Genomic DNA, 71,644 nt, shown 5'->3' on the forward strand with positions numbered 1-71,644 from the left:
GTTGCCACTTGCAAAAGCATTAGTAACATTTATAATTTCCCAATAAAACAGTAGTTTTTAAATCACAGAAGCACACTCCAGTAAAGTGAGATCATTCCTTGTAGTGAGCTCAGCTCTCTTGGAAACTCTGTGAGCTAGAGTACTAAAACATTTGGCTGAAGTCTGTGTCCGACTCGGACTTGCTCATTGCTCCACATGAAATGCTTAGCCGCACCAAGGGTCATAACCTCTGAGGAAATCTGTAATGAGGTCTGAAAATTTCAGAAACTTCAACACATTTGAAGACACTAACACGTGGAAAAAGTTCTGGGGGAAAAACTCAAATGAATTTTAGATGCACAGCAGCACGTCCGTCTAGCAGAGCAGGTCAGGGCAACCTTTTCAACCGTGACATCGTCTTTCCTCTCACTGGGTGCAGATAATTAACTGGCCCAATCAATGATGGTCAGATGATGATGCATGGAGATTAAAAGGTGATTTCTTTCCAGATCAGCTGTTGTATGGGAAGGTAGGGGATTGCCTGATAAACAATGAGCTGAACCAGCAATGACTCTTTATCAACCACCGAGTATCAGCTGATCTGTGCTGTTAATGTGTGGATTCATGTCTCTGACCACATTGTTGAAACAGTATGAATAAAAAACAATGCAGTGAAATCTTATCTGAACATATTGTTGATTAGTACACTGCGGAATTTCATAAGCTTTCTCAATCTGAGTGTTTCATTCTTTAACTGGTGGTTAATGTGCTTAGGCTATGTGGTCTGTTTATTATTATCAAGTCTCTTTTGGCACTGAAGTTTATACAGAAAATAAATGTGGAGCAAATCTTTATATCTTACACATGCAAGTGGATTGAGCTTTGTTAGATTAGGGGTTTGACGGGCCATCATAAAATCAGGATATTTGAGTAGAAATAGATTTAAAATGTGACTTTCAGTCTTATGAGTAGCCCCATACCCTAATATATAAGGAATTACATGAAAAAAGAGAGTTAAAATATTTTTGTCTATTGACTAACCATTTTTCAAAGTAGCAAAATAATGTATTTTTAAAGACCATAAAAACTTGAGAGTAAGAAAAGTCATGATTCTACTTGAATAGCCTAATTGTGTGAACATTTTAGCATCAAAAACTCCATACATACAGTAAAAATTTTCATTATGCAGAATGATATATAGTACCTAATCACAAGTACTGATTAATGTATGCAGCATATCATGTTAATATTGCAGCTGGAGATTATTTTAGTTACTTTTCTGTAGTTTTATCAATAATGATACCATATAAGGTATCTGTCGATTTGTATTTAACAAGTAAAGCTTTCAACTAACTTATACAGAGAACAAATTGCAATATTTGCAACCAAAAGGCTGTACCTGACTGGATCTCTGAAACATGAGGCTTGATTATCTTCCATATATAAAAATTTTTTTATTAAGAGTTAGTACCTGGTACCACGGACTTTTAGCACCTACTTGGCTTGGGTTCCAAGCAACCTGAGTCCGAAAATGTTACGTCTACAGACTGCACGCCTCCGATAGGCCAGTCAGTGTCGTTGTTGAATGAGTCATGAGACCGACTCTTTCACACAAGTCCAAACCATCATTTTTGACCCTACAAACAAGGGAAATGGTTGCACAAAAACCAATAAAAAAGCCATAGACTGAGCATCACCTCCACATCCTACATTGTTGTGTTTTTTGTCACATACAAATGACCCCACACAGATTGAGTTGGTAATGGGAAAACGATTGAAATCAAGCAGAGTCAAGTGGAATAGAGGCTTAAGATTTCATAATGCCATGGTGTATGTTGCAGGTGTTTTAGTGAACTGTAATAACCTTTCTCCATGCTCCCCCTTCATTTCTTCTCACTCATCAACCAACCCAGATAGCTGCCCCTCCCTCAGCCTGGTTCTGCTGGAGGTTTCTTCCTGTTAAAAGGGACTTCTTCCTTCCCACCATTGCCAGGTGAATGCTCATAGGGGATTATATGACTGTTAGAACTCTTTCTGTAGTATCATAGCATTTTAACCTTACAATATACAGGCATCTTGAGAAGACAGATGCTGATGTAAATAAAACAGGATTTAACTGAACTGGATTTGGTTTGCGTGGGTTCTCTCCGGGTACTCCGGCTTCCTCCCACCGTCCAAAGACATGCAGTTTGTGGGGATAGGTTAATTGGATAATACAAATTACCACTAGGTGTGAATGTGAGTGTGAATGGTTGTCTGTCCCTGTGTGTTGGCCCTGCGACAGACTGGCGATCTGTCCAGGGTGTACCCTGCCTTTCGCCCTATGACAGCTGGGATAGGCTCCAGCGCCCCCCGCGACCCTGAAAAGGATAAGCGGAAGCGAATGGATGGATGGATGGATGGATTTGGTTATTTAAACTAACATTTTAAATACCTATTGGGGGAAAGGTTATTTTTGCAGGCTAAAACTTCAACTGTCAGTGCCTGCTTAAAAGTTACCTTTGTCTGGGGCTCGGTATTACCTGTTGAGGCTTGGGGCTGCAGACGTCATCCCAGTTAACGACCGGCAACTAAATCGTGAACGACAGCACAGCGGACCAATCACATCAACGGCCGTGACAGGTGTCGAGCAGCTATTGACCATTGGGAGAGAGCGGGGGGCGGGACTGATGACTCGACGTGACGTCACAGCTTCGGTTATGGCAAGTGACAGAGAGTGAGGAAGAGGAGGCGAAACTTTCCGAGCTCGGAGTTGTGCTCGCAGCTATTCATGTGTGACACGAATCGAGCCTCGCTGTCGTCGGAGTGACAACTAATCGCTGGTCGCGCGAGGTCGGAGTCGTGAGCGGGTGCTGGGTCGCTGTCGAAGTAAAAGTGAATACGCCAGAAGTTTGTTCGACTTCGAGTAAAACAGCAGAGGAGACACTATGACCAACAGAGAAGACGAGTATGACTACCTCTTCAAAGGTAAGCGGCCGCTAACCTGTAGCCTCCTGGCTCTGTTTTCGCGTCACCTGTGAGCGGCTGTCATTTGATGCCGAGCGGCGTGCCTAACAACAAGGTGAAAGGAGACGCAAGCCACACGTCGACTCGACGGCACCTGAATCGACCTGTAACTTCGAGTGCTTTTAGTTATAACCCAAGTTATGAAGTGGGCTTATAGCCTCACTCGTAGCCGTGGTATTGGAAGAATGGGAGGCAGCTCAGAGCTCTCATGTATGGCGTTAAGCAGCATCTGCCGGGGAGTCATCATCTTGCAGGCCTATGATGCAATCGTCTTGGGATGCGGCGTTGGTCAACAGGGGGATCGTACGATGTGGCTCGGAGGTCTCTTAGAGTCAGGGCTGAATACTTGAGTCTGAATGTACACAAAGTTTCGGAAAATCTCACCAAACCGCTTTCTGTGACAATCACACCCTTTCTGTGATCACTAAAAGTTGCTAATATGCTCTGGTTCCTCCCTGGATACCTTGAAATTACAAGTCTTTGCTTCATTTGTTGTATTTGTTTTGCTCTGTCCGACTTCTGAAAGCCTTAATTAGGCACAGAGGACATGACTGAGACAGACAAGACAGTTTCATTTTCAAAGAGTACAATTTAGTTTTGTATATTGGAACAAAATGTCTACCCACCCCACCAAGGATGAGCAGGAAATGCTGATCCTGTATTTCCTGCAGGTGTACAGATAATGTTTAAAGTGTATGTCACTGCTCTGCAGATGTCTGACAGACTTGATTAAAAACAGATTAACAACACATCCTTATTTTCATATATATGTGTATATATTGGCACAAAATGTCCGCCAACCTCTAGGAAGAGGAGGAAATATGACCCCTGTTTTATTGGCATGGCCTTCACTTCCTGCATGTGTGCTTATGCTGCTGTTCATAGGATTTTAAACATATATTTCTTAAAATTAAATAACCTTAGAAGTTGTCTGCCTGAAAGGCACCAAGGCCGTAACAAAGAAATCAATACAAACATTGATACTTGAGGATGGGACAAACGTTCATGTTTGCTGGCACATCATACAAAGCAAAATGTCACATTTTTAGATTTGATTTCTTGCTTTAAATGCCAGCAGAGCTGTTAAAAGGCGTGAAGAGTTAAAAGTACTCGCAGCTTATAAAACTGTAAGCTTATACACTTTCGTAGATCGTGTCACCAAAGTGCCAAATGCATTGTAACTGGAACCAATTGTTTAAAGTTGTCTTGTCATCGCCCGTGATAAACGACGCACTCGCAGGCTTATTTAAATATAGAAGACCAACCATGCACGTGTTGTCGAACTGGAAATACCTGCACGAGTGGGCCTCAGAGAAACTCCTCGTCAAGGACGAGGAAGCAAAGACTTGCGGGCTCACTCACCCTCCTCAGAGTAGCCGTGGTTTTTGGTGACCAAATTTATCTGAATAATGAGCAGCAGTGTGGGAACACTGATAAGTTTATCAGCCGCCACTTAAACCAGGGAAGGGTTTTTACTGCACTGCTTTCTTTTCTTCTTCCCCTTACAAGCTCCTGTTGCACCTTGCTGCTGGACAGCGTGAGTCAGGTTGGGTGAGCTCGCAGTGAGTCACATGAGCATTGTCATACTGACGGAGACATCGGCACAGGAAGTCGTCCTGCTGTCCTGCTGCACCTCATCCTTTCACAGACATTTTGACACGTATGAGTCTGAATTCTGGGGTTTTCTTTGCACCTCGTGCTACTTCACATCTTCACCTCATGTTCACGTTTCATATGTATTCTCTCTTTTTCTTATCTCATCCACTGATTTCTTAAAAATACTGATGAAAAAAGCAATTATCCTGCTGGCCTTCAGCATTAAACACTACATTAACTTCGTGTATGATAATCTAAGCAGGACTAGTTCACTTATGTAAGGTTAAGTTTGGGGTCTGTTATCATAAATGTAGGCCTTTCTTTCATATTTCCAGGCATTTAAAAACAATAAATTAACTTCTGTTTAAAAAAAAAAATACAACAACAACAAAAAAGAAAAGTATTTTTAATACTATCATTTTATGGCAAGAACAAGCCTGGCAATCCTAATAATAGTCATTTTATTCTGTGTATTGGCGCTCGAGGGGATATCATTACATTCATTAATGTCTCTGAACAGACAGACTCGGGTTCTCAGTATTATTTTAGCTTCGTTCTTCACTCCCACATGTACTGGGTGCAGGATTGTACAGTATAATAGACGGCTGTCATATCTTTTTTTGGAGGAATTTGAGCTCAACAATAGGTGAGTGAATGGGTGTGTAACGCAGCCATGGAATTACCTGTCTGTTGGCAGAGAGAGGCCTTGAAAAGGTTGCATAATGATTTCTTGTCCTCCGCCCAAGATCCTTTGTGCAAGACAAAATGGAGTAACACCGTCATCTTTTTTTTATTTTTTTTATTTGGATGCCCGCACTGTTCTGATGCATAGTCCTTGTGTACTTCTGAAATTGTCATTATTCCCGAGTATCTAACTCAGGCAGGAAAACATGGAGCTGTTTCTACTTCTGCCTGTCACGTGCTGGTAAAACTTGAATACACGGTTTCATTTTTGAAAGAACAGCATCGCTTAAATGCGAGTGCAGATGCAGCGGTTGATTGGTTATTGCAGTTTGAACTTTCCAAACAAGTTCCTGTTACCTAAGAGTAGGAGTGGCGAGCTGGGGTGGTAGGTTCCTTTTGACAGAGTGACGCACCTGACAAATGTGGAAGTGACAAACAAACAAACATCCTGGTTCCACTTTTTTTTAAAGTATAAATGAAACCCTGTTTAGTGGGAAAGTTGATCTAATATGCTTTTCTTTATTTTCTGTCACGTGTCTGAAAACTGTAAGTCAGTAATCCTTGTGAGCCAAAGACTCGGGCTTCAAAACGCTCAGTTTCTCAGTTTTTTTTTTTGTTTTTAACACTCTTCAATCTTCATGATGTCACAGAGAGGGTGTCCCGAATGGTGTGTTCACACCAAACATGAAGCCTTGTGTTATTCACACAAGTACAGTCACTGGAGGGTTTTTGGAGACGATCAAATATTTACCCGTAACAGCCAACAAGAGGAGGAAGAGAGTACTGCCAGTAGCTGGAGTGGAGTTACAGTAGACTTTCACTTTTCACCAACATCTGCTACAATTTTGATAATTTTTTTGTCTTTCCTGTGCAGCATGAAGCATTTTTTTTTTAACTTTTGTTGGTTTGCCTCCGTTCGTGTTCTTGTTTGGTGTAAACACATCATTAAGACTCCACCTGAGACTCGCTTGTTTTCAGTTCCTAATTTTCTCCAACGAGACATTGAAGTTAAAAGCAGTTTTCACACCTGCACTGCACCACTTCTGAACTTTTCTAGATATCACCAGAGACCGATGCATAAGAATGTGCTAGATCTGACATTAACCACTCTATAACCTGCCAGCTCGCTAGTACAAAGTCTCAGATGTGCGAGTAGTAGAGCAGATACTGTGGTGCAGTTATCATATAGCAAGTCAGCATCATGTGTGGTGCCTTCTGCACACCCTACTGTCTACTGATGTGTGCGGCATGTGAGAAAGGACCACTGTGGGAAATTCTGATAGATCATCTGCAAGCGCTCCCGTCTCTGCTTTCACCTCTACAGCACAGACACGGAGGAAAGCTTCACTTTCAGCTTCACCTTGAAAAAGACAAGAGGAGATGAATGAATGTTGGAAAGGTGTTCAGCTGACTTTAAGATTTAACTCTTTAGGTTCAACTGTTGACAGTTTTGCTTTAACTGTAGTTTATAATGTTTGACTTGAGCAGCGATTCCCAACGTACGGGCAGTGAAGGTACTGCAGGTGGGCCTCAAGAAGCCATTCGCCAAAAATACACTTTACCTTTAAAAAGAAACAGAGCCATGAAATTGAAACATCAAATCATATATCGTAAATGTTTCCTTTGACTCTGATCTTATCTTGTATATTAGTATGAAGATTTTCACATTTTCAGTCATAAGTTTTGTAGTGGCTCAGTGAAGAGGTCTCTTTCTTCACGTTTTCATTCTGATTGTTTGGCACAGATTTGATTTGTCAATGTTTGGGTTTTGTAGTGTTCACGCTGTGTCCATTAGTTTATTTGGGATATTATTGCACCGTCTTCAAGGCTCAGAGACACAGAGGGGAAGGTAAAGGACAGAAAACCTACTTTCTTGTCTTAAGTGGCTCATTTCTTTGCTTTTGTTATGTGTTGTAATTGTCAGTTTAACTTCTGTTGTTATGTACTCATCTTCTTGTTCATCTATTTAGGATGCACCAGCCACCAAAATTTGTTCTACATCTCTTATGTCTAAACGTTTACTTTGCAATAATACTATTAAAGACGATCGGGACAGCTTACTGATGCAGTGAATGCTACACATGTGTGCTGTAACGCATGTTTCAGCTCTCTATGTTTAAAAGTGTTCTTCTGCCCTTCAGTCTAATGCTGCTGTGCCTGACGTGTATTTGATGAGTGCACGTCAGCGGTTTCACCTGGATTTCTGTGCTCAGCCTGCGTGTATTTCCTGAAAAGAGCAGGTGGTTCTGATATTTTGTGTACTCAGTGGGAGTCCCCTGAGTTTCTGCTGTGCTTTGCCTGGGAGCCACACATGTGCGTCACTGGCGAGGAAGGCCATCTAACAGAAATGAGGATCAAATGTAATTAAGAAATGAAAAAGAATCACTCCATCTTGTTCAGTTTAACGTCTTTATGGCATAATGGACTGTTGGCCTTCTGAACTTTTGCTTTTCCAGCTGCAGCTGTAAAGTGAGCTGTGGTGCTAAAACACGCCCACCTAATATCCACTTATAGAGTAGTGTAGTTTATTTTCCTTATGCATTTTTTTACTGTAGCATTAAGACGAGCACAAACAACCCCCTGCAGGCAGACTTAACAGTACACGTTGTGACTCTGCTGACTGTTCCTCTTGTTCTTTATTTCCCTGCAGTGGTGCTGATTGGAGATTCGGGCGTAGGGAAGAGTAACCTGCTGTCCCGCTTCACCCGAAATGAGTTCAACCTGGAGAGCAAGAGCACCATTGGTGTGGAGTTTGCCACACGTAGCATCCAAGTAGAGGGAAAGACCGTAAAGGCTCAGATTTGGGACACAGCTGGACAGGAGCGATACCGGGCTATCACTTCAGCGTGAGTTCATCACACACACATGCAGAGATGCACACTTCACACAAGTAAAAACCTTTTTCTTTTTACCTGTACACACACAGGTCCACATGCATCAGTTAGAAGAATCATATAGAATTAAGTGGCACAGGAAAGAAAAAGGCTTTTTTAAATGTTTCCTTCCTTTTAACTAGGAAAACATGATCTCTTCACAGCAAGTGTCTCTGTCTAATCAAGTGGTTACTTAGACCAGTGTCTCCCAAAGGGTGTGTCCTGAAACGAGTCTAAATGTGCTGTAGCATTTTGTGACACCTGCAGTTTATTATTGCAATAAACAACTGCACAAAACATTATAACTGAAGGGTTGATTTATTTTATTGGTACTGTGTATGCACTTGTTTCCCATACAGAGGCAGAATCTTATACCCTTGAACAATGATTTTTGCTTACCAGTTGCTGAATAGTAGGAACCTAAATAGGCACTGGGAAACAAAGCGGCTCTTCTGAGGGAAACTTGTCTAATTTAAGAGCGTTGGATCTGAATCAGAAGCAGAAAACCATTTAGGAGATTTGAAGTATCTGAGAAGGCGACAGAGACGAGGTGCGTGGTACAGGAGTGTGGAAAACCTCGCTGAATAACTGCAGCAGTCCAGAAACAATCGCATGTTCATGCTTTGTCCAGATGCTGCAACTAGGCTTTAAAAAGTGCTTTTGTGTTATGATAATCTGAGAGCATGTCAGGTGATGTGAAGGCTATTTTGGGCAGATGTTACTACAGGTGTGCCTTAATATTTTGGGTTTGATGCAGGGTGTGTCCTAGACGCACAAAGTCAGACAAAGTGATTATACACATGAGTGCACACGCAAATGCATGTGCACAAGAAAGCGTGATGCACCGAATCTGTAGTAGTTCCCTAAGATTTATTTAATTTTACTGCTACTTTCAGTTTTTTTTTCTTTTCTCTAAATTACAAGCTACAGAGTTCAAAGTCTGTAAAGACAGAGTGAATAATATATAAAGTAAAGTGGTGAGTAAGTAGGTTTAACTTTAGTGCCCCACTTTTTTTCTTTTTTTTTAATAACATTCTCAAAATCCTGAACATTCGTAAAGAGATGGTGACAAGAGTGTTTCTTGCCTCATTAGAAATGCAGGGCTGGGCTCTAGAATACAAACGTTAAAAGTTTTAACTTGTGACTGAACTTTTTTTCTCGAAACCATCATCTACAGCTGCATGACACTGGACTGCATTACGAGTGTGTTATCAGGGCCATCCATGAATTCTGTTTAGTCCGTTTCTCAATTTTAAAATGGCTAGAAAGTGATTATCAGAAGTAATTAAAACTCCAAAATGTACCTTTGTTTGCCTTCAGACAGGAAGCCTGTAGCTCGTCATCTCTGTTCCTAGTGGGGTTTTTTAAAGTTATCTTCCTTGATGCTGCGCTCTTTACCAGCATGAACTTTGTGAAGACCCCACAGGCTGTGAGGAATCGAGCGCACTGAGTCTTTTAAAACAAGAAGTCAGTGCTCATTTGCATTATGGGCTTTGTGTGCAGTCGCTGTAGCTTCACAGCTTATTTCTTTGTTCAGAGCTGGCTGAGTCAGTGTGACACACACAGTGAATCCTGATAGCTACAGGCTGCTGCGACAGCGAGTCGCGTCCTGAGTTTCTAACTTGTTTGTCTGATCTCACGTTGTCCAGGTACTACCGTGGAGCCGTCGGAGCTCTGTTGGTTTATGACATTGCCAAGCACCTGACGTACGAAAACGCAGAGCGCTGGCTGAAGGAGCTGCAGGACCACGCAGACAGTAACATAGTTATCATGCTAGTGGGTAACAAGAGCGATCTTCGCCACCTGAGAGCGGTGCCCACGGACGAGGCCAAGGCCTTTGCAGGTAACGTAACTGTAACAGCGCTGCAGTGTTTCTCCCAGATTCTGTTTGCAGAAGTCATCTGTAAATATTTTCCAGGATACTTAAAACACGAGAACCAGCTGAAATCCACAGGATGTTCACAGATGCAGATCAGCTTCAGCTCCATGTGTCAGGACACCTGTCAGTCTAGGTGGTAACTCCACCTAAGTTCCCCCATCATATAGTTGTTATGAAGGGGACTGTCCATAGGGGGTAAAAGTGTTTTGTAGCAGGGTTTAAATATATTTTTTCTAATGTAAAGTTGAGGAGAATCTGCATTGTTGGCACTTTACTCAGAAAGCAGCTCAATGATATCCATCACTTCCAACAGTCATCTGGTCAGTGAGCTATGTCTCTTCAGGTGTCTGCACTTTCAAAATAAGAGTGAGAGGTTTGTCCACTAGTAATTGAATAATGCTGCTAAAAATAAATTTCCAGTATTTCTAGGAGGTCATTAATAAATGGCAGGCTGCACTAGTGAAGTGTTTGTGTGGGGAAATGCTACACCTTGTGTGCACAGAGCATGTGTGCTGTATTGATTTGTGAGGTTCTAGGACACGGCCTCATTAGATTATTATCAGGTTAAAGCTGCGATAATGAATGCATGGGATGAAGTGATCTCTAGCTGCTTTAATTGGGTCCTTAAGTACTTTTCAACATGCCGTCTGTGTTCCTGACGGTTAATATGTTTACATCTGTCAAAGGTTTTATTTCAGTTCTGTTTACACTGTTTGTGTTTTCTTTTTTTTTTTTAAACCCGCTCTGCCTTTCAGTGCACACGTTTGTTTTTGCCCATGTCTGCAATGCTTCTGATGCTGTAAATTCTTTTACTTGGATGTGTTTAAGTACTTTAATGAAAGAACACAAAAAGGATTTGTTAACACTGAAAATGTAAAGGCTTCTGTTTGCTTTTGACATGCTGATTGGTTTTCAGCAGCTGGAGGTTTCTTTACTTCTGAACTTGAACTTGATGAATTTTTTTTTAACCTGTGTTGCTGCTTTCACTGAAGACACTAATCCTGTTCCTGTCTGTAGTCACATAAAGAGTGTGATTGTTGCTGTGAGAGTTTTAACAGTCAGTGCTGCTACTTTTGTATGCAACTCTGACCTAATTTATGATGCCTCGTTTACATGAAGACCATGTGGTTTACACATGCATGCAAAGTGTGATAGTAAAGGCTTCTCTCAAAAGAAGACAACACACAGACTAGGTTGCCTCTTATTATTATTTAACTATGTGTTTTATATCTGTAGCTGATCAGATTGGCAGTTGATTTACCCAGTAAACCACTTTGCATGTTAGCTGACATGATTCATTTCACTTTTTATAATGTAAATTCAACTTATTTATAGAGGCTAACATTTTACCACATGTACAACATTCAACACCCTCTGTTCTTAACTGGAAGGAAAACTGGAAGAAGACTTGGAAAGGACTGAATGTACCGTGTGCTCACGCACAGAAAACAGATTTGTGTCATAGACTAGCTGGATTACAGTTACAGAATTTATCTGACATATTCTATGTATCACCAAATGTTGGATAAACGGTTATCAAAATAGTTAATTAATATTCGTCAACTAATAAATTTAATCAAAAACATCAAATTACGACGTGAGCCGTCAAACAGGAAGTGGCTGAAAGAACTGCAGAGGCCCTGTAGTGAGCACATAATGCAGGGGAAAAAATCAGTCCCAGTAAAATAAACCTAAGCTCAGTGACGATGTTGAAGCTAGAATGGTGTTGGCCTTTAACACTAATTGGTCTTTTGTACATGTTTGTTTTCCAGAGAAGCACGGCTTGTCTTTCCTGGAAACGTCAGCGTTAGACTCGTCTAATGTGGAGCTGGCTTTCCAGACGATCCTCACAGGTGAGTGTCACGTTTGTGGATATTTTCTACTGCATTTACCTCATATCAAAATGTGTTCTGGTACTTAAGAGAAGCACCGTTTAATAAAAGGTTTTGTATGCAATATACGAGAATACGTAAATATTCTCGTCTTTGAGTTTATCTAACAATACCTTACCTTTGCCACTAGATGGCAGCAAAATCCATCTAATCAGTCCTCGGCATCCACGCCTGTGTGCAGAAATACCACCTTGATCGTTTTTTAAGGTCAAAAACAGGAATAACTGCTACACTGAAAGACCAGTCGGTTTTGAGAGATGGCACAAATGCGCCTTACCAGATGCATCTACAACTTGTTCAAGAAAGAAAATGTGATGTGGGTTCGCAAATGTTTCCCTAAGTGAATGTCTATGAGCCGTTTCCCTAGGAGGCATATGGCCACACTAACAAGTGTAAGATTGGATAACATGGAGAAAAACAGCAATTGTTGTGACTCAGTCAACCCCTGGAGTGCCTAAAGGGACAATCCAACAGTGAGTGGTGCTTCCACTTGAATTGCCCCAAGGGCTATCAGCCTGCACGTATGCGCCTCTTCCAGTTTGTATTCTTACTCTGCTCAGGCAGTTTGAGCCTTTCTTCCGCTTTATCAGTAATTTCTAGTTCACGTAAACTTCAAACCAACAAGCCCCATTTAGGTAACATTGGTAACTGGCTCATTAAGAGAGAAGAGTAACCGTGCATCAGCAAGCTAGTAAGAACTGAAGTTTAGACCCACTGGAGCAAAGAAGTCATCGCTCATGTAGCAGAGGATAGTTCTTGGGTCATCATGTGTATATGCACTGCAGCTGGGGCTGTGTATGGTTCGTAGTAATCAGTTGTGTTTTTGCCACCTGACACGTCACATCAGAGCGCCGAGCCTTGCTTTGCTTTAAATGTTCTTGCTTCATAGGCAGTTTTTATTTCAGGACCATTTTGTTCCACATCTGGGTGCAGTTTAGTTAAAGAGGGAGTATGCAACAGCAAGCCAGAGGTGTTTGCACAAGTCCTGACCACTCCAGTGACATCCAAGTCAATGTTTGGTTGAAATATTTTCACGTAGGCTTGATTGATTGTGTTCAGAAACCATAACTATGATGCTTTTGGTCAATAATTGTTATTGTGATTATTCAACACAGTGATTCATAAATTAAACAAATGTCTTACATTCATTGAACTTTAAAAGCATGGGACTTTTTGCACGAGTTTTCCTTGGAAATGAAAATGAGGGGGACGTGATATGGGGGTTATCTGGTAGGGAGTAAGTTTTGACTAAGCCCGTGTTGTAAGAGCACTCACTGTTCCCTTGCAGCCTCTGTAGAGAGATATCTGTGGGTACCAATGGGACAAGAGGCCCACGTGCTAACAAACTATGTAGAGCCTATTATATAGCCTGTGTATACTTTAATTCAAATGTATGGGGGGAAAAAATGGGAGGTGAATCCTGTAGGAAGTTGGATCCAAACTTGCAAGGCCCACTCCCTTCTGGTCCTCTGCCTCCATGATCCGCGCACATGGGGAGAGCCAGCAGCTGACCAACACCTGAGTTCCACACTGGTGAAAGTGGACCACATTAAAAACCCTCGATAATCAGACAAAGAAAGCTGCAACCATTAATGATCTCTCCATAGCTTCACATACGGAAACCAGACTGAAAGACCACTCAGCCAAACAACATTAACTTCTTTAAGAAGGATCTTTTTGTCCAAACATTCCCTTCCATCATATTGGTTCACGATGAACAAAGTGAGCGTTTAGGAAGGACACACCAAAATGAGGCCTTTTCTTAACGGCTTATTTAGGTTTTTGGCCCTGGAGCCTAAAGGTGCCAATATACCCTCTGCAGTGGTCACTTCACTCGTTGCTGTGCCATCGTCACAAAGATTCAGCCATGTGTACCCACGTTAAGGCACAAGAAGCCGCTCCCTCCTAAACGATAGGCGTCGCGTCTCAGACAGTATCGCATCACACACGCTGATAAAGAGGACAATGTTTTTTTGCAAAGTTCTTTTTACAAACTCAGGTTTCCAAAGAGTTGCAAAATCTCCCTCTGTGTGTCAGTGTGTCTCTGAGCTTCTCTGCAGGAGTATCATTAAAATAATGGTAAAAACCTGCACCATTGTAGAGGCGCGCCACAAAGATTGTGCCTCACAACACAGGATATGACGTGAAAATCGTCACGAGACAAGCATGAAAACGGCCTAACCCAGCTGTCACGGGGTGAAAGACAGTTCACTAGTCCTTCACACTCATGCAGTGACAAGAAAACCACTCACACCCACATCCACACCTGTGGCCGATTACCCTAGCTAACATACACATTAGCTACAAGAAGAACAAATAAACGCAACAAAGAAAGGGTCTGGGTGGTAGGAAGGTTTAAAACCAGGAAGATGAGGTGACCACTAAACCACTTGAGCCTTTAAAAGGATAAATGAACTGCTATAAAGATTTGTTACTGCTCTTTAGGAAACCTGCCCCCCCAAAACATTTCTAGTTTAAACTATTCATCCATCATCTTCCCCTTATCCGATTCAGAGTCGCTGGGAGGCCTAGAGCCTATCCCAGCCGTGAGGCGAGAGGTGGGGCGCACTCTGGACAAGTTACCAGTCTGTCACAGGGCTAACACAGGAAGACTGGCAACCATTCACACTCACATTCACACTTATGAACAAATTAGATTCACCTCTTAACCTAACCCCACTACCTGCATGTCTTCGGACTGTGGGAGGGAAGATGGAAACCTGGAGAGAACCCACGCAGACAAAAAAAATCTGAATCAATTATCTGTTAACTTAAACACATAAAGTTAGTAACTGAAATTAAAATCTGATTACTCTCACAGCCCTGTTTTGAAGTGTAGTAGAAGCAGATGGATGAGGAGAAGAACCGATGCTCGCTGTGTGTTGGAACGCTTCTTGTGTATCGCCTGTGAAACTTGGTTGCATTCTCTGCTTCTCAGCATGAGCATGCAGGATCAGAGGAGCAGATCACAGTTCTTGCAATTTTAATATAAAATGTATTGCATCTTGCAGCTTTGGGGAATGCCTAAATTGAGACTTGATTCTGCCACATGACATAACGATGCCAGTTTAGGATGGAAAGAATCCGTCAGTGCTGCCAGGAGTCTGGATAGAGCAGTTGTTGTTCAGTTTGCCATGCTGCTTGTCCTTATCACAATATGTCCCACTGTTGGCTGGATTTATAGGCATCTACACGTAACTTACTCCCTCTCGCTCTCTCTCTCCCATCACAGCCATCTACAACATCGTGTCACAGAGGCAGATGTCAGGACGCAGCGACTCAGACTTCTCACCAGCCTCCAACGTAGTGCCCATCACCGTTGAGCCCACCCAAAACTCATCCAACAAGGGCGCTTGCTGCCAGTCTAACTGAGACTTTCCCGCTGACCTCCTCCTCCTTCACCTCCAGGCAAATGGGGGAAACAGCCAGATAGGAAAGACAGGCAGATGGACAGGGAAAATGGAGACAGGTAGAGAGAGTCACACGAGGACACTTGGGTCTGATTTGTCTGTTTGATACAGTGAAGAGGAGGGGATGGTGAAGTTTAAATAAGCAAGCGGGACGTTTTCTGAGGGAGGATTGGTGTCGATGGAAAGAAAACGGGTGACTTGCACTGTTCATTAAAGACGCACATGATCAGAATTGATTTGCAATCTAAGAAAAAAAATTTATTAAGGTTCCTTTCGTGTCCTTCCTTTGAAAGCTCTATTTTACAAGCTAGTAAATGGTTCCTTTCAGTTTCACTCTAGCGGGATATTGGGCTGTAAAAATCCTCTTCCAAGAGACTGAATTGCAACCACTGTCCTTCCCATTTTTGCAAAATGTAGATTCTTCCGAAAAGAATGTCCCCTTCTAATATTTATTGAACACTAGATTGATGTCTTGTTTGGCCAAAGGGTTTAGTTGGTTTATAGTTTTCACTCTGATTTCTTCATAGCAAGGGGAGCTCGCTCGTTTTATATATGTTTTGTTTTTTTTAATGCTTTTGCCTACAATCCTATTTGTGTATGTTTAAGGGTAATGCTCCCTCACTGATGTAGGGGCAAGGGGCTCAGGCCGTTTTTCCTAAGTGCACACGCTGGAATTTGGTTGTGTTCCACCAGGCCTCTCAGAGCAATAACATCCCTTCCCAACACTGACATGCAATTTCTTTTTTGATTGCTTTTGATCTTTGTTTGGAAGGCTTTCCTGCTCTGTGCACACTTTGTACTCCACAGATGAGTCATGCTCCAAGCTTTGCTAAGCGTTAACTCTAAATGAGATGGGATAGCTGCGTCGCTAGTGGACGGGTTAACTTCCTCACACAGCACTGGCTCTGCCCGTGACCATTTCACCCCTGCCCTGAACCCGTGGAGAGGGAGAGATCAAGGAATTGGTTTTAAATGCACGGACAGCCCTGTGCTACCGCTGCCTGCTAGCTAGGATAGATGGCTGGATAATATTTCAGGGGATGAGGTAGTGAGGGCACTCAGCCCTGCCCTGCTCCCTTGGTCTCTGATGTACCCGAGATGGCTTGTTTTACTGTAAATGAAATCCTCCACTGCCTGCTCACCTACTCCTTTCCATCTCTCCCTGTACACTGTATGTAACTGGAACAGGACTCTGCCTTCTGGGATCTCCCCGAGGTCTGCCCTCACTTTCACTCGTCTTTATTTCCTGTGGAAGGGTGGGGCGGGGGGTTGTATCGGGAGTCAGGATTGGGTTTGTTAGCATCTAATAGTTTAATAGATGAGAAAAGGGAGAAAGGACGGTAGCGTTTGGAGGGGCTTGATTAAATCCAAAGGTTATGGACACAGATGGTGTTTATCCTGCTGATGTGTTTCCACATCAACACAGACTTCTGTTGAATTCACAGGTCTTAAACTGGGTGGTGTTAGGTTAGGGCTTTTAAAACATTTATTCTAATATGTATATTTGGACTGCATATGTATAAATAAATCTCATTTCTTATAGCCTTTGTCTTCTCGTGTCTTCTCGGGATTTTGTTAAACACGGACAGGTTGAAGCAGCTGGCTTCTTTATTGACAGAAAGGCAGAATTCATTGAGTGAGTCATGTAGGCCGGGATAGCTCTGTAGGTAGAGTGGTGGCCCCATGAATCAGAAGGTCAGGGGTTCGAATCCACCGAACAGCTACCCTGAGGTACCCCTGAGCAAGGTACCGTCCCCACACACTGCTCCCCGGGCACCCAATGGCTGCCCACTGCTTCAGAGTGACTGGGTTAAATGCAGAGAGAAATTTCCCCACAGGGATCAATAAAGTATACATTATTATGATTTTAGCTACTGTGTGATTGCTTTGTGCAGATACATTGACAGGGCTATATTTTAGTAACCTAATCCTTAATGTACGCTCTAATTTAATACGACATTTGCACAGTGCTCTAGAATGACACGTTCCTCTGATCGCTGAAATTAAAATGTGACAATTGAGAACTCCCGTTTCAAAGGGGGGAAAAAACGACTGGTATCGATTGGAGGTCATTTCATTTTTGTTTTATTAGAAACATTTACAATACATCTTGAATCTTGAAAAAATAACAAAGAACCAGAACTAACATGGCGCAGATACAATAATAATAATAATTATAATAATAAAAATGTCTCCAAAAAATGTAATTCACAAAAAAACATGTGCTATAAGAAATAAACCTGCAATATCACATGCCTTGTAGGGCATGGCACACTGTAACAGAGTTCAAAGACTTCTTTATTATTATTTTTTATTTATTTTTTTTCCCATCCATCAAAGTTGACGGTCAGCCACAGAGGGCCGCAGTGGCAGCCCTCCTTCACTGTTCACAGAGAAACCAGAAACTATTGCCAGCTGATGCTGGCCCAAAAACTAATGCACTACAACCACTATTAGACCGGTATGAAACACTTCTACTGTGCTGGAAAAATTGGAAACGCTACCAAAGACAAACTGTCAGACTGCATCGGCCTCTCTGGAAACGGTTGCGAGTTTCACCAGCGAGCGCCACTTCAGTCCCCGACCTCTACATGCAGCAGAAAACGTGCATCATTTTTGCCAAGTTTTTAAAACTGTATCGTGTCTTTTACAAACCAAGAACTTTGAGTTAATTCCTGCGTGTCACAAGCAATCTTTCATCACTAAACGGGGAACCCGGAACGTTGACGTGGGGACTGAAATGGACTTTGTCTGGCTCCAAACTCAAGTCAACTTTCCACTTTCCAAAGAGGCTCCAACTATGAAAATCTACAGAGGAGAAATGGCCCAAGTGTTAGTCAGGCCTGCACCATTTCTCCCATCTAAGTGACCATACAACATACATGCAAACTAGCACGGTAATGAATCTGTTGTGTGTGTGTGTGTGTGTGTGTGTGTGTGTGTGTGTATATGTGTGCATCTAGTTACATAGATCTACTACACAGTGCACTGTTGTCCCCTCCTAGATGCTGCCACTTGAACTTCACCTAGTTAACCCATAAGAGAAAGCTTTGCTCCTTCGTCGTTGATCTCAAACTGTCTGAGTAGCAGATGTAGAAAAAGTATGAATGAAAGTGTGTACAAGTTGTGTGTGGCCCTATTGGCGAGAGGGTCACAGCTGCTCATTCATCCCAAGCGCTGCAGTTGTAACGTGTTTTTTTTTTTTTTTTTTTTTAAACGTTTGATAAGTAAAAGCGAGTTTAGATTACAGAGGAAATGAGTAATGTGTTTCAGTCAGTAACATGGGGTTAGTTGAAGAGGGGAGAAGGGGGTTACAGCAAGCAGCACCACACAAAGAATGCTGATGCAGGAAAAATATAGAATTGAGGCACAAAATTGATGCTCTGTGACTAAAATATCTCCAAATTCTAAAAAATATTATATTATTTTCTGTAATTATTCCATTGTGAATGCACTGGTGTTGAAATAGTGCATGTCTGAAGTTAAAATTTAAGCTACGGAGAACTCTCGCTCCATTCACGTCATTCACCACGAAGTAAACGGACGAAACGCATTCCCGTAACTTTCATAAATAAAACTTCTAAACATCTTTTCTCATTTTTACTTATTAGTAGAAACTGACTTCCCTGTGTTTAGAAATATATTAACTTCTTGTAATTTTAATTAAAAAACAAAATGTCTTGAGGTTACTCATAAATATGTTGCTTCATTTTTTTTTTTTTTACTTTTCATAAATAACATCCAGATACTGACTTTTTTCCTCTGCTTTCTATGAAATAATAACCCATGTTAGCAAAATAGATTTGAGAAACTGTAATATGTTTTTTTTATTCATTTTAAGTTACTTTCTATAAATGTATGTGGAAGAACTCAAATATAGTCTACGTTGAAAAAAAGCTGTTGCAAATTCTGTCCAAAAAACAAACAAACTTAAAGCTCACTTGCAAAACTGACTAAGAGATAAGGAGTGCATTAAGGTTTTTTTGTTCCTTTTTTTTGTTGTTTTTTTTGTTTACATTCAAATGCATTGCTTGCTCAATGTGTGATTTAGACAGGTTGGTACAACTGTTTAAGTGCATCCATTGAAAATAAGGATTTCCTATCACTCCTTAAAAGGGATTCTACATAAATGCATAAAGACCTTTTTATATCAAGAGAAGAAAAACATCAACAGTTTCTACCATTACTATAATAGTAAGCTTAATACAATATTGTAAATAATACTAACAAGAACTTAATGAATCAAATCTCACGGGAGTCGCCCCCACCCCTCTGTACCTCCGCTTGGCTAAAATGTCTTTCATACTGGGTGAGCTGGACAAATGAAACTTACACTTTAGCATAATCTTAAGAATCATAATTAAACTATGTATCACTTAGTTAAACTACACGGTAAATATACGACTTTAAACCAATGCTCACTTTAAGGTCTTAAAGCTTTTTATACACTCCAGGTATCAGGCTGATGAATCCTTTATCTTAACTTTTCCTTTCTGATAAATCTTACCTATTGTACTATATTTTTACTAGCATGCAGTTAAACTTTAGGATACGGCGAATGGCTCTCTGAACTAACGCGTAATCCCGTACGCTGTGAATTTCTGCTGGTTTGTCAGTGTCCGCACGATTCTTTCCATCTACTTGAATTTTCTTTTTTACCTTTTTGTCACAAGATTGGCAAAGTTTAGTTTTTTTCAGAAAGATTAAGAAAATCCCTGAACTGGGGTTTTTTTTTCCTCTTCCCAACAACCAAACTCATAGAAAAACTACACAAAAGACTGAGGAAGTGCCAGGATGTGCTTTAAGCTGCTCTCTTTGGGGAGAAGTAAGTCTCTTAGTGGTGTCTCTGTAGTATTAATCCAACGACACTGAAACACGATATGCCTTCGTTTTCACCGATATCGATTAATTGGGCTTTTGGGTAAACTAACTAGAGATTATTCTTCATTTAGTAAACTCTTATTCTAAAATAAGTTAAATGATAAGTTAGCTCTCCTTGTATTTTTGTTCTTTGGCTATGTCTGACCCTCTTTTTTTTTTTTTTCCTTTCAAAAATAATGCAAATGAAAAGCGGGCGGTGCAAAACAAACAGAGCCAGAACTTATTACAATGTAAACAAAAGTCATCTCAGGATATGCTGTGAGTTCTACGCCTGCCCCGTATAGACTTTAAAAAAGAGCATCAAGTGTAAAAAATCTAAACGTGTAGACAGCGTGTCCCGTCTCACTGCCGTTTGTTCATTCGCTCTGTTTGCGACCAAAGCCCTCACACACGAGCCTGTCCCAAGTTCAGCCAGCAGCTGCTGCTCTTTCACTAACAGGTCAGACCTCGTGCTGTTCGTGCTCCGGACGCTTTTGTCATTTTTACACACAGTGAGATTTCCTCCACGTTGCAGAATCTACAGTTTTCAGTGCTTCTGAGGATTGATTGATTATCCAAATAACAAATGACCCTGATGATGAACACAACAAGAGCAATTACTTATTCCGAAGCTGTCACCAATTCATCACGCCTGTGTTTCTACACTGACATTAATCTATAAGGAGATTGAAGCAAATATAAGACAGAATATACTGTTATTATCCTAATTTTATTTTATTTTTTTTAAAGAACTGAGCCGGCTCCTCTTGTTTATTGTCCCAGTATAGTCCTATTATTGCTTTTCGTCCTAATATACATACAGATTTCTTTCTTCATTAGGGGTTAGCTTAATACACATACTATTCATTTGAGTTTTTATTGGAGATTGGATTTATACATCAGCGACTTCATAATAACGTAGTGTCTGGTTAACTTTTCATCTATATATTTGGATGAAATACTAAGTTTAAATAATATTCTTACACGTATGTATGGATCTATCTAATATACTATTATAGTAAATGGGATGATGGGACGCATATATAAAAGATTTACTCTCCCTAAACTCAAACGTTTTGAATTCCTTACGCTAAAACATCGACACTTTGTAAAAAATAATCCAAAGCTCACTCGAAGCAGGCTTTTGTCTGGATGTTTGTAACTGATACACATACTGTATTTACATAGATGCTCAGAGCGCCTTCCCATTTAAAAGTACTCATTAAGTTGTACAGCGTCTAAACTGGGAGAATCTCCAATAAGCCCTCTCTTCATTAAACCAGTGCAAAACTCGAAACAAAAGTCAACAGCATTGACTGAATGGATGAGAGGTCTCCCAAATTGCCACTAAGTACTACTGTAGTATTAAGAATAACAAGAACCACCATAACACAATGAACAAAAATGATAGGGAATCCTTATGTGCATGTCTTTCAGATTCTATGAAATATATTTCACCATCAGCGGTCGGTTTGGTATTAATCAGATGCGTGTGTTTTGTAATAAGGTGCTTTACTCTGTATTTGATGTAATGTGTTTAAAAAGCCTAATTTCCTGAATCCCTTTAATCCCCCACCCAAGCAGTTTGATTCACATTCTTATTTTTTTCTCCAAAAATAAGTACTTTAAAGGTTGTTTTAGGGAGTAGCAGTAGTATCAAATGTAGGGGTGTAACAATTCTCCAAAATCACGGTTCGGTTCGAGGGCAGATGCCAAAAAACGGGGGGAGGGGGATGGGTTTTTTTCTTTTTGCTAGAGACCATTGGATCACAAAAAACGAAACTAGGCGTTATCAGCTCCACGTGGGCATCACAGTATGGGAAGATGGAGCTGCGACGCGATACTCGTTTGTATCGCACTCTCAGAATTATTACACCCCTAATCAAAGGCCAAAGTTGCTACCTTGTACGCCAAAGTAATGGCAATTATTTCATAAAAAATATTAAGGCAGAAAATAAAACATTTTTAAAAAACAGAATACGAAGTTCAAAGAACAGTGTCATACTGCTTTGAATGTGACGTTGAAAGCTTAGGCCAAACCACTGTGCAACTTGTCCATCCATAAAATCCTAACTATTCTTTGTTCCTACGTCTGACAGATTTCAGGGTTTCCCCCGAGTACAGTGCTTTCCCTGCAGTCCACACCTCATGCGAGTGGTCTGCCTTGTGTGTTGTTCTTTGTTTGTTTTTAAAGGAAAGGCCTTCTGTGGCCTGAAGACACAATTTGATATTTTTAATCGGGTTTTTCTTTTTATTTGAGACGGAAGCCGAGTTTTAATTGTTCTCCGGTGCGATCTGAGAGAGGCCTGCTGAATCACCGTCGTCACCACGCATGGCGCACATGTGACAACAGCTCGCTGAAAGAGTCGAACGATCAATAAAACAGCACGATCTGCAGGGTCTCGTGTTTTTTGGAGCCTACTTCTCTCCTTCTCCAACCAAAATGAAACCCCTCCACCCCCATCATTCAACAGCTTTAATCCCTACCCCCCATCCGCTCTCCTCTAGCCCTCCGAAATCCCCAGGCTGGGGCTAAGGCAGACGCAGAGGGTGTGTAATTTGATTCAGCATGAGTGCTAGTTAAATGGGGCGTTTCCTCTGCTTTTCTGTCAATTACAATTGTCTGATTTCATTCTGGAAGCTTAACACAAGTGAGGGGGGGAGGGGGGCTGAAATCTCGGTGTCCATAGTGAAGGGGCAGTTGCAGGATGTCCCATACAGTAGCGAGCTGACATGGGGAGGGAGCCCAGAGGTAAAGGGGGCGGGGGAGCTTTGTGGAAATTTCGATTTGGACTGGTGCCGTCACACAAACAGGACCCCATCCAAAATTCAGGGAGCTGCAGCTGGATAATGAAGGCAAGGGTGGGGGGTAAAATCTGTGTTTTGCAGGTGAACATTTTCAAATTGTGTCACATCAACAGTAAAAACGTGTTACTGTCGTGTCTCCCGATAACTGTAGATTTTTTTTTTTATTTCTCTCCTTAGCCTCCCCTTATTTCACAGGCGCTGCCAGATTCAGCATTCAAATTTTGTGTGTGTGTGTTTTGGGACAAAAGAGTCCCCCCTTTTCCTCACTGGGGATGGCTCGGAGCAGCAGAAACGGAGAGGAAAAGGGGGGCGGAATGGGCAAGGGGGAGTGGAAGACGGGGGGCCCTCTTCACCCAGCTGCACGCGGACCGTCCAGCCCCCTCTGTGCTGGCTAACATCGGGGTGGGGTGGTAAGGGGCTTGCCGCGGGACCCTGCCACACGGTCCGCACCTGGACCAGCCCATTTGCCTAATTATGAATGAGTGGATCCAGGCCGTGTCCGAGCTTTCTGCAGCCCACGCTGTTACCGGGCCCAGACAATACACCTCGCTCAGAGAGACGCCTTCGAAAGCAAGCGATCGAACTGTAAGAAGGGGGAGACATGAAAGCCACTCCCAAAGAAAAGGGAGAAAGAAAAGGGGGCTAGGCGAGGCCTCGAACTCGGGGTCACAGCCACAGTGTGTCATGAAACACCTGCTCCTGTACAGCTTTGCTAATTACAGGGGAGACAGCAGGCCCCTCAGAGCTCGCACATAATGCTGTTAGCGGAGGGCACGAAGAGTGGGGATTACTGACTCGGGACTCTGTATTTTACAGTGTCAACTATTTTAATGTGCTGCTGATTAAGGGAACACTTTTACAATTTTTACTCGGCTTCTGTCCACATGCTAATTCTCTTCCTTATTTACAGTGAAACGCTCGTTGACTGGAGCTCGCGTTTTGTCCTACATTGTTCGGCCAAATGACCACCACAAAACAAAGCGCGGTTAAGGTGGCTTTGAGACAAGTCCATCGGGGAGACGGATATCGAGAAGCAGCCAACTGGATGAATTCCAAGGCTTTCCGCCTCACAAATTAAATCAGTGCTTTAAGCCAACCAAGGAACCACATGCTTTTCAAGTGCCACGAGGAGCAAGCATTACTGAATCTTTTCAACAAACTGCAGTGGCCAAAGTTTAATCAATGGCTACTGGAAAGAGACTTTTACTGATACTTTGTACAGCCTTCATCCATCTCTGTGATTAATGACGCCGATAAAATTCCACCAATTAGTATAAATAAATCATGTAACGAGCTATCCCTTTTTTTTTAGGATTATCTGGTTTCTAAGACTCTAAAATAAAAGTCTGCTTTTTGTTTCTTTTGACTAGAACCAATCTATTCACATTTTCATTTTTGCCAAAATATTTTGGACCAATTATATCAAATCACAATCACAGTTCGAGGCTGAATTCACCTTCACATCTGCTCCAGAAATTTCAAGGTATGATTGACAATCCTATTTTAGACCAAGATGATTGTAAGGTGCAATGAGAAATCTTTTTTTTTTTTCCTTCTAATAACAACAGTGAGTTTCTGGGTTAGTCGGGTGCAGACTGGGTACCTCAACAATCATCTTCCTCCTTCAATATAAACCCACTTCACGGTAAAATAAAAAATTTGAATAATAAAATGTTCACATTACTGTCTACCTCTGCCTTCACTGTGATTCATGAATGAAAAACAGCAGCAGTCAAAAAACTGAAAATGCAAGGTACTATACTTCTCTTATAAACAAAACTTTTATAAAATATATATGCATATATATATATAAAAGAAAAACTTAAAAATATTTCTTATACTTTTTAGTAAAGCAAGCAGTGCCTTCTAAAATATCTGCTTGATTGTTTTTAAATTTTCTGAAAAACCAAAATGTGTATTATAATAATAATCATAATAACAGTAAATAATTATTGAACAAACACTGACAAAACTAATGATAAAAACTGACATGGTTCCTTAAGAGAATATCCGGATGGCCTGTGTGACCTGGGTGTGGCACACTGGGCACTCCGGGTGGTTGAGCTCACAGATTCGGATGGCACACTCCATGCAGAAGAGGTTGTGGCCACAGGGCACCAAGGCAGCCGTCACTTTGCTCTCAAAGCAGGTCATGCAGTCCCGCACAGTGGCCGGCGGCGAGTCCGGCACTGGCAGACGGCCTGGAAAGCCTTCGCCGGCTGAGGTGGGCTCGCTGTGGGCGCGGCGGGCCTGGGCGTGAGGTGAGCCGGATATGGGCACAATGCTGGTGACTGAAGAGTTGTTGGTGGTTCCGCCTCCACAGGACTCGGGTAAGCCAGGGGAGAGTCTGGTTAGGGGCAGCGGGAGGCCTCCGAAGCTTTTGGAGCGCTGCTGGGCGTAGAAGGCCACCTGTTTGGGGTAGTCGGGGTCACCCCAGCTCTGGGTACCGTCAGATCCAAAATAAGAGCAGGGCTTCTCTCCAGAGCTGGAGAAGTTGCCTTTGTTGTAGATCCCCCCTCCCTCGCTACCTCCTCCCCCTCCTCCAACCATGGCATCTGAGAAGTTTTGGCGGTAGCTGCTGGTGAGTGGCTTGCGCTGGCCCCCCTGCAGCCCCCACACCTGCTGTAGCCGGCTCTCCAGACCACCGCTGCTGCCCGCCGGGCTGCTTCCACCATTCGGGCCCAGACAGTCATTCTCGTTGTTGTGGTCGTGCAGGCCTCCCGTTCGAAAGGCGATATGTGCTTCGATCTCCTCGCGGGCCCGCTCAGCGTTACTCGGGGAGCCTGTGATCTCAAAGACCGGGTCGCGGTCTCGACTCGGAGTGACAATGTAAGTGCAGGTCTGCTGCTGGATGCGTTTTATGGTGGAGCCTTTAGGCCCCACCACCAGCCCGACAACACGGTATGGCACTCTCACCTGAATGGTGGTCTGACCTGGCAAAGGTGTGGGCGGGGAGCCGCTAAAAGACACTCCCAGCTTGTTGCGGGACGCCCGTAGCATGGAGAAGTGCTCTGCAGCAGAGATGATTTCACGACGGGCCAGAGCAACGTCCTCCTTGCGGCCAGTGATTAAGAACACAGGTTCCTCTCCTCTGACGGGGGTTTTGATGTAGGTGTTGGTCTTGGCCCGCAAGGCTTTGATCTTGCAACCTGCAGAGACACCAACATACATTTTAAAATGAGTAAAGACACGCCGGCTCAATTCGAGGACACAAATCAAGTTAAAAGGGTTACAACCAGGAACACACTTGATCAGCCTGAGCTGAAAGAAATGCTCGTCTCTGCTATGTCCAGTGAAAATTCTGATGTTTGAGCTGCTTATGACCACTTTAACCTAATGTCTTGGAGGCCAAAGCAAAAGCTGAGTAATTACCAGGATTTATGAGAGTTCAAGGGTGTAATCATTAGTGTCTTTATTGAGAGGGCCATTTTATTTGCACTACAACAAAACTTACTAAGACGCATGGTGCAGGCACCGGCCAGCGTGGACACGGCTGTGGCAGATGCCATGTGTTTTCACTGTACTGGTGAGCAATTACTTTCTGACCTCTCCTTGAACTTGTTTCCAGACAATACAGACAACCCACATATGCTTCATTTTTGGGCCACTTATTGCTCTGCATTGGTCCTGTTTCTGATCAGCGTGGAATAGTTTACTCTGTTAAATGCTTTTAAGGCAGACTCTTAATGTGAAAGAGTGCAGGTTAATGTCATTTCAGGACGAATCACCTGACAATGTAATGGGACAGAGGAGGATACAGGCATATAATAAATCAGTAATTATTTAGGAGGATTGCCAGGAACACCTGAGGTCAAGAAGACAATGGTAAGAGAAGACACAGCAGTTCTGTTTGGATTACACCTCATTAACCTCACACAGGTTTGTATTCAAACTCTGCCAGCTTCCTCATTAAGATTTCTTCCTTTATTGACACATTAAATGTGCTTTCCTTGTGTCACTGTGGCTCTCTGGACAACATCATATTTAAAAAAGAAAAAACGCCCTGATCTCACTGTAACAGAGTCCAGGTGCTTCAGAGCTCGCAGCGTGTCATAACCAGCTGAATAGCACAGCAGCAGGTATCAAAAGGTTTAAAGACACCTGAAGGTGAAGCAGAGTATCTCCCTAATGCTACTACACTGACCCACTTTGTTCAGGGGCACTGGCTTCCCAGGAACCGCTGGTACACGCAGAAGGGTGGTGATAACATTCCTCATGCCCCAAATTTGAACATGCACTCTGCGGTCATTGCCCGGCGTTGGCCTAACAGACCTGCTCCTGGCACGAAAGGCTCAAAGAACAATTCTTTCTCTCAAACTAGATTTTAAATTTTAATTAGCTGAAATTGATGTCTCGATGAAAGAAACGTATGTAAACAAAGAAGGCAAAAGCCAATTAATCACACCCAGAAATTAAGGTCGCTGTGAAGAAACGTAATTTTCAGCTGCATTAGCAGTGAAGTGTGATTCAAAACAAAGCCACCTGTGATCTGACGAGCTCCAGCGTAAGGTGGAGAATCAATGCCTGTGCCTCTGACAGGAGAAAACAATCATACCCACCCCTTTCTCCAAGACAGGATGCTTCGTTTGCCAGATTCACCAGACGGGCTCTGAGCGGAAGGGGGTGTGTATGTAGTGCCAGCTAACGAAGGGCCCAGATCAAAAGCAGCTCATCTCAAATTCCCCCCACCCCAAATCAGCACTTCTTCCTGGTCTAGGCTAAAGGGCCCTCTTGCTGCACTTGTGCACACTGGATCCACCCTCTGTCTGTCTTCGGTTAGCCCATTAAAATTCAAAACTTACACTTCAGGGTAAAGAATGGGAGCCGACATGGGAGATGTGGGGGGGCTCAGCAGCACACACTAAAGCCACGTTACTACAGCAGCGAAGCAAGAAAGGGGAGTGTCAGTGAAAGGAGCTATCACAACTCCTGTTTGTTTTTGTTGGCAGATAAATCGGGATTTGCTGATGGGACCTCACCCACCCTGCAGTCATTGTGCTCCTCTCTCCATCCAACCCCCTGATTTCTCCCCTATCCTGACAGACAACCATGTGGCATTGAGAGTGTGCAGTGAAGTGGGGCTCATGAGGAGTCCCTTGTGTTGAGCTCCAAGGCGTGACTCCCATTCAGCTTTCAGATGCCGTACCCCCACCCCCCCACTCCTTGTTTCTCCCTGCCCCTCTCACCCATGGGTTCATCACAGCAGTTACCAATGAGTGCTCCATATGAACACCAGGGTCCCTCCTTTTTTTCCTTTGTTTTTTTAAACTTAAGTTCAGGCTTGTTTGCAACTACACAATGAAAAAAGCATGTATGCAACCAAACAACCGCACAACTGCAAATAACCACAAACAATATCAATATTCTGCTTTTTCCCCCTCCAAAAAACAAAGAAGGATTCCCACCTTCGGGTGCAACTTCTCGCTGAGTCACCCCTTTAAGACGATCCCGTGTGCCAAGCAGCAACACTGTGTTAATGCGCCCCTCCCCTCATCCCCCGACTCACACCTTTGTTTGACAGCTGCTGTCATTCAACTTCAGCTCTTTGTTCAAGAAAAAACCTCCAACTGTAAGAAAAAAAAACCTGCAACGTGTCTGGAATTGAACTTTCCAACTCCCTCATCTGAGGAAAAAGAAAACCCAAAAAACAAAAACGGTGACCACGCTTCGCTCTATTGTCCAATTGTGTCACTGGGGCAGTGCGCAACATAAACAACGAGCAGAATAAATTTAGAAAGGAAGAGGGGGGAAAACATCCACTCGATTTTTGAGGCCAGATGTGTAATTTCGCTGATTTTCCTGGCCATCGGCTCGCGCCGAGAGACATTCTTGTGTACACCAGGCGCACGTTGCCTTTTTGAACAGTCTGGCGCGTCTCAGACGACAAAGGAAGCAAGTGCTCTCCCTGCTCCAGTGTGTGTCTGTGCGCTGACATTGATGGCGTGGATGTAGAATAATTCGCCCGGGAGGGAACGGGTCTCTCTCCTGCTCTCTCCCTCTCGTGCAAATTTAGTCCAGAAAAACGAGGCTAAAGCTGCGAAACGCCTCGTTTCCGACTCTAATCATGAGTGCACGAGAACTTGTAACAATATAAGCAGGAAAAGTGGGAGGCTGGCTGATGTCTCGGGGGAGTAGGGAAAAAACACACACACACACGCACACACACACACACACACAGACACACCACTCCCTTTTCTTTGTCAAATAACACCAGGTAACAGTTGGAGAACAAACAACAAAGCACACGGGGACGCACGGCGGGGCGCATGCACTGCTGTCTGATAAAAGCTCAAGTTTGGAGGGAAAATGACCCGCGAGCCAGCGGTTTACCTTGTCTCCCCACTATCTCGGCCACATGTTCAGAGCTGGGCACTGGGACGCATTCTGTTATGTTGCAGCCTCGTCCTTTCGTCTCACTTGAGGAGCTCTCGTACAGGGCGCACAACTTGCTCTTGCCTTGCAGAATCGCCGTGTCCCCGCCGCCGACGCTGTTCGTGTGGTTGTGGTGGTTGTTGTTATTGTTGCTCCGGTCCTGTACTCCTGTTGTTGGGGCTCCGCCGCCGTCCTCGCCTTCCCCGAGCCCCAGCAGAGACAGCTGGCCCAGCGCGACCCTGAGGGCACGGGAGTCGTCTTCCTCCTCGTCGGGCGGCACAAGGAGACCCTCGCTTCCGAAGCCGGAGCCGGCCAGATCCCTGCCGTAGCCCCCATTTTTCTCCATGATCCCTGCTAGAACCAGCAGGCTAGGCATGGCTAACAAAAGAGTGTGTGAGACAAAGACAGGGGAAAGAGACTGGAGAAACAGCACCCGTGCCGCCTCCTCCTCCTCGCCCCCTCCTCCTCTCGATTCCCCCCTTTGCGCTAGCCCCTCCCATAGACCGGCCCCCTCTCTCTCTATCCGCCAGACTCTCGGTACAGTAGTCTCTCTCCGAGCTCCGGGCAAACGGGACACAAGGCCGTCTGCACACAGATGGGGCTGGGCGATGCTTTGCTCCACCCAGTCTGGTTTACACAGCTTCCCCTCCTCGCCGAGACAAAACGAGCCGCCCTCCCGTTGTACCATTCAGTCTCAGGTTCACGAACATGTGGCAGCTCGCGTTCCACGCAGAAAGCAGAAAGAAAGAGACTCGGCTCCTCATTGCCTCACAACCCCGCACTGCAATCACATGAGCGGAAAGGTACGGCTCCGGAGCCGCAGTGTAGCCCGAGAGCCGCATTTTTGTTTGGCCACTTATGTAAGGACGGGCAGCCGGGATGTAAACAGTTGCGTATTAAAAGGTGCGGGCACAGTGCGCACATGGCGCTCAACGGATGATGTCAACTTTATGATGAGGAGGTTTTAGAAAAAAGCGGCGGCATCTGAGATGAATTTAAGGAGTTGGTGGCATTTTTCTTTTCTTTTTGGGGGGGGAGGGGGTCCGCCCACCTCGGTGTAGCCGTGCTTTGCGGCAGGTCACCGCGCTGTTGTCTCCGGCGCCGTTGCGCATGAGGATGTTATGTAGGCTATATAGGAGGCGCGGGGGGGGGGGGGGGCGTCTGTTGGGGGGTGAGGAGAGGGAGTTGTCAGACAGGCGTTGCAGACCCTATGCAGTGGGGGGAACATGAGAACAGCATTTCCCCTTGTGTTGTTTTTAAAGCACGGAGCCGCCGCGAACAAAGAACCGCGCCGACTCCCCAAGATGTCCTCGACTGAAGCCACGCCGACGGCTCGCTTGTAGCTCGGCGCAGCACAAAGATCCCAACTGCAGCGATAGGAAATCAAATCATTATCCCTGAAACTGAAATCACAGCCCACGTGATCGGTTTCCTCCCTCCTTTGTGAAGGTTTCATGTTTCACTCAAGGTTCAGCAAAGTACCTGCAACTTCAGTTAATTCGATTGAGGCTGAAAGCAGATTTTTTTTTTTTTTACAGATATCCACAGTAAACAAGCCAATGAGATGAGTGGGAACCCGTTTAGATTTATAATTATTTTATTGCAAAGTTCTACGTTGCTGTTTAAGTTGTGTCAGTTGTTGGTGTCTGAATCGCGGTACAGTGCTGAGCAGCAACTGATGTCCATGTTTTCAGCTTCCTCAGAGTGTCAGTCTAACTCAGGCTGTCCTTACCATCTGTGCATATATGGGCTGTACAGTGAGGATGTGTTGCGTAAGGCTACCTGAATGACAAAGCGAACTATGGGGATGTTTGCTCTTCTGCTTTATTTCCACTCCACAATAATTTATTTGTAATTCAGATCTTTGGCCTGTGGGTTCATGGCAAGTTCAGGTTCAGCACTTGAAAATACAAGAAACAGCTGATGGGTAAAATTCCAGTGAAGTCTGTTGATGTGTCTAATAGTTTTCCCACTGTGGAGATTATTCTGCATTTAACCCCAACCATTAATGTACTGTTTTCTTATTCTCCATCGTTCATGGTGTTTTCCCAGACTGCAACTGGGCTGCAGCTGTAATGAAATAAACAGTCTTAAGTGACAGGCTGAGCATGGCATGTGACTCTTCAGCATGAATATTTTTGCATCTCTAGTGAGAATGCCTTCTGCCTTTTAATAACACGTAGAACAGAGCAATAATATAATCACAAATATCCAAACAACAGGTCTGAGAATAGAAACAATATCGGTGTCGTGATAAGACTCTGTCACACTGATACGGCAGGTGTATTTACATGTGTAATCATAGTCTAGATGCGCTCTCTGGGTGCCAATCAGGAAGGGGTTTGTTCCCTAAGGACATGTTGCAGATGAGAACTCACAGGACAACTCCTGGTATGAGGCCAGGATTAAAACATCCCCCACTCCAGCCAACGACGTGGTTAGAGAAAAGGGGAAAAAACAAAAAAACAGCACCAGCAGGAGGAGGAGAGCATGATGGCGTGATCTATGAAGGACCACAGTGTAGGCCCAGGGGGTCTGCTCCCAATCCCCACCCTTTGGAGAACGCTGAGGATTGGGTGAGAACGAGGCTGTGATGGAGAAAAGCACCCACACGAGGACCAGCCTTTCAATGAGCGTCCAGGAGGTCGTCTGGCTCCATTAAAAGGGGTCTGCTGGGAGTCCAGAGCCCCAATCAATAAAAAGCATGGATCTGGGATAGTGTTTCCCCCCCCCCAACATCCACACACCCCATCTCTGCCTGAATGTGTGAGTCTGGGTGTTGCCCACTGGTGATGCTGTTGTATCACATAATCTTTATGACCCTAAACGAAATCTTCTCTGGCTCTGAATGGACCGCAGCAGGTCGAGATTTCATTCACATCTTTCAGCTGTAGGCTACAATTGTCATTTGTCCTTTTGTGCTTGCGTGTGTGTGTGTGCATTTGCTACAGGATACTTGTGAAACCCAGAGTGCTGAGGTCATGTTACTTGCACATAAAAAACTCAATGATTTTGACCATCTGTTCGTCACAGTAGTGCTGTTTCTCCTTTTTCCTTTTTTCCTCCCTGTGCTTAATGAAAGGCTGACTGGCATGTTTGGGGAGATGCTGTGGTTTTGTGTGCTGCACACCCATCTCTTTGTCCAAGAGCTCATGCAAATATTGCTTTCACCTATGGACAGTATCTGTCTCTCTCGGAGGACGAGCTTAAAAGGCTGTAAAGACATGTCCGAGAATCCCTAAAGGACATCCCTTTGACTTCCACGGCCAGATGTCCTTTTCAAGACTTTTCTGGTGCCCCGCTGTCACTTGAATGAGGCTTCTGCGAGCACAAAGGGACATGTTGGCTAAGCACCACGTGCTGATGCCACAGTGAACGGGCACTCTGAGATGATGTAAGACCTCATGCAAATGATACCACATCTTGTGTTCATAAGCCAACGAGAGCCCTGAAGACGATCAGCTGAATAAATAACATGCTAAATGTAGAGGCTACTCTTCCCTGCTTTATTCTTTTTTTTTTGTAAGTTTTCTTTACGCGTCTGCTAATTTGTGTGTTTTTTTTGTGTTTTTTTTGAGAGCAGGCAATGCTGCAGCAGGTCTGTACGTGTAGCATTGAAATACTGATGTCCAATAAATCCAAACAAACCAAGACAACCAAAACAACTCTGAGGAGGCTTGAGTTCTTTGAAGGTAATTACTGTAAAATTCCCTTATAGAGAAATAGTTTAAAACCTTTCAAAATTGACTAAACCGATTTACAGAGGTGACAGCTGCGACCTCAGAAATAGCTGCGTTACTGCTGCAACACCACTTTGTACCAAAAGATGGCGCAGTGAGTCAGTTTAGACTTTTTTTTTAAACACAAACAGTCATAAAGAGCACATTATTTTTTTAACACCTGGGAAAAGAAAAAGCATGTTGATGAAATTGGGGCAGCTCAAAGGAAACGTCAACAATTAAACAGCAGCACGCAGACAGACTTCTGAAGGCACCTGCTACTAACATGCTGCCACCTGGTGGTAAGAAATAGAACATTTTGTAGAGGGTAACTACAAAAAGTAGCTTTGTGTTCATAAATATTGGTTTATTTAGTTTCTTTAATTTATTTAGAATAAAATAATATTATGACCCTCCCACTTAAAAAATGAGTCTGTGATGCATCTTTGGACGCTTGTGGTAATTTAGCTGTAAAATTGTGTGGTTGCTGCTCAGGACTTGAACTTGAAATCAGTCTCATTTAAATTGGATCAAGTTAAAATGGCAGTTTTTATTTGTTCTTTTGTGCTACTTTTTATTTTTTGCAGTGCTCTGGGATTTATTCAGTGAGCAGTGTGACACACAAGTAGCCAACAAAATTATTATTGATTCATATGTCAGTTATTTTTATTACCAGTTAATCATTTAGCCTTCCACAGCTTCACTAAAAGTGTTTGTTTTGTCCAACAAATTGTCCAGAACCCAACGAGTGTTTCAGCCTTCCCGTGTACACAGCAGACTTTATTTCTATCTGCAATCACAAAAGTGCAAATCAATCACAAAAGTATTGTACAGTCATCTCACCTGCTGTGAAAAGCTTACATGCATAATGAAGCTGTTGACCGGCACACACATACACACCTCTGTCAACGAACACACTGGGGATGCTGTGATTGGGAGAGCTGGTGTCAGCTGGGAATATGAGTCAGGTTAGTATGACTTCATTTCTTTTTACGGGTATTAGGTCATCTCTCTGCCTCACTTTCCCCTATTTCCACCCCCTTCCCTCTTGCCTCTCCCCTCCCCCCGTCTGTGTGTCTAATCATATTGATGCTGTACAGCTAGTGACACGCCTAGTGATGAGTAAGGCTCACCTCACCGCTCGCTTCCCGTATGGCAGTGATCTCACAGAGCACTTTGAACTCAGGAGCCCTGCTTGGCCTTCTTGTGATTCTTGGCATTAATGTCTCATTTTATTGAATGTATTGCAGACAGCTGGGTGATTTGGATATTGCTTTTACTGTTCACAATGAAAGATTGTACTTTTTAATCTGCAGAAGGGCAGAGTCACAAACTGGGTCAAATTTCATTAAAAATGATGATGGCTTGATACAAATAAAATGTCTCACGTCGGATGGCTCTCAAGTTGAAGCTTGAATGCACTTTAACATTTATTCAAGGGTAAAATGAAAAGTCTATGAATTGTAAAGGGATCTATTATGCATTTCCTTATTTTCTGTCGCATAGATACTGATATAAGGAGGATGCTCATATTCAGTTTTATTTATATAACACCAAATTATGACAATGGTTGCCTTCATATTGCAAGGTATGTAAGCCATGTTTCATATCTACAGTAATAGATATGAAGAATAGTTAAATGTGAGAATAAATCATCCCTGTGAGCCCAAAGCTCAGACTGCTCTACACACTCACTTTCAGATATTTTCTCCATTCTTTCATTTCAGGTCTCAGAGAGTGAATACCCCCGTCAGGCAGGTAGCTCAGGCGGTGAGCACAGAAGCCCAAATCACCTGATGTTTGCTTTATTTTTTTGAGAGTGGCAGCCAATCAGAAGAAAATGAGCTTAGAGGAAGCATGAAGGAAGCTGCAACACAGGATGAGACGAGTGACTGCATGAGTGGCACAGTACAAGAAAATAAAGGATCATACAAAGTAACTCACTGGCTTCCATCTTCTTAAGTGCTGGTTTTTCTTACGGATCTTTGATAGTTAACAGAGGTGATCAAGCCTTTGTCATTAATCAAAGAAAAACTTGAACTTGAACAGAAGACATTTATGGATGTTTGATATGTGGCAGTTTTTTTTATGATCTCCTGTTGAGCAGTTTTTTAATGATCTTATTTTGGACGTATTTAATTATGGAGCAGTCTGATTATGGTGTGGTTAACGCTGTCATCTCGTCTGTCCCCGTGTGAACCTCCCGGTTGGGTGGGGCCTTTCTGTGTACAGTTTGCATGTCCGCCTTGTTGCTGCAGGAGTTTCCTTCCTCAGTCCAAAGACGTGCTTTGCAGGTTTGCTGATGAGTCTAACGTGGACGTGCAGGTGTGTGTTTTGTCTGCGATGGACTGATGACCTGCCCAGGATGCACCCCACCTTTTGCCCCCCCCACCTGAATTCTTGTTAATCTTATTAATAAAAGTGTCGTAACTCTTCCATTTAATACTTCCATTTAACCTAACAAGTACTTTTAAACTGGAAATTGTTGAATATTTTATTAATAAAAATGATTTTCAGTGCTTTCTGGATTCAACTATATTATTTATAAATAATTTATTTGAATTAATATAACTAATATGCCACCCATAAGGTACAGCATTAAGACCAGAGGAGTCTACATCACAGTGTCACGATGCGTTCGAGTGACCCAGAGTCCTATTCCATCATTTATGAACGTTACAGATGTAAACAAACCATTTACAGCTCAGTAACATAGGTCATGTAAAATTCATGCTCAGCCGTTACATAATGATAAGCAAACCCACCAAGAGCTCTGTAGAATATCTTTCGGCAGTACACTCGAGTTGTTTTTAATTGGTGTTTTTTTGTTTGTATTTAGAACAAGTTTGGGATCGCAGGGAATTAAACTGACTGCAACATTCAACTGGGCCATCTGTACAGCTTGATGATGGCAGTCGTGCTGCTATAGTCGCCTTGAGGAAGGCTTGTATGATGCTCCCTGGATGCCACTTTAATTAAATTATCAATTCATGGAAAGCCCGGCACAGGTCAGTGTATCAATCACTAGCAAAGTGGGGTCCATGGAGCTGGGGGGTCCCTGAGGGCTCTCCGGGGGTCCCAAGTGAAATGAAAACCACAGTTATTTAATTCATTAAAAGTGTATTGCTAACCGCTGTAGTAACAGGTGTATGAAGTGTGATGTGAAGTAATTTTACCTGAGCATCAGCTTCAGTCCAAAACAAGCTTCAGTGGGATCCTGTGTGGAAAAAGAATCGGGGCCATTTCAAGTTTTGAAAAAAAAAAGAGATTTTGAGGTATTAAAGATTTGTTTTGCCATCTAATATTTTACTTTAAACTTACAGCAACGTAATCTTGGCTTTTTGGGTCTAAACAGGCCTAATATGATGCCTGACAGTAAAAATGTGAACGACACAAAAAAGTAACATGTTCAGATACACAGCAGCAAAGTGATTACTTTAAAGTGTACGTTTATTTGAAAACCACTGGGTTAACTTGTTTTTTCACTGGCACTCCAACCATCTGGCCTCTTGCAGTAAATTGAGTTTACATCACTCTCATATCACAGCATAACTACAGTACAAGCACTTTCTATTTTGCTTGTGTCACTGTTGGAGATGAATTCAGAAATTAAGGCAGCACTTAAACACAAACATAAAGCACAACATCCTGCAGACTCTCATTAATCTTTAAAACCTGAACTCAGTGGTGCTATCATCAGCTGTTCAGCAGGAGGAGAAGAAAAAAGCCATCCGTGCTCTGGGAGCGATGTTTGCATGGGCTATTCCAGGAACAAGAAACGTGACTCGAGTAAAAGTCATGTCCTCATTTAAATACTAGCATACACATCATTTCAAAATGTACTTAAAGTACTTAAAATAAAACCATGTATATCACTTTGTTGTTGCAGCTTGACTGTTTTAATCACATACAACGCTCGGTAGCTTTGCCTACAATAACCCAGCATCATGTATTAGCAGAATCATAGTTTAAAATCATTAAAATACATGGCAGGGAGTACACAGTGCAAGGAATTCATCCAAAATATATTGGATTAGAGGAGGATAGCAGCATAATATACAGAAACAGAGTAGCCATGCTCTCAGCACTACTCTGCTCTAGTTACCTTAGTGGGGGGCACCATGAGGGGGCTGTGCCACCCCTCATGCCGGCCCTCTGGACACACCCCTGTTCCGTACCCCTAGTATTAGTCACCCCATACACACATTTGGTTTATATTCTCCAAACATTCCTTGCTCAACTGAAGCCCTCACCAGCTAAAAATACTGTCACTACCGAAGCGTTAATCATGGTCGCCAGGTGGCGCCTGCAGGCTGCATTGTAATTAGCGGAGATTGGCAGCCTAATCAAGTGTGTGGATCTGCAGGTGGCTGCTGGCCCGGGTCGACTCGACTCGGAGCTCCGCGGCTCTCCGATTTGTTCAAAGGAAACGCGTCCCAGCGGATGATATCGCGATTAACTGGGACTGGCGACATTTGGAAAGGTCACCCGTGAGCGCAGAGACAGGAGACGCGTTTTAAAGCGCTGCAGAAGAAAAGGCAGAAGAAGACGAAGGTAGGACGGAGAGCTGAATGTGTTTCAGCTGGAAGATGAAATGCATTTATTCTGCTTCTTATAGTTTCTAACAGGGAGCAGGCAGAGAGTTCAATCAGTGCATGAACTCCGTGACCCATGCTGACAGTTTCCATTCAGTGTGTCAGCCAGTGGATGGCGTGGATGTGCTGTGCTTGTGAATGACTTCAGTGGAAGGCTGTGGGGTTCTATTTATGTCATATGTACTAAGTGGTAGCAGGGGGCGCCAGAGAGGCACAGAGTGAGAGCGTCCTCATAACTCGTGACGAAAGCATGCATGTACACCGAGTGAGCGCTTTGTTAGAAACCACATTAGAATCAGCCAATCACGCGGCAGCAGAGCGGTGCGCGACACCCGCTTCGCCCAATGATGACATCATACTCCAGAAAATAGGAATAAATGTGAGGTTTGTGTCAGCTGTCCTGGTTTGAGTTTTCCTGAACCTGTTGATCACCCGGGACTTCCGGAAAATCTGCACTCATACTGATGCTCAGAAAACAGAAGCCACACAGGTTTACCGGTAACCGAAGTCAATATCGATTGTTCAGTTTTGTTATTTGTTTCTCGACGTGAACCGGGGAAATCCCAAAGAAATCCACGCTGTGAAATCAGTCAGAATCAGAATACTTTATTAATCACGGTGTGTGGGTGAGGTGGAGGGATAAATGAAAATATCAATATGATGTAAAATATGAAGCTAGAAAAATGTAAGCAACATATATGAAAATACGTTTAAAAAGGGCCACATTCAAGGTACAGTAAGTTAAAATAAATACTCCAAAGTTTAATGATACTACAGACAATAAACACAAGATATGGCGAGTCTAAACAGTCCAGATGTCATAGTGGGTAGTTGTAACGTTTGATGGCTCCTGGCAGGAATGAGTTCCTGTGCCATTCTCTGCATCAGGATGAACACAGAGTACTTGTAAGCCTCCGGTGTCTGCACATGGAAACGGTGCCAATAGAGCTGTAATTCTCTTAATGTCCACAAACAGCTGAAGACTGTTCTGGTTGTACTATGTATTACAGTTACCCACCACAGCCCCGTGCTCCTTGTCTTCTGATACGTAACACTGCTGCAGAGTTCAGGAGACTGCTGAAGATGTAGCTGAAGTCTGCAATGTAGAGGCTGAAGAGGAAGGGGGGGATGAAGACCTCAGTCAACTCCAACTCAGGGTCGGCAGGTGAACTGGTCCAGGATGAGGCTCTGCAGGGTCTTCATGATGTGTGATATTGTGTTTGGGCCGATTCCTGATTTTTAAAAAGACGGCTTGTCAGAGACAAATATCAACTCTATTTTAGAAGCAGCTCATTGCACAGTCTGTTTGGAGAGAGTTTAATCCAGGACATTTTGTTACAGCTATAATTTACAGATTTTTCCTGAATGACTCACACAGGCAGTCGCAAAGAGGCTATTTTGAAAAGCAGACAGCTAAAAAGATATACTGTGTTTGTGAGAGCGAGTGTGTGTGCGCGGACTTGTTTTTGTGGCTGTGCAGCACAGGGAGTGTGTTGCAGCTTTCTTGAGAATCATTCCTCCGTGAAATTAAATAGAAACTTGTTCTGTCATCTTTGTGAGAGCCAGTTTAAGTCTTAGACCGTGAGAGAGATTACATATTGTAAAACTGACAACTTTTTGTCCAGCTCTCGTTTTTCCACATCCATTCAAACACCTGTTTGAGGCTTAACGCTTCATTTTAGGGTTATATTTGAGGTTGGGATAAGCGTTTGGAAGCTAAATGAGATGGTGAAACCTTGAGTTGAGAGGCAGTCCAACAAGCCCGGCTGTATTTTAAACGAGTCCTTCTTTCTACACAGAGTGGAGCAGGCTGGACTCATTGTAGGAGAAACACTGGTAACAGAGAACAAATTCAGGATAAAATGCTGAAAACACTGTTGTGGAAACACTTCTGTGCACATTTCATGATGAATATACAGAGCGACAAGAAGGCAGTGTATATTGAAAACAGCTCTTTCATTTGTCTGACTGAATTTGAATCTGTTTTCAGTGAACATACAGATGCTTTTTCTGCTGCATCATGAACGTGCACTTTTTTCATTGAAACCATGTTACAATGGGATCTTTCGTGGCAGGAGGATGGAGGGGATCATGGCCCTCGTAGTTTACTGTACATGCAGGCATGTGATTATTTAAGTACGTCTGATTACGTTTACATCAGCTTAACTAAAAGAACGATTTATGTGTTCTACGTTGTTAAAAGTGTAGAACATAAAATTAATGAAATGATGGTACATCTGTACTGTAAGAACAGTGAAGTATGGGACTAATTCTGCTGGTAACAGGAGACACTGTTGTAAAGCTGTTGGTGGAAACACATGTGACTCCATAGCAAGATTTTCTGTTGTTGTTGTTCCCACGGTGACAGAAATGTCCATTGTAGACATCAGGTTGTTAAGTCTGCAGTAGTTGAGGATTATTCAGCCTCCAAGCGATTTGTGTGTCATCTGCAGTTTCCCCGGTGGAGTTTTACTTCCTCATGTTGCTGATTGAAATAATGAGTCAAGCTTTTGATCTTCCTGGTGGTTTCTATCTGTTTAGAATACTCCCTCATCAGAGATGGCGCATCGTGTTTCCCGTCTCGGCAATATTTTTTTCACATCTCCAGCACACTGTGAAAAATCACGAGGCGAATTTACATAAGACTGAAGGCTTTCAGATAATTTGCACGCTAAGCAAAACCGAGGCTCATAAAGAAACAACTGTTTGACATGACGCTGATGTTGCACTGTAGTTGTAAACAAAATGTCAAACTAACGTTCAGCTTTGCCTTAAAAGATTTGAAAAAATGAATTTAGATAAATATTATTCTATTTCCAGGCTCGTCTACGCTGGATAGAAACATTAGGCACCAGTCTTCTGTTAATGATTCAGGCAAAAATAGGAAGATGAACAATGATCTCTTAAGCAGCAGAGATGACGTCAGACTGTATGTAAAAGATGGACACGATGATGTGACATGCTGGTCCTTAAAGCACTGAGTGAGAATTTGTCTTCGTTTTCTTTTCAATGTGTCCAAATGTGGTTTGACCACATTTAAAAACAAATGTAGCGTCATCAGCCGAGTCAGCAAGTTCAGTTACTGAGGTGCATCCTAGACTGTGTGGGTGCGTATAGTTGCCAATTAGCCTTAACGTGCTAATAAATGCTAGAATTTTACAAGCACAGGTGCTTTGTACAATTTTCAAGTATTTCAATCAAAATGCTGTAAAATGTAGCAAACATGTCCCTGAAAATGCAAACTTTCAGCTTCAAAATGATGTAACCAGGTTATGAAAATGAAGCGTACAGTCAAGGATATTTTCTGGGTGAGGGATTTTTGGCTAAAAAAACAAACAATATAAAATATGTGTGGTTATTTTTCATTATCTTAAACGTGCACAATCCAAGACGTGCTCCGCAGGTAGTGCGATTAAAAAAAAAACCCAGGAAGCATTAGTGTGTACTGCTGTGCATGTTTTATGCGTTCCTCAGTTGGAGGAACAGGAATGAAAACGATCTAGTAGCTTTCCTTTCGTTCCCATGCCAGATTTTCTCTGGTTCAAATTCTTCTTCATTGCTGCTCTTTTCTCCTAGCAGAGCAGTAAGTCAGTAGCTCAGGATGGGGAAATATAATGTCAGGATTGCACAATGGGACGGCACGCCTTGTGGGTTTCTTTCTGTCTTTGTGTGTGCGCCTGCATGGAATGCGGTGAGGGTAGAAAAGGAGAGCGCGAGTGAGTAAAGTCTGGGGGGGAAAGCTGACTGATAACATATTGTTCTGTACTTGTTTTGGCTGCTGAGTTGCATCCCGGTCTGTCATGCTAGCTCCTGTTTTTATACTTGATGAATGCATCTGGGAATCAAACTGTGCACCAGTCAGCGGCTGAGGGGATGAAGGCTTAAATGCTTTGGGTGTGCTTTACTGGGCGTAAACATGATGGTTTGTCCAAACCACATTTATAAAAGAATAGTGTCATCTGTTTGTATTACATAGACTGTATATGTAAGATGGAGGCACTTAATTACTGTGACATAACTGAAATAGATAAAAAGCTAAAATTACCAGAGATGGGGCTCAGACTTCAGGGTGGTCTGTGAGTACAATTAACTGCTAAGTGAGTCATGTATTTTTTTTTCTTCATACATTAAAAATTCTCCTAAATGTCCTGACACCACATTTACTTAAGAAATTAACTCATAGCCCCATAAATAAGATATTTAACAATGTCCGCTGTACCATTAATGAGTTTTGAGGCTTGTTCACACACACACGGGGTTAAATCTGATCCAGTGCTGGTACCTGCACATGTGCAAAGGAGCACATTACACAGTTATTTTTGACTTGCTCATAGACGCTGAAAAGAAGTTGATGAAATTGCTACATGTGAACTTTCACTTAGAAAACATTAGGTTTGTTTTCAAGTATTAACAAGCTGAGAATTTTGTAAGATTTTGAAATTGTAAGTGCTTATCAGTCACCCATCTCCAGATTTGTTCTGGTATGGTGAAAAGAAATTCCAGTTAGGACCTTTTTCTGCTTCGGGGTGCTTTGCTGTCATCATGTTTCCATGTGATGGCATTTTAAATGAGAAATGCTATTATTGTTTGTGCCCTTGAGAAAAGAGTCTTACTGAAAAGCTATCTGGGCTGCCAACCATGCATTCCTATCTTTGTGTGACTTCCATGGAAACATGAGAGCTGAAAAACTTGAAATGTGGACATGATGATGATGATGAAGAGAAAGAGAAAGAAAAAGGGTTAAAGGAAAGAAGGGCTAAAAATGTGAGCTGTTTGTAGCAGGGACGTGTGACTCAGACTCTGACGGCTGCTTTCCACTGGAAGGCCGCGCTGTAGCCGGGATACTCCCTTAGCTACTGGACCTGCCCCATGCCCAAAAACAGAGGTGCTGTCTTGCCCCCGTCTAACCACATGCGCATACACAGGCGCACACATGAATGGACAAACGTTTATTTCCATGGTGAGAAGATGTGTGCACCCACAGAGACACACAGAAAATATCAGAGCTTGATTGGACCTGTGGTACCATTAACTCCACCCCGCCGAAACAAATATAAGTCCAGATGAGCTCCGGATTGAGTGTCAGACTTTTAGCTTGTCAAGATGCCTTTTGGGAATTATTCTCTTATCATCTGGGGTTATAATATGAGAATTCCCTGGACGTTTTCCTCCTTTAATCCTTTGGATAACCTTGCTGAAAGGCTATTTTTCTGCCATGGGTAAAACGAGAACTGTGGACAAAGGTGATGAATCATATGCATGTACTCTGGATTAGTTTCATTGCCTGTGTTTATGGTGCGTTACAAGGGCTCAAGGTCACCTCTGCGTCGTTCTGCAGCAGGATTTCTTGATGGAACTGGAATTCTTCATTCATGTCTTTGGCCTTTCAGCTTGAAAGAATGTGTTCTTCAAATCAGCAGGGAGGAGCAGGGTGTAATCCGCACATTCACACACTTTCACCCACCTGGGAGCTGCTCGGTATCATCAGTGTCGCAGCGTTTTATTGACAGACCACTTGCACCAACTGCTGAGGTCAGTGTGTCTGCGAGGGCTCAGTGTGAGGGGAAAAGAGAAAGGAAAAGATAGGGCCAGTGCAGAGCGAGATAAAGCTCAGCAGCTGCTTTCTGCATGCACACACACACAGTCTGTCCTAGCCTGACTCCTCCTCGCTACCCCACCCTCTTCTCTCTTGTGCTCCCGCCCCGTCTCCCTCTTCAGCGGTAGGTACATGTGCAGTGAGCTTCGGCTACGAAAGCAGTCCAGGGCACGAGCCAAAGGAGCACACACCCACCAGCAGACAGCATTCTTCAACAGATCTGGGACTGCGATCATCTGAGGCACTGAAACCAGCAGATAAACTTCCAGAAAGATCCTGTGCTCGCACTTTTACACCCTTCAGCAGGCTGCAGTCAAAAGGCTCTCACACAGCTAAGGTAAGCTTCAGAGAGTTTCCTCATGTTTGTCTCCTGTGAGGCTTTTTCTTTATGTCTCACTGACACTGCTGCTGTCTGTGCTTCTAGTATACTTGTCATTTTGAGCTGGTTAAACTCGTTCAGTCAGCTGAAAGCTGCTTTCATTTTCCTTTTCTGAGGCATAACTTTGTCAAAGTTGTAGCTCGTTTCAGTGGCTGAAGAGCTGAACATCAGACAGCACCTGTTAATACTCAGGAGCTGCTTTTGGAAGCTGAAATGATGCTTCATTTATTCAAAGTCAGTCCAGAGAGAGTACTCGTAAGTGTGTGCTCCTGTGGGCGTGTGCATGCATCCCACCCACGTGCATGTTCTCGCGTGCACTTTTGGTAATGAGCGAGAGGGGATGGATGGAAGAGTTTGGTGTGTCCACCCACTCCAATCTGGAGAGCCCATTCCCGCCATTTGGTGGGACAGGCTTGTTAGGCTGTGAGTGGAGCAACTGCTGACAAGTAGAGTAGTTTTCAGTCTCACCTGTTTGGCCACAGTTACTGATAACAGTGCTGATAAGTCTCGTTGAGAAGTTTCGTCAAAGCCTCATAATTTGATTTGTAGAGCTTCTCCCTTTGCGTGTTTCGTTTGTAAAATTCTCTTATATATGTATGTATTTATTTGTGTGTGGGTGTGGCTTGCTTCCATGCATTTTTATTTTAATTCATTTTGTATACTTTTCCAGTGAACTGTAAGCTCTGAAGCTTTTAAGGTTTCGATGTAACACTCCTCATATTAGGATGGATACTTGTCCATATCAGGGCATCCTGCAGCAATCGTTTAGATTATGAGTCAACACTTTGGAATTATATTGAGCGCTGTTGCTAGTGGCTGTGGGCAAAATGATCACCACTGAACATTCTGATCTCTAAACAAATAAAAGCATTTTTTACCAGAGTCTCTGTGGATGGCAGAGCAGCATGGTAATGCCTTGTTTTAGTGTCCCTGGTTACAACTGCATATTTTCACTGTAATTATGAGAGTGTTTACAGCCTTGCAAAAGGTATGTGGGTTGGTCTTTGTGGGAAATGTGTTGAGCAAGCTGCGTAAAGTGGTTTAACAGCACCTACAGCAGTTTAATGTAGCTGAAGCAGAGCGGACGGTGAGGTTATCACAGTGGGTTAGTTTGTTTTGGAAATATCGACATGAATGTAAAAGGGGGCAGGAAACAAGTGAAAAGGTAGCTGTGATAAGTTCAGCATTATCTTTTTTAGCATATGCTTCCCAAAAAAATCAAAACGAGTTAATAAAACAAATCTGTGAGCAGACGGAGGACTGGAGGCGGACAGATAAGAATCACTGTGGTGCAAGACTGGAGCCTTTCTTCGCTTTCACCTCAGTTAAAGTTTAACTTGTGATTCAGCCATTAAATCAGTGCAGTGTGTTTCTGTGGAAGGCAACCTTGATACTCTTCTCATTAAGTCTTCCTCCTCTCCCACAGCCAGTGACTCACCCCATCTGCGTCTCTTGCTGAGCCATTATTACCATGGAAACCCCGAGCCAAAAACGCACCAGCCGCAGCGCCGTCTCTCCGGCCCGCATCACCAGGCTGCAGGAGAAGGAGGAGCTGTGCAACCTCAACGACCGGCTGGCCGTGTACATCGACAAGGTGCGCTCCTTGGAGTCGGAGAACGCCGGGCTGCGGTTGCGCATCAGCGAGTCTGAGTCCTCGGTCACCCGTGATCTGTCGGGCATCAAGACGGCCTATGAGACGGAGCTGGCGGATGCCCGCAAGACTCTCGACCAGGTGGCCAAGGAGCGAGCACGCCTGCAGCTGGAGCTCAGCAAGATCAAGGAGGAGCACAAAGAGCTCAAAGCCAGGTAAGAAGAGCAAATGGGCGTGGACTTTCTTCCTAATAGCCAGGAGGGGGCGACTGCCCTGGTTTCAAGAATTGGTCCAGTTGTATAGAAGTCTATGAGAACATGCCCTCACTTTTTTCCCTGTTGTTTATGTTCCCAGTCGCTGATTTTAAGTCCTATTTGATACAGCATCACGCTTGTTGTGGGAATAAATGCCTACTTTGTTACTAACATCTGAGCATGCAGAGTCCTTGTTAGTCAGATCCAAGAAGGACCAAAAATAAATGCTAAAATGCAACCTTCAAAACAAATGTTCAAAAACCAGCTGGTCGGGATAGCTACACCCATTTATCAGACAGTTGCTATTGTACTGACATCACATTGTGGATGTAAACTACACTGTAACTGATTTCATGTGTAAATAAGTTAACATATCAGAAGCACACACTGATGATTTTGTGCATGTGTCATTTCTCTTCAGAGGACAGATGAAAACAAACACTGATGCAGTTTTGCTTCAGAGTCAGGGGAACCACTGGGAATGATCCATAAATCTTTCAAGCAGCAGCACACTGATGATGTAACGTTTATCTGCCGTTGTGTGGGATCTGTGTGGGGGAATTCCCTGACTTTCTGCCAAGTGATTCCACAGTAACTTTGATATGTTCTCGTATTCCTCCTGCTGCATAAGAATGATGCTTTTCAGATTATAGGTCAGCAATTTTTACTTTGTGGTGCTGTAAAAAACGATGAACCAGATTGTTATGTGGGGACGCGTTAAGGATTCCCTGGCGTTGTTACTGCTGAGCGTCAGCCAGCGCAGGTTTGTCTTCTTTTAAAATATGTCTTCAAACCCTGTCGGTGTGTCTCGTAGCAGCTGGTTAAACTACAGTGAATGTGATGTGAACGTGTGGATGCAGCTGCTGTGATTTTACCTTTTGTGCTGCAATACTTTGAATTCACACCCTGTGTTGCATGAACAGCTGAGGAGGTGCAACACCCTGTCGTCTGTGGAATGCGGTGTGAGATGTGCAGCCAGATCCAACATCAGGGTTGTAAATGTCATTCCTGAGTTTGTCAGTTTTCAGGTGCAGTCATGTCACTTCAGTCCCCGTTGAAGGAAAGGACACACCTCCAGGCAAACAGGCTGAACACAGCCTGCTCTGCTGAGCTGGAATCACTGTCCCCGTGACAGAATGTCGACTCACAGCTTTACACACGGCGAGATTACTTTGCACAGGTGCATGAAGACTTTAGAGTTTTGGCATTTGTGAATTGAGTTCGTACTGAAGCATGAAATTGAATGAAAATGCAGTCTAATTTTACTGTTTTTGTTTTGTTAAATTCTGTTGCGTGGTGGAAGTGAAGAACACGCATGTCTGTCATTCATCCTTTATTTGAAACTTTCAAAGCACAGGAGGAATGGTGGACAATGAACCAAACCACTGTGAGGCACATGAGAGGGAGTCATTATTTCAAAACTTACACAACTCTGTACTAAAATGAAGAGTTTTCTGTACATATTGGTATATTATTTAGCATTGTGTCATATTTACAATGATGCATTGAGCAAACGGTATCCATGGCTGCTTGTTCCCAGATACTAATCAAGCTAGGCTACAGCATTCGTCACTACATCTAAATGAGGTTAGGAAGTGGAATGGAAACGGTTCCATTACAGTAGGTGGTTGACGCTGCATTCATTATTTGAAAACAACATTTAGAGGAAACCCTGTGTGTAGCTTGGCATGCAGGCTGGTGTTATTGGAGGAGTGTTGGAGCCGAGGCCACATTATCAAGCAGCTCTAACAGCTTCAGCTAGCTGAGGAGCTATTAGGATTGTGAGCAGATTTTTTCCCCCTGTAAGTCGCCCGAGTCCACAAAATTTCCGACTCGGTGCCTTACTGAATGTCTGCGCGTCTTCAGATGTTGGGGGAGTCTGTCGGCAGATCAGACTCGGCCAGCAGTGCTGCCCAGGAATGTGTTGGCAGCAAAGTTCATGTGAGGTTAGAGAAAGAGAAAATGCAAAATACCGACTCGCTGCACTCTAATTCTTTACAGTCAGCACTTTGTTTCCTGATTGTTCCTCAAACCAAAATCATTTTTTCAGGAATAAAATAGGTGTGTGTGTGTGTGTGTGTGTGTGTGTGTGTGTGTGTGTGAGTGAGTGAGTGAGTGAGTCCACAAATTTAATGACTCTTTGATCTGATTAGTTGCTAATTGCTTCCTTTTCAAAGACTTGACGTTTTATTGCATCTGAACCAGAGATGTAATCAGATTACTTTTTCAAGTAACGAGTAAAGTAAGGGATTACTATTGGGAAAAAAAAAGGTAATTGGATTACTGTTACTTTCCTGTAAGCACGCTGCGTTACTGTGTTACTAAAGCCGTGGGTTTTGTTTGTGTTTTTTTTTTTTTTGCGAGAGTGTCTCATGACAGTGACGTAAGCGAGTGCGACGTTCGTGGCAACAGCTGTGTGCAGATCAACAAAGGATAATATATGGAGTGCGGGAGAGCGTATGAGCGTGCAACGTTTAAAGCGTGGAAGTACTGACCTTACTTTGAGTTTGAGTCCATAAAAAGTGACAAAAACATTAGCGTCAAAAGTAACTAATTACTTTTGAAAATAAGTAATCAGAAAAGTAACGGGATTGCTTTTTCAGGGAAGTAATTAGTTACTGATTACTTTTTCCAAGTAACTTGACCAACACTGATCTGAACTATGAAACAGTGTGACTGTGGGTGTGGCCTGAGCTGCCGGCTCACTGCAAAGAGAAACAAGAACAAGGCTGAAAGTTTCCTCCACATCATGCGTGACTGGTGTCCTTGAGTCTAGTAGAATATCTACATCAATGATTTTCTGATGTGTGTCTCCCTTTTTTCCCTTATTTTTATTTGATGTATGTTTGTAGAAATATGTCTACAAATGCAAGTTTTTCTGAATCCAGTTCCATATAAACTCCCAAAGTTTGGGAGCACATCAGGTCTCGGCTGGGTCCTGTTGAAACGTTTCACACAAGTCCCTTCTTAAGTTTTTAAAAAATCCTGCTAAAAGGAAAAATAAGCACACAAATCAATCGGCTAACCTCCACAGCAGCGGTAATATAAGATCCATAACTCTGCGAGAAATGCGTCTTTAGTGTGGCTTACCTTTCTTTGAGTGGTCCTAAGCTCATCAGCTTAATACATATTGCATTCAGCAGTCTTTGCCTTATCACGGTGCTTCTTGCCTGCAGGAGCAACCACGGCTCCCACAGCAGTTTTACTTTCCTAAGGAGGCAGATTATTTTGATGCATGTGTGCTGGAGTCACTCAGTCCGGCTTGAGCTGCCTTTATCTGCTAGACTTTAAGTGGCGTGTTTGCTGTTTGGTTTCCATGGTGCTGTGGGAGCCTTGGTTCGGCTGTGTGACGGGGTTGTGACTCAGAGCCTTTTTTCAAGGCCTCTGGAATGGGCTGAGTGGACTCTCTGTGACGGGAAGTCGGCTTTATTAATACACACCGACGGGCTGCTGTGACGCTGCTGGGCTGAGCGTCAGGCGGCGACAGCAGCAGCAGAACGAACATGCGGCTGTTAAGTCTCACAATGTGTTGACTTTTCGCTGGTGTCCTTGCTTGTTGCTGCCAAACATGACACAGCAACAGGTGGAGCCTTCAGTGCAGTTCGGCTGACAGGACACGCCTGTTCAGCCCAAAGGCAGACACACACACGCCTTTGTATGCAGAACAACCGCAGGGGACACATGCTTTCATCCCCTGAAGCGAAGCAACAAGGGGTCAGAACGACAACCTCTCTCATATATAATTTAAAATTGTGGTGAAAAGCAGGTGTGAGGGAAATTTTAAAACAGGTCTAAACTTAAAGCCTGGAGCCACTTGAAATGGCTCAGGTTTGAAAACCAGGCAAAGCTACACTAAAGAGGAGACACGTTACTGTCAAGGTCTTTTTCATTGAATACTTGGAGCACTGCGGGTGTTATTGCAGGGTCATTTTTAATCCTTAACCAGGCTGATAAAGGAATTATTGGTCATCATATTACGTTTTATTTTAGCTTTGTGCTGCTATGCAAACTACACTAATCTAAGCATTTATATAATAAGCTCTTTATTTATAGACGACCTCTCAAAATCCACAGTACAAAGTGTTTCACAGGGGCAACAAAATACAGTCATCGACCCTGAGGTTAGATATCCACGATTATCCCCTTGAACTTCGATTATCCATTAAAAGATTGCTTCAGAATGCCATTCAAGTGGAAACTGACAAGACAAACACTGGAATTGTGTTTTAACACTGAACAGCAGAAGGCTCTGAGTTAAGTTGAAGCGTCAGGTCTTTGGTCTGCTGCAGGAAAACACAAAGAGGGAATTTTGTACTGTGGATTTAAACTTAAGTGAATGAAACCTCATATAAAGCTCATATTTACTAATGATTACTCACCACAATACGAAGGCTCTTCTCCTGTATTGCTGTAAGAGCAGGAGAAGTTATTACAGCCAACAAAACCGTTTTTCAGTGTTTATATGGAAACAACTTTAAATACTGTCAACTGTAATGATGTAAGGTTTATATTCACCCATCAGCCACGACACTAAAGAAACACCACCTAATATTGTCCCAACATAATAGCATTAACACAGGATCTCTGGGCGTGTCCTTTGGTTTTAGTGTGGAGTGAAATGGAAATGAAAAGTAAATCCAAGTGTGGAGGAAAGAAATTAAACTAGAAAAAATAATAAATAAATGCACTGACTCTGCATGCACAGGCTTGAGTGTTGTGATTGTAGCTGTAGCATTATGCCAGCATAACCAGCAGCCATTTTTAACAGACGTTTTAAAACACTCAACTTTGAGCTGCTCAGACACCAGTGCAGCATTTGAAAGTAAATAGCTAAGTCCTTTTTCAGGATCAGACACAAAGCAGGGATTTTCCATGGAGGAGTTTGCCCCACCTGTCTGAACGATGTGCGTGAAGGTGTGGCAGACACTGATGAAGCGCTCAGACTTCTTTTTTTCTTCTGCAGTCTGTTGAAACGGTACAAAAACCAATTAAATATACTGTAGCAGACGTGGCTGAGCACGTCTAGGAGCAGCTGCAGACTGAAAGGCAGTACAATACAAAGATGCAGCAGATGCACTAACACTGCATTCATGGACTGATGTGCAATGTTGAGCGCAACTATGACAGAACGGCTATCAGACTGCACTGCAGGAAATGCACTTATCACATCACACATCCCATTTCCTCAACTGTGAATACTTTCTTTTACAATTTGCCTACTGTATTATGAACTATGACTTGCGCATGTTTCAGACATTTGTTATGTTTATGGTCAGTTTTAGGCGTTTGTTTATTTTCTGATAAACTAAATTTCCTTGTTACGCTTCATTTAGATTCAAAGCTGTATTTACTGCAGTCCGGCGCTGTTGTTTCCCCCTGTGCAACATGTCACATAGCTGCACAGTACATGCCAGCACCCTGAGCAACAACAGTGTGATAAACAGAAGCTTTTCAATATCTGACCAAACTCTCTCCTGTGAGGAGAAAACGAGAAGTGAAAGGGGGAGCCTGCTCAAGTATCGGACGTCATAGGAAGCCGTCTAATATTAGTCACAGCTTGAGTTCGCGTGAGTAAAGTTTCTATATTTATCTCGGGGTAAATTCTAAACCTGTCGCTAAGGTAACGTGTTATACATCCGCTCTATTAATGGGTGATGATGTGTAACAGGAGGATCCATTCAAGCTGCTCCTGTCAGCTTTGTTGAGATAAAATGTTTGCTGGAAAAGTTCCTTCCTAAAATGGAAAAGAGCATCTGTTCCAGATCATTCAGCCTTTCAGGGCCTTTAATTTCTTTAGTTGTCTGCTTGAAACACCATCATTAAACTATTGGTTTGCTGAATGAGCAGGAGCCTGTCAGGAGGCTCGTGCGGTGGAAGATGTATTTTTTTTATTTGATTCTAAGAATTAAATGTGGAGAATAAGTTTTATTTTGATTTTATAGTCAAACCTAATAAAAAAAATCATCATTAAATCATATTTTTCATTAACAAGTAGAGAATGAAGCCAGTCGGTGATGTGTTGAACACAGCAGTTTTCCTTTCTCAACATTTTTGACTTTATTCTCAAAATAAAAATTAAGAAAAATGACAAATCCTTTCAAAAATACAGAAAGTTCTTTTATTTCTTTCATCTTTACTATATTTTCTTTATTATCGTTACTTTAAATGATTTAAATATTAAAAATGTGGATGTTGCGGCTGATTTTTCTCTATATATATTTTCTCAATGTTCCTTGCAATCTCTAAAATGTTCAGCTAAGAAAAATGTTTGAAAGGTTTGAAAATGCACAGTGTAATATAAAAAACCCCAAAACAAAAACCATCAAATGCTTTAAACATTTCTGTTTGCAGTAATTTAAAACTGGGCTTTTACCAAAAGACAAAGGATAAAATTGAAAATTATAATAAGACCCAAAATTCCCCTCCCAACCTCTTAAAGGCTGATTATGGAGACTAGTTAATAATGAATGCCATTAATGTGCTGTTATTAGGTTAGAGCAGGATTATTTTATTTTTTAAAAGGGTTTGATGCTCATGTCACTATTTAAATTTCGGGAAAAACCCATTTTGGAGTTCTCGAATGTGTCTGGACACAAAGAGAGAAGCACGAGGTCTGACCTCTTCATTCATAATTGAGTGCATCACCATTACACCATCGCAGCTGCCATTACAAACCATCTCCATCATGAGCTTCAGTAATCACTGCATCAGTGGACCTTTTGTTACAGCAGACATTTTAACTCGTCATATAAAAGAATATAAATGCATTTAATTCTCAAATCCATCTCTCCAGAAACCTTTTTTTCAAAAAAAATACGAAAGGTTTTCCGCTGTATTAAGGCCAGAAGCGGGCAGCGGACCACCATCCAGCACCCGCAGCAGATTTCACTGCTCGATATCTTTTCTCATGTCGTTTGATCACATCCTCCTCTGTTCTTCTGGCTGCCTCGAAGGGGAAGCCCTGCGTTCCCTTGTGATGATCTCAGCTTGTATTACGTGACAGCGGACAATCGTCTGTCACACTGAGTCATGCCGGGCAGATAAGAGCTCGGAGAGCAGTCCAGGATTTTGGGTGTCTTCCAGCAGGGATGTAAATTGGATCATGCAGCTCTTTGTGTCGCTGTGTCACAGCTCTGAAGACGCCCCAAAAATGCCCGAGAGTCATAACTCATTTATACCTGAGCTGTCCTAAAGAGACGTAGTCGTTGAGGGGCATTTCCATTTAAGCTGACTTCAAACAGCAGGAGTAGCTTTTGATTCATTTTACTTGCTTTAGATTAAGAGATTTGTGTTTTATCTTTTAGTTTGATTAATCAAGAATACTTTAAACTATGGTTAATCCTGTGTGTTTGACTTGCTTTTTATATTTAGCTGTAAACATTTAAAGTCTATATTCAGCTCTGTCATATTTACACACTCAGGGAAAAGTTGCACATAAAAAGCAGGAGAAACGTCAGCTCTGCCAATAATTTACACTTTCCCTTATTGATTAATCTAAAGTGTTTTTTTTTTTTTTTTTCATAAATTGGAAAAAGAAAACTTGGGATCCTTTGTGTTTCTGTCATGTTGACTGTTACACTGGTGTATAGACATGCTGACCAAAGTGTCAAATAATGAGCTCAGTGTATGTGTGAGTAACGCTGAGCCAGAAATAATCGAAACACTCCGTTTCAGCAGAGATGGGATATCTCTGATGTGGTCATATTAGACACAGAGCACATTAGCTTCACTCTTACGTTTCAGATCTTGTATTTGTGAGGGGCAGCCAATCAGATGAAGGTTGGTATAAAGGAAGCATGCCCTTAAAAGGGGAAGAGAGCTAAAACGGCTTGGCTGAGGACCTGCACCAAGTATAATGATAAACACGATTAGTTTGAACTGTGAATGATGCAAAGCAGAAGAGTGAAAACACGTCGCTGGAAATGAGCATAATAAGTCACCTTTAGAGGCTTAAAGAGCCCCGAGTAGAGTTTGTAGGTGTGGTTGTTTACAGCCACACTTCCTGTTTTGCTTTTTTTGACTCAGTCTGATTTGGTTGAGGCACTAAAAACTGAATGGTTTCTTTGCGGAAAGATCTTGGTTTGGTTTCAAATACGGCCTGTTACAACATTACCCTTTTGTCCTGCATTTAAACGTGATGCTGACGAGTATTTATGAGCATCCCAGTACTGCCAAGTCTAGTGTGTTGTGGGCTGAAGTGAAGGGACAGCTACGCAGTGCCAGCGACTTTGACAAAACCATATTTTATGCTTTAGCAGTGAAATCATTAGTCTCCCAAATCCCTGATATGAAGCTTCATAACTTTTCATTTGAGAAGTAGGAAAATCCCATAAATGTGTAATCGCATAGATCAGAAAAGTGACAAACTTCTTGAAAATTTGCATTTTTTCTGATGCAGATATTCTGCAGATGAAGCTTGTGAGTGCTGGTGGTGTTTTGTTCTCTCGGGCCCTCGCAGAATACTTTGTGATGGAAAACAGATGCAGTAGGCCTGTAAATGTGCTGAACGGCGCTCTACACAGCTCTCTGCTGGCTTTATTGGTGTGCGAGTAATGAGAGACTCGGCCTTGGACTTCAGTGGACCAGAACTTGGTACCAAACTGAGATTTTGGCAGGCTGTCGTACTCTGTGTGTTTTAGTGATGTTTATAGAATGAAAGTTTCCACAGAGCCTGCAGAGGCAGCCAAACCCTCGATGAGTCACTCGCACATGGACAGGCTAAATCGCTTTAAGATGGTGGGACACCAAAGAGTCTCTCGCTCTCTCTCTGTGTCTTTGTGTCTCTAGCTCGCTTTCTCTCTCTGCCCAAAGACTTTCCCGTTGGGACGTAGACTGAGTGGCCGCTCTTCATCCTGCACCGTTCCATTCCCACCTGGTTACTTATGTAACAATGCTTCAGTTTCCAGACCTGTAAAATCTCATTTTCTCTGACATAAATTGGAGCAGTTGTGCTGTATAATCTAAGCAGGGCACTGAGTTTGTGAGGGATCTCGTTCAACTATCAGGCTCATATGTTCTGCATTAACTGCTGCGTTTGTTTATTAGGACTCAGGACTGACTGGAAGCCAAGCTTTGCCATCTTGATTTTGTTTATCTTAGCTTGCAGTGCTCTTATTGTTCAAGAAGCTGACCAGTTTCATTTAAAAGTATCATTAATTGTGTTCCGTATGTGTGAACTGCTTTTGCATTGTTGCGTGTGACAGAAGTGGCCGTTAAATTTTTTTTTTACAAACACGATTCTGGCAAACTGGGAAATAGTTTGCATGTTTTGGTTTGTGTTTTGTAACTTGTGGCACATGGGTGTGGCTTGCTAGCATCAGAGTTTACACAATCACTGGAAGCAGAGTTGTTTTTTAGAGCTCACCTGGCACTACTTGAGTCTTCCTGAAGCAAACCCGCCTTTTCTTCCTTTTCTGTCACTTTGATCTGTTGCACACTCACAGCGAGCGCTCCTGTGTTTCCTGTCCGACGGTGCCAGCCTCTTACTGTTTTGCGTGAGAGCACCCAGTCGCTAGACTCGTCCCACAACCTCAACTTGGTTTTACTCCAAGAATAAATTCTTTCTTTTTTTACCCGCTTAAACGCTAGCACAAGCTACAGAACCCTGACTCATTAAGTCCACATGGGTTTTATTTAGCTCAAAGCTAACGATAGCTGTTTCTGGCGTTTTCGTTGTAAGTCAGTGCAGCTGGAGAAGCAACTAGAAACAGCCTGCTGTTACAACTTGATGCCTATATGAGGCTGAGACTTTTTTCTTTTTACTTAAAATGGGACTCAGCCGGATGATAACTGTCGCACAGTTCGGGCTGGATGCAATAAAGTGTTTGATCGACTTGTTGCAAGAAGTCTTGTGAAGCAGCAGGATAGTCTTGTTTAGTCAAAGCACTTTAACCTGTTGTCAGAATGCCTGCAAGCTAATGAAGGAGGACTGCTGTGATTTTATTAATTTTTTTTTTACTTGGAATTCACACGTCTAACAGGTCTGATTAACAGGAAGCGCTGAATAGTAAAGAACATGAACGCTTCTTCGTAATCTTATCTTAAGATCTATTTAGCTTTTTGTTTAATGATGGCTGCAAAAACCCCTGAAAGCAAGGGGCAGAAGAGGCAGTCGTGTACCAGCGTTGCTCTTTATCGTGTGAGTTGTTCTGATTCAACACCAGTGAAGAGTTAGCGTAAAAGCTGACACAAAGAGCAGCGACCAGCATCTGACTCACCCACTGATGAGTCATGTACTAATCGTGCAAAGGGGAACAAGAGGCGTTTCATGTGCTCTTTGGTGTCTGCGGTCTCACACACAGACTTTCTAACAGGCTCTGTCGACGGGCGGGACTCCGCTCTCTTTCTTCATTTGTTGACTGATGGTGTGTTTGAGCTTTAGCGAATGCAAATTTCTGCAGGCACGAATCAGACAAAGCGAGTGCGTGGAACTCATTTCCACGTGCAAATTTTGCTTTGGTGACAGCTCAAACAAAACCGAGTTTGATACGAGAGAACGTCTCTTGGCTCTCTGAAGCCGATTAGCCATGGTCACCATTTGCTTTGCTGTGAAAAAGCAAACACTAAAAACTCTGTTTCCATCTGCCACATGTGGATGCGAACGGGCGGTCTCTGGCAAAGGCCGCATTGTTGACGGTTTCTGCTGATTTATCCCACACGCACACACACAATCCCTGTCATTGTGTTCTTCATCCCAGAAGAGACACAGGAAACAGTCAAGTACCAGCCTGTTTCACTGAAAAATGCAGCAATAGAAAGTTTCACAAAATGCTGCAGAGCTGACTCGAACCATCAGGCTGAAGGCTGCAGAGTTTTTCTTTGTTGTTTCACAGGCCACACTCGAGGTTCTCTTCAACAACCGTCGTATCTGATATCATCTCAGAGCCTGCAGGGAAACTCTTCTGCTATACGTGTGAACGTGTCAGAACACCGTCTGGTTCCTCACACACGCCAAACCTGTTCAAAGTTGCATTTACATGTCCACAATTAGTGCGTGTTTTAAAAGCGTATAATAAATCAGGCCTCCAGTCCTAACTTTTTACATTGGTTGCACTGGTGCATTTTTCATTTAGGTGTAGCACCACATAGTTTTAGTGCCACAGAGTGGCAGATGAGTGGCAGTAAATGATAGGTGCTGTGTTCGCATTGTTGCCATTTTTACCATATCTGATGTTATGTGATTGTGGTTCAGCTCATTGTGGTTACCTCAGCAGTTCATGTCATGTCTGGGCTGGGCATTTCAGGGACGCGCGTAACGGCCACCACAGCATTTCTGCTGATCTGTAGTTCATTTAAATGAGCAAAATATTTAAGGTTTTGATTTATTTTAAGGATGAGTACAGGATGCGGTTTCACACACACTGCTTCACATCCAGGACGGCCGCCATCATGACATTCAGTGAGAGACGTAAGGCAGAAGAATGAAATTGTTTATGGGTTGATGGATTATTTGTAATTATAGATTCCAGCTTCTTAAATGTGTGTGGATTTACTGTAATTACCGTTTCTACACTTTAAGTTATTGTGCACAAGACTAGAAATGAAAACAACTCTTTGATGTCTGCTAAAGGCAGAAATCGGGCTTTATTTCGATTTTTACCTGCGTGTTGTTTTGTGCTGGATAACCGAGAAACTGTTTCCTCAGTGATGCGGGAAACTTCAAATGATTTGACTTTGGCCGGGATTCAGCTGGTTGTTGTGATGAGTAAGTCGCCTTTGGAGAATAATTTATGCAGTTAAATTTTGTTTGAACAAAACAATTTATTTATTTTTATTTGTTGCTATTTTAACATTTGACTTCTGAAAGTAAGTCATAACCAAAAGCACATTTGGATACAGGCGCTATAATAAAAAGCGTTTTTATTTTAAAGGCCATTAGCAGAGGATCATGCTGTACTCTGGCATGTTTTCCTGGTGCCTCATTATTCACCAACCTTCCTCTTAGTCACCTTTTCCCCACAGTGCTCTCCACATAAAGTGGCTTTGTGAATTGCTAAACTAAACGTGGTGAAGCTGGAAAAAGGAAACACTGGGCTATAAAAGGAAAAGGGAACATTTTAGATGGCCTATAGGGAATGTGGAAGATCCCCCTCCTCCTGCCCCCCAATTTCTCCTCTGTGTTTGAGCAGTGAGTCATCAGGAAACCCCACCCACACAGACCGTAGCAAGCTTTGCAGAAGGGGGTGTGTCTGTGTTTATATAGCAGCATACCATATAGTTCGGTGGACACTTGCATAAGTTGGCGGTTTAAACAGGGAAAACCTCAGTGGGTTTCCTCCTGCAGCCTCTGATGTGCACGTGTGCAAAGCGCTGAAGCCCCTACTCCTGCAGGGGAGCTGCTCCTGTAAACACTGCAGTCGTAGTGAGCAGCTCCCAGCTGTCGGTGTGTGCACGCTGCTGTCCAAAGCCTCTGCAGCTACTTTTACATAGAAGCAATATGTTGTCCAGGTTTCCTGCGAGGAATTTGGAGGGCTTGTGGATATTTTTTTTTTCTTCAGCACAAATGACAGAAAAATAACATTAAAAAATCTTGTTTTTAGAGTTTAGTAACCATTTGATTTTGTGTCATTAATTTAAACATGAACACACACAGAGTGTGCTACCAGCAGATGAAAGCCAGACTTTCTGGAAACGGATGTTATGGATTTTTTTTTGTTTTGTTAAATTTTTCCAATACTACAGAAACCACAAATTCAGAACTGTCAGTATGGATGGATGAAAGGGTTGCATGAGGAGGCCCCCAACCTTTTAATCTGATTGTGTGCAGCCAGGAAAATGATCCAGGCTGCCAGATCACTGCAAAGAAGGAAAAACAAAGGCGGCTCAGTTCATGGAGAGATTAGACAATGACGTTGTACAGTCTCAAATATTTTGTCTCTTAAAACAGCACATTCTGCACACATGGGTAACTTGCATTAGCTTTTATTTACTACACACTACAAACTGTAAATAAAAGATAGAATAAAAAGTGTTAGCTTTGTTACCTGGTGCTCACCCACCAACTGCCGAAGGAGCCAAATTAAAAGCCAAAAAGTTGTTTTAGCAGCGCTTTAAAGGACATCAGAAGTACAAGTGCGACTTGAAGCCTAGCAGACAGCTAACTCTCACAACCATAATAATGCCTGACTAACCCCAGCTGGGTTATAATTTGTTAATTTAAAAAAAAATTAAAAAATCTCCAGAGCAGCCTCAAGTGGCTGTTGGAGGTACTGCAGGTTCTGCTTTGGCTTTAGTTTCTGGTCCCTGAGCTTTCTGCCTTCTTTTAGTAATTGCAAGCGACACACAGAAACACTGCTTGTGCTGTATCTTGCGCACTGCGCCACAAAAACCAAATCCTTTCCATACTTAAATGTGTTTCTTCTATAAAATGTCTAAATTTAAGTTCCAGATTTATAGGCCTCATAAAGGTCTTTGCATAGCCTCTTTTCTGGCTCTGGTCACAGTCATTTTTCCTTCATAGCTTGTAGGAATAGAAGGTTAGACTTTCCTTCGGGGCTGCACGCAACAAAGCACCACACTCAAAGTCCTGAGGTGTGTTGAAAATCTGCACAGAAAACTCTACACCTTTTTATTCCACTGCGTCCACAGCGTGCTGGAAATGTGCACGCTAGCAGGCCTGACGACAAGGCCTTGGTTGCCATGGCAACGGCATAGCAAAACAGGGGAGGAGGGAGAGACACGGCGGGCTTTTTTCTCTCTTTCACTCCGTGAGGCGGAGTTCGTTTCTTGTTACTGGGGTGGACAAAGATAGCTGTGAGTCATCCTCGAGGCTCGGAGCGGAGCCAACACATTCCTCCTCCTCCTTCTCCTCCTCAGATTTCTTGTCTCCATTATTCCCCCTCTTTCTCTTTTTCTTGTTGTCTCAGTCTTTTTTTTGTATTTCCATTTCACACCACCATCTCCTACTCTCCCCCATCTCACACCAACTCCACTGAAAAGCTCCCATTTTGTCTCTGTGCCTCAGCATGTGCCAGTTTTAAATCATGTGTAATGAAATTCCTCCAAAGAGCTGAAACGTAAACAATACCATTTTTTTTTTTTTTTTTTTTTACGATTTTATGTTTTTCCCTTCTTCTTTAGGCTGTAGGTATTAATGTGTGGAATAAAATAAAAAGAAGTGTTTTACTGTCTAGAGACAAGAAGAAAGCTTGACAAAATTCAGTTTTTGATCTAATTGTTTTTTCTCTGCAGAATATAAAACTTTTAATTTTAATCGAATCTGCATTTGTTTGCTCAGCTGTTAGATCAGTACCACCTTGCTTATTCCCCTGCTGATGATGTTGTAAATATTAATTATAAGTTTCTTAAAAATAACTGCTGAGTTTCTCCACATGTGTCCTGAGAACAATTTGAGTCTTCAGAGATTGAATATTTATGTGTTTGCTGTCTAATTTATATATGAACCTGTAATTCTGAGCAAACGGCTGCATGAAGAGCACACACGACAGATCGCACATGAACGTGGAGGGACCGGCATGCACATTTCACATTAGCACACACTGAGGTCGTATATACAGACGTTGGGTCCACAGATGCACGTACTCTGTCATGTTTGCAATTTTTGCATTGCAGAAGACTTAAACTCCACAAAGCCACACAGATGAGGTTTTCCAATGCTGTTCCATCCTCCACAGGCACCGCTGGCTGTTTTAGCAGACATCCAGCAACAGCATCCTGGAGAGGTCCCAGTCAGAGAAGCGCATCATTGAGATGCGTTTTGTAATGCAGTAATCTTCTGATTCCAGTTTGTGATTTTGATTTTGTGATTACATCAGGGGGAAAAATAGCTTTTGCAATATTTTCGTTTTTTTTTTGTGTGTCAGAACTTCTCAGTTTGGCACCTTGACTATAAGCAATTTTTTAATCTTACCTCCCAGGAGCAAAGTTATTGGAGTGTATTTAATTTGCAATTTTTATTTTCACTTCAGTTTCTTTTTACTTAATTTCCCAGATGGGTTTTCTCATTTTAGTTCAGTTTTTACCATTAAAAATGTTTTTAGTTGTACTTTTCATTCATGTCAGTGGAAATTTTGGCATTTTTAAAAATTCTACATAGAATTGTTTTCATTTTTCTGCAGATTGCAAAATGTAAAAAGTTCAGAATTGATGTTATAATGCACTCAAATCAGTATTTATAAGCAGGGATGAATCCATGAGAACCTGCTTATACAGGTCGCTTTGAAAAATTTAGCAAAACTAACAAAGACTAAAACTAAAGAAATTTCCTTTTGTAGTTCATAAAATCATTCTATTTATTTAATGTAATTTATTTATTTATATATTTCTTTGTTTCACTTAACTTCATCTAATTGTAATACGTAGATTAGAGTTTGACTATAATAACTGTAGTCGGGATGAGTCAGTCGTGCCATTTAATCCTGCGTCCTAATGTTCCTGACTTATAGTAAAATAATTACTTAGTTCCTTTTTCTTTTGTAGTTCATATAATAGGAAGTGAAGTTAGAGTGCAAACGGCTCAAACGTTCTTTACCTCACATGCGTGCCTTTTTTGCCTATTTAAAGCTGAAATTGTGCTCGAAGTTTTTACGTTCAGAGAAATGTGAGTAAATTAGTAGTAGTTGCAGTTTTGCAGACAAATGTGCACCTTTGCACCTCCCTGTTCAAAGCCACTGACAATACTCATTTAATAAAACCGTTATTGAATGCGATCCTATTGTGAGTTTTTGGTTTAGTCCCTCAAAGCGTTGCACAGTACAGAAGCTGCTATAAAGTAATTAAATAAGTGGGTTTTCCCAAGCCATTAGGGATTCTCGTGAGTGTCTGTATGTTTTTTTCACTCCACCACTTTGCTTCACACTGAAGTATCTCAGCAGCAATCGGATTACTGTGAAATTTCTGTACAGAAATGCTTCAGAGTGCTACCAGCAGAAATTTTCATTCAGCCTGTGAAGGGTATCTTTCGATTATCTAGTAGATGGGATTAAATTCATTCTGCCACATCTAGCCTGCAGACTTTGATCTCCAGCCTGTATATAAAAGATGGCGACACGGTGAAATCAGCCATTGGTCACGTTTTGAAAGCTTAGGTTGAGCACCTTGGCTGGATGTGACTGAAAGTCAAAGGACACTGCATTCACATGTAGTCAGCTTATCAGAGACAAAATAGGGCCATCGTTAAATCAATAACAATCAAACAAGACTTAACTGTGATCAAGAACATACATTTGAACTGTTTTGATTAGAAACAATCCTTTTGGCCTGGTTTGAGTGTATATGCCTCCATCCATACAGTATGAGGAGTCTCTAAACGAATTAAGGACACCTAATGAGGGTGGTAATAATAAAAACATCAACACCACCACATGTGTGTCCGTGTTGGTGCTGGTCTCCCTTTTTATAGGAAGGTCCTGAGAGGTTAAGCCACGGACCCGTACGTTACATGATGGATGGAGCGTGCTCGTGACCTCCTGAGTTTTCCCCTCCTGCTGTGCCCTATTTAGTGTCTGCTTGAAGGAATGTGAATGTCAGGAATTTGAGCTGTTTGCAAGAAAGAACCTTTCTTTGGAAGGAGAGATGGACGTAGTCAAACTGTACAAAGTTTAAAAATGCTTTCTTTTTCTGTAACGTCTGTTTTCTCCTTTTAATCAAACATTTTATTTGAATGCGTTTTATAAATATACCGAGCCATTATTGTCTTTGTTGACTCATATCAACATTTAAATGCCATTTACAGATATCAGGGACCTGGGATCTGTTATGTCAAATTATTTTTGTTTTTATTATTTGTTCACATTAAGGAAGAAGTTTTTGATTTTGAGGATCTCAAAAACAAACTGGAAAAAAAATCATCATTGTTTTTTTTTTTTGTGTTTTTTTTAAACATCAGCATGGATGCTGTCAGCACTGACCTGCTTTTGTGTCTACGAGGGATTAAAACCAGAACAAAACAAGAGCACTACTTTCAGTAGACTTGTGACAACTTGGCTGCACAGGGTGACCCAACATCTTAACAATCACCCCAGTTCATATATAATCTAGTTATAGTATAAAGTCACAATATCAAACACCCGGCCTGCAAGTCTTTTAACTCTAAGCTTTTCTTATTCTTTTATGTGCGAGGAGAATACAAACTGCAAAGCAGCATGTTGATACAGTAGAGGCACATCCATCCATTAATTCACTGCTGAAGCTGATCCACTGGGCCCATTAGCCTTAATGAATGTCACAGCAGACACACACACACACACACACACACACACACACACACACACACACTCGTCTGCTGCAGAGTCACACTGTTAAAACAGTCTGTTGGAGAAAATATTAACATCCAGACAAAGAGCTGCATACTTTCTGGTAATGTTTATCTCCAGCTGTAAACAAATGAGTTTATAAGTGAAATGAAAAACACACCTCTCATTGTCTCCTTCTCTCATTACAGCCATGTTTGGGTTATTTTTCTTTCTTTTATAGACGTGCACTGGGTATGTTAATGAGCATTGCGGTGAATTTAAAATATCCCACAATAACATAAAGCAGCGACTTTAGTAAATAAGTTTCCAGAAACGTATATGAGCCTCGAGGAGCATGGCACCTCCTCATGTTGTTAAGCTATATTATTGTTATTACAGTCACAACAGTATAAGCCATTAAGACATTTTATAGCAGTTGTCACGTCTCTTTTTACACGAGTTACTAATCTGTCCAGTGGGAGAAGCTCGGAGCTCTGTGATGACTGACATGTCAGAATGAGGCAATAACTTTGTTGGTCCAACAACTGTTGTAGGTGTTAATAGTGCATTTTGTGCTGCACTACACCTGAGCCATGAAGTCATTCTTTGACAAGTCAAATATGACAAATAGTTGCGACACATAAGCAGGAACCGATATCGTTCTTCCTTCCTACTCTGGTGCAGTCATATCAAACAGAGGTTGATTCAAAGAAAGGCAGAAAGGCAAGCTGCCCATGAGCAAGGCTTTTAACTCCAGCAAGTATTTGTGATGTTTATAGAAAGCGATGTGTGGTCTGAACATCAGGCACTTCAGTTCAATAATATCTTTATTAATATTAAAAACAAAACCAAAAAAACCAACAGATCTGAAAACAGTGAAAAATCTTCTTTGATTCCTCAGCTGTTCATAAAGAATGAAATGCTGTGTTCATGAGCAACAATAAAAAAATGTTGTGCTGCAGAATTTTGATGATTATTTTTTTCCCAGAGTGTTATTTAAAGAGCACGTGTGAATCAGTCTCTGCTTTCTTCCCTGAGCTGCGTATGTCTGTGTTTGTGAGCAGGCCGAGCCAGGACGCTGATTTGATTTGGGCCCATCAGAAACTGGGCGGCCCTCCTCCTCCTCCTCCTCCTCCTGCTTCTTTTTTTCCCTTTTTAAAATTTTTTTTTTTTAAATCTGAACATAATCAGTCTTGTAGGCTCTTTTTTTTCTTTTTTTCCTAAATCCGCTTCGGTTTTCCGCTTTCTGCCTGTGATGCATGTTTTTTCGGTTGGCCTGCTGTTTGTTTTGGCTCTTTTTTTCAGGAAAACAAAGTTTCGCTTTCATCCTCTTAAAAAGAAGTCCTGGGTTTTATTGAAAGCAGTAACGGATATTGATTGCTGTGTCATAAACGCATTTTTGCTTTGGAGTTTATATCCATCAGTTCACTCTGCTGTGGGGTATCTGTGTGTCTTTTTGCCTGCTTCTCCATACACTGGCTTTCCTAACAGCCTGCAGTCCATGACTAGAGGACTCTGAGGTCTGTGTGAGCAGCCTGGAAGCCTTCTCCTGCAGCAGATGGTCATTATTAGTGACAATGAAGCCTGGCCCACAGGGCCAAATAGAATAATAGGGAGCCCATTTCCTCCTCAGTCGTGCATGAGCCTCTGTCCAACCCGTCCCCTGTCTTCACGTTGTGCTGGAAATATATAGTTTTTCCACAGGCAGTTCCAAGATTTCTTTTACTTTTTCCCCTCACACAGTTCTCTGAACAAACACGAGTTCTCTAAAAACGCCACAGGTTGTCTCAGAGAGAAGTTCATGTGTAGTTTGGGAGTCCAATAACAGCACAGCGTGTCATCCACAGCTTCTCTCACTGCCGTGTACTTTGGTGCTATTTATCGCTCGGCACAGATAAAGAACAGATTCTCCTTTTATAACTTTGTAGATTTTAACCTGAATGGAAGCTAACAGGAAATCTATACTGCAAGTTACCAAATACATTAACTGATGGACTGATGGAGGGTAATAAACCAGTCGACAGCTAAATAAATACATAGAGAAATAAATGGCCTAATAAAAAAATATGTTGGATTTAATGTTATGCCTGTGACCTTCTGTTACATGGAAGGATTTGTGGTGAGGACCTTCTTTCACCTTCTCCACTGAAATACAGACAATAGCCTAAGTGGAAGTTGATTTATAGAAAGCATTTATATTTGTTCTCTTATTTATTTCTCCTCTTTTTCTTGGGTCACCTACAAAAACTGTTCCATGGATGGCAAGGCAGCTTTGTTTTATATAGCACCTCTAACACAGCTGCACCTTTTTAAAATGATTTAGATTATAAGAGGCTGTAGACCTAATGTGAGTGTTTAGATGAGAGGATGGAGAGCTAACTTGTGTTTATTTCTGCAACATGAGAATCTGTGGGGATCGACTCACTTTCAGGACCAGCCTCAAGTGGTGGTTAGCAGAACTGCAGTTTTTGGCATTTTTGATTAGCTTCTTTTCTCAGTACTGGATGCGGCCACTTGTAGTGCTTCAATAAGGCTGATAAAATGCTTGTCTGTGGGGAATAAAATTACATTTATCAGCAGGGATATGATGAGCACAGTTAGAATACATAACAACGACACATAAAGTACCAAAAAAATCTATAAATGACATCCTGTCATCCTTATCGTCACAGGAACACCAAGAAGGAGTCTGACCTGGAGGCAGCTCTGGTCAGGTTGAGGGACTTAGAAGCTCTGCTCAACTCCAAAGATGCTGCCCTCAGCACTGCCTTGGGGGAGAAGCGAACCCTGGAGGCAGAGGTGAAGGACCTCAAGGCCCAGCTGGCGAAGGTAAAAGACATTTTTATCCAAACTTAAGTCTTACATGGTTAACGTGGGCAGGACGAGTACATTTCATTTTATGGAGTCTGAATTGTTGGTTATTTACTGCTCAGTTTTTTTTTTTTCTTCTTTTACTCTGTTGCTTTAGCATCAAAGTAAAAGAAGTTCCCTCTACATTAATGAAAGACAGTGAAAGCCTCGTGGTCCTGTGGTTTAGCGTACCTCTCAGAAGTGGTTTATTCGTGGTCTCAAATGGGGAAAATCCCACAAACACCAATGTGCGTTCTGTCCCGCCCCCTTGAGCTGCGATTTGATAGGCAAAGAAGTAGACTGCGGTTTGAAGCTTAGCCTGAAATTTGCAAATGGAAGAGAGATGTCCGTGCAGGCTGCTTGGATATTTACTGCCCATTTTGCACCGATAAAGCAGGAGTCGCTCTTTAATATCTGCAGACCTGCACGGATTGTTTAAAGCTATTTATCAGCTGAACAGCAGTCAGAGGAGTGCAGAGCCTCTTTGGCTGTCTGTGTGGTGCTGATCTCAAAGCAGAAATACCCCAGTGGAGTTGGTAATTTTATGTAAACCCTCCAGCAGCTGATTATGAATGAGGATGTGGAGGCGAGACAGACAAAATTGCATCTTTTGCTATTTGTTTTATCAATGAACGTTACTCCTGAGGTTGTGGCCTTGCTCCACCTACTGGCCAAATCAAGGAACTAAAGGTTTTTCTTTAAGAGAGGCTCACAGATTAAGCAGCACAGATTGGACCTTGTTCTGTATTAGATCTCTTTTTGTGTGCTTACATGCTTCGTCTAAAAATCATTTCTCTCATCTCGTTTCTCTCTTCGTGTGTCCTTTCCAGTTGGAAGTAAACTTGGCTGATGCCAAGAGGCAGCTGCAGGATGAGATGCTGAGGAGAGTGGACGCCGAGAACCGCCTGCAGACCCTGAAGGAGGAGCTGGAGTTCCAGAAGAACATCTACAACGAGGTTCCCGCTCTTCACCTTAGCACTTCTATTTTTACAGAGCTGTCTCAGTAATCTGTCCTACTTTTCATCGTTTCCACAGGATATTGATTTGCTTCCAACCACCTACTTGTTGTTTTTGCATGTTTCCCTTCAGATCTGTCTCAGAGCTGTTTCTTCTCCTTCTAGTAATGCAGAACAGATAGAAGTCTGCACAGAAAGAGCAGATATAATGATGTCATAATAGAGCTGAAATGTTCATTTCCCAAAGTTGGCAATTTTGTGCTTTTTCCAAATGAGGAATATCTTGGAGATTTGTTTTCTGTTGGCCCTCTGAACAAAGAATTCGTGCACAGCAACCAATTAATTAATACAATTACATTAATTGACAAGGGCAGTTTTTTTTTTTTTTTACAGTTGGTGACTGTATTATTGTTTATGGTGCATGGACCAAACATCAGTGCGGATCAGTCTTTTTCGAGCATCATTCATACAAGTCGCGTGACAAAATCAAACAAGGATGGGAACTGCCACTCTGAGTTTACATGTGTTTGTATCTTACACCGTCGCCTCTGTCTGCAGGAGCTGCGTGACTCCAAGCGTCGCTTTGAGACCCGCATGGTGGAGATTGACAGCGGGCGGCAGCAGGAGTTCGACAGCAAGCTCGCTGAGGCTCTGATTGACCTTAGAGGCCAGCACGAGGAGCAGGTCCGCCTCTACAAGGAGGAAATCGAGAAGACCTACAACTCCAAGGTAATTTGCTCTCTGCCTGGGAAAACGGTTCTGTCACCACCTAGAGTCAAAGTATGACATCATTTTCACTTCATATAATTCAAAGAATTCATTTGTCACCATCTTAGCGTACAAAATGCTTCATTTTTGTGTACAAGTATATTCATTAAAAGCGAAGCCGAAATGAAACATTTTTTTTTTTTATCTGGCCTGTAAGGCGTTCCGTCTGTGTTGTCATGGTCCAACCTGTTTTTTTTGTTTTGTTTTTGTTTGTTTTTTTACCCACCAATCGCATCACTGTGGAGAAGGAAGGGTATATCTACCTGTGATGAGATGCTCATGCTTGTAACATTATGACAGGATGTAAACATTTATGGCCAAACTGTACAATTTCTTTCTTTTCACACTAAAAGAAATGACACATCGTGGCCTGTACACGGGCAGAGGTGGAGTATCCTCATGCTGATCAGCAACTAAATAAAACATCTGAGAAATGTGTCGGAGACGTTTGCAACACATTGTAGGATTTTAGATCTCTTTGGTTTTGTTAGCTATGAAACAGATCATGTTTGTTTCTTACAAAATGGTAGAAGAAGATTTTGCTGATTCTGTGAACGAAGATAAAAACAGGACATTACATTCAAACCTGTATGAACTTTGACATCCAAGAACAAAACAGTAAGATGCTTAGGGCTAAAAAAAATTAAAGTTAAATTTATTTAATGGATATATATATATTGTACTTTTCTGTTATTAGTGATATTGAAAAAAATCACATTTTAATCATTTTAATGTTCCAATTTTCAACATAATTTGCAACTTTAAGCTTTACCTTTACAAATTTCTGTAACACACACACACACACACACACACACTGAGATAACTGAGGGCTCTGCAGTCGCAGAAATTGATCTTAACAGTAAGTTGAAAGAAAACCTGTTTGTAGAAAACACCTGTTGATATGAAAATAACATCCATGTGGTCAGTAACAGTTACTTTAGTGCAACACTATGAGGGAAAAAATCCCCTTTGAATTCCAGGTGTGACACGAGGTAGGAGTGTTTTTTTCAGATGCTCAGTTTGCTTCCTGCACAGATCAGGCGGCTCTGCTGGCGAGCTTTTAACTGTCGATGTTGGTAGATAGAAGGAAAGAGACACATTTTTTTTGGTTGTTACATTATTGTGGGGTGTGTGTCGTATTTATTATACTTCATTCTTTTTACCTTTTCAGCCCCACGAGTTGAGTGTTACTCAGATTCATTAGATGGAAAGGTCAACATTGTAACAGCTGATATTTCCAAAACTGAGCAACTCGTACAAAAAGAACCCAGATGGATTTAAAGCACTACAGACCAAAGGGTGAACTGTCCTGTTACTGTGACCGTGGTTATGGCGGGCCTTGTGGTTTAGTTTCTTTTATAAGTAATGCTCCTTCATCCCATTACTTTGAAATAACTTTATTTGGGTTTGTTCATTCGAGCTTTATTAAGAAGGTCAGACTGAAGCAGTGTAGTTTTTCTGCTGTAGTTGAGCCCTGCTGGGAGCTGACTGCCTCTTCTCTCTGCCCGACAGTTGGAAAATGCCCGTCATTCAGCTGACAGGAACAGCAGCTTGGTGGGAGCTGCCCACGAAGAGCTGCAGCAGACCCGGATCCGAATGGAGAGCCTGTCAGGCCAGCTGAGCCAGCTGCAGAAACAGGTACTTCCACTCGCAGCGTGTCAGTGGATTGTTAACCATCAGGTGGATTTCTCGGATCCAAGACAAAGCAGTGGTGAAAATGTAACTGGGCGTCCTTTGTGCGTCTTCTCTCTGAATCAGCTGTCGGCAAGCGAGGCCAAGACGCGGGAGCTTGAGGAGGCTCTGACACGCGAGCGCGACCTGATGAGGCGACGGCTGGAGGACAAAGATCGGGATATCACTGAGATCCGAGCCCGGATGCAGCAGCAGCTGGATGAGTACCAGGAGCTGCTGGACGTCAAACTGGCCCTGGACATGGAGATCCATGCTTACAGGAAGCTGCTGGAGGGAGAGGAGGAGAGGTGAGGTTGTTTGTAAAACAGCTCTACAACCATGTAGATGCCCACAAGGCCAGAAGTTGTTATGGGAAAAGAGGGAGCACTAACAAGTCAGTGAAAAATTGGTTTGTGGGGATAACGAGTGAAAACTGAACCCAGTGCTCCATAACCTCGGCGAGGACTTCTGTGCTCCAAGCAGTGTAATAAATAACCAATTAGAGTCACTGCCATGCTGCAGGTGGACACCTGTGGACCAGTCTTGGGTTCATTTTGTTTTTGGTGCTTTTGCTTTGGGGCTGTTTGTCTTTCTTTTTTCCTTTTTCTCTTTTTTAGCGTAACGAGGGTGTAAATAGAGTCCTTCTAACTTTGAGGAAAGTACTCTTTCTATTTTAAAACCCTGCCCTTAAACACCTCGTCAGAGCCATAAAAAATGGTTTCACCACGCACCGCAGCATTTGGTCGAGCTGAAATGCCAACAGCGAGCCTTACTTCATCACCCAGCGGGACTGTTGGCTGATTGTGCGGAGGAAACAAATATCACAAGGACTCATGCAAGTAGAATATTATTATAAATATGAAGTGTGTTTATCAGTGCATTCAGTACGGGCGTTGTGAGGTGCATCGTGACGTGATATATAAAGTAAACAAAAACCAAGAAAAATGCCAAATTGACTTTAATTAACTACCAACAACAGCTGAGTTTCAGGGACACATAGGAATCCGAGTACTTATCCACACCCACAGAGGGAGGGTCGTGGGGTACACCTTGGACAGGTTGCCACTCGTATCACAGGGCACACTTGGCAACAGTGGGAAGGGGAAAAAAAGCTTCCTTTCAAAGGGAAGAAAGCTCCAGCAGAAACAGGCTCAGGGAGGGCGGCCATCTGTTTGGGATAAGAAGAAAACACAAGCGGAAAAAGGGACAAAGAGACGACAGACAGGACAAAACATAACTAAGGTAAAGAGAAAGTTAATGGCGTGCAGCCAGCAACGCCGGTGAAACGTGACTGACCAAAGTATATTTACAGTCACAAATATCTGCATGAGAGCTCAATTTGTTTCGTTCAGTTTATATATTGTTCATTTTCTTATTTGACTCGGATTTTTCATGAAAGTTTTTCATGAGTTTGAAGAGCATAACTCAGATATTCTTCAAATGTGATTTGGGCTTGTTTTTTTTTTTCTAATGACAAATCAAAATTAATGTGGCTTTTATGTCGCTGTAGGTAACCTACTGCTATCCAGCCAATACAGCTCATCGGCTCCTCCTCATGAAGGGCTGACCTGAATGTCTTGACATGCGTCTCTTGTGGAGAGCTGCTAACAGACAGAGTTTAGAGCCGCATTTCATCCTGGAATAAATCTGTTTCATTGCAGCCGTTTGTATCACATGTGAAGAGCTTGCACCAGAAACAAAGTTTTTCTAAATATGAAATAAAAAAACAAAACCTATTAATAATGTGTAGAAAATCTGTATTATTTCTGATGGCCAGCAGGGGGCAGCATGTGTGATTATGAAAACAAGGCAAACTGTATAGAGGTTTTTGAGAAAATGACCCTGCTGCTCACTTTATCCGTGACCTCAGGAAACAGTTTTCTGATAATTTCATGGTGTTGGGCACGAGTTTTATTTCTTATAGTATACAACATATAAAGTAAAAAGGACGATATGGGACCATATGAGTTCAGGGTGTTGTTGGCATTGGTACCACAGTCTGTTAATATCATAAAAAAACAAACGGAGAACAAGGTGCAGAATCAGTGAGAGATATAATTATATGGCGATTATGACACGAGGCTGTTGACTGTCTTTAACCTGATGAGGTTTGATGGAGTACCCGAGCAGTAAGGATGTAATCCTGGCACTTAACCAGCAGGTGCATTTGCACACTCACTCACCTCGTATGTATCCTCTCCCACCATCTTTCCCCAGGCTGCGTCTGTCACCCAGTCCTCCACCCACAAAAGTCACGGTGTCGCGGACCTCTGGCTCAGGCCACTCTCAGACCACCCGGGTGCACCACTCCTCCTCCGCCGCCGCTGCCTCCAGCAGCCGCAACTCCTCTGGGATGAGCGTCTCAAAGAAGCGCCGCCTCAACGACAATGACAGCGAGACCTCCAGCGTGACAGGAAACACTGTGACCAAGACTCGCATCAGTCAGCAAGCCTCGGCCAGTGGACGCATCACGGTGGACGAGGTTGATATGGAGGGAAGATACATCCGTCTCAGCAACAAGGCTGATGAGGTAGCTGAGATTGTGCATTACTATACAAGCACACCGAAATGGGCGGCGAACTCCAGGCCTCGAGGGCCGGTGTCCTGCAGGTTTTAGATCTCGCCCTGGGTCAACACACCTGAATCAAATGATTAGTGTTGGATCACGGACACATCTAAAACCTGCAGGACGCCGACCCTCGAGGCCTGGAGTT

At 42.6% G+C, this 71,644-nt stretch overlaps 3 protein-coding genes across 7 annotated transcripts in view; 2 read left to right on the top strand and 1 right to left on the bottom strand.

The window, feature by feature from the left end:
* Positions 1-2,633: 2,633 nt before the first annotated feature.
* Positions 2,634-16,861, top strand: rab11al (RAB11a, member RAS oncogene family, like). Its single transcript, XM_026183868.1, has 5 exons — positions 2,634-2,946; positions 7,916-8,111; positions 9,788-9,981; positions 11,790-11,870; positions 15,142-16,861. Exons 1-5 carry the CDS (start codon positions 2,907-2,909, stop codon positions 15,279-15,281), a joined length of 651 nt encoding a protein of 216 aa, XP_026039653.1. The 5' UTR covers positions 2,634-2,906; the 3' UTR covers positions 15,282-16,861.
* A 526-nt stretch (positions 16,862-17,387) lies between these two features.
* Positions 17,388-30,360, bottom strand: mex3a (mex-3 RNA binding family member A). Its single transcript, XM_026184748.1, has 2 exons — positions 29,318-30,360; positions 17,388-26,136 (listed from the first exon to the last, which is right to left on the bottom strand). The coding sequence occupies exons 1-2, from the start codon at positions 30,045-30,047 to the stop codon at positions 24,986-24,988; spliced, it is 1,881 nt and encodes a 626-aa protein (XP_026040533.1). The 5' UTR covers positions 30,048-30,360; the 3' UTR covers positions 17,388-24,985.
* Positions 30,361-37,414: 7,054 nt separating this feature from the next.
* LOC113032564 (lamin-A) overlaps positions 37,415-71,644 on the top strand; it is a 39,573-nt gene continuing 5,343 nt past the window's right edge. The window contains exons 1-9 of one of the 5 annotated variants that reach the window (XM_026185551.1): positions 37,416-37,632; positions 43,392-43,606; positions 45,075-45,454; positions 65,358-65,514; positions 66,366-66,491; positions 67,050-67,220; positions 68,772-68,897; positions 69,018-69,238; positions 71,148-71,460. In XM_026185551.1, coding sequence (XP_026041336.1) covers positions 45,120-45,454; positions 65,358-65,514; positions 66,366-66,491; positions 67,050-67,220; positions 68,772-68,897; positions 69,018-69,238; positions 71,148-71,460 — 1,449 coding nt within the window. In that variant the 5' untranslated portion in view covers positions 37,416-37,632; positions 43,392-43,606; positions 45,075-45,119. Of the gene's footprint in view, positions 37,633-38,055; positions 38,172-38,721; positions 38,839-42,497; positions 43,206-43,391; positions 43,607-45,074; positions 45,455-65,357; positions 65,515-66,365; positions 66,492-67,049; positions 67,221-68,771; positions 68,898-69,017; positions 69,239-71,147; positions 71,461-71,644 lie in introns of those variants that run through there. The other 4 variants (XM_026185552.1, XM_026185553.1, XM_026185554.1 and 1 more) reach the window with 4 other exon arrangements.

Source organism: Astatotilapia calliptera, chromosome 11, assembly GCF_900246225.1.
Source record: "Astatotilapia calliptera chromosome 11, fAstCal1.2, whole genome shotgun sequence".
Taxonomy (NCBI): domain Eukaryota; kingdom Metazoa; phylum Chordata; class Actinopteri; order Cichliformes; family Cichlidae; genus Astatotilapia; species Astatotilapia calliptera.

Coding starts and splice junctions, on each gene's coding strand:
- mex3a (XM_026184748.1), bottom strand. CDS start 30,047: ATGGTACAACGGGAGGGCGGCTCGTTTTGTCTCGGCGAGGAGGGGAAG. Junction 26,137..29,317: donor CGAGATAGTGGGGAGACAAG/GTAAACCGCTGG, acceptor GTGTCTCTGCAG/GTTGCAAGATCAAAGCCTTG.
- rab11al (XM_026183868.1), top strand. CDS start 2,907: ATGACCAACAGAGAAGACGAGTATGACTACCTCTTCAAAG. Junction 2,947..7,915: donor GTATGACTACCTCTTCAAAG/GTAAGCGGCCGC, acceptor ATTTCCCTGCAG/TGGTGCTGATTGGAGATTCG. Junction 8,112..9,787: donor TACCGGGCTATCACTTCAGC/GTGAGTTCATCA, acceptor CACGTTGTCCAG/GTACTACCGTGGAGCCGTCG.